The sequence below is a fragment of the Oncorhynchus kisutch genome, linkage group LG18 (genome assembly GCF_002021735.2).
Source record: "Oncorhynchus kisutch isolate 150728-3 linkage group LG18, Okis_V2, whole genome shotgun sequence".
In the NCBI taxonomy this organism is placed as follows: Eukaryota; Metazoa; Chordata; class Actinopteri; order Salmoniformes; family Salmonidae; genus Oncorhynchus; species Oncorhynchus kisutch.
In genome coordinates, this window is record NC_034191.2 from 60,711,831 (window position 1) to 60,775,220 (window position 63,390).

General features: G+C 43.7%; 2 protein-coding genes across 3 annotated transcripts; both read right to left on the reverse strand.

Moving 5' to 3' along the window:
- Nucleotides 1-18,096: 18,096 nt before the first annotated feature.
- On the reverse strand, nt 18,097-24,399 carry c1ql3a (complement component 1, q subcomponent-like 3a). The gene is made up of 2 exons (XM_020508756.2): nt 23,077-24,399; nt 18,097-20,222 (listed from the first exon to the last, which is right to left on the reverse strand). The coding sequence occupies exons 1-2, from the start codon at nt 23,662-23,664 to the stop codon at nt 20,043-20,045; spliced, it is 768 nt and encodes a 255-aa protein (XP_020364345.1). The 5' UTR covers nt 23,665-24,399; the 3' UTR covers nt 18,097-20,042.
- Nucleotides 24,400-26,914: 2,515 nt separating this feature from the next.
- rsu1 (Ras suppressor protein 1) lies at nt 26,915-60,506 on the reverse strand. 2 transcript variants are annotated; one of them, XM_031796410.1, is made up of 9 exons: nt 60,202-60,506; nt 58,606-58,717; nt 57,952-58,002; nt 52,159-52,279; nt 48,838-48,956; nt 47,547-47,629; nt 45,341-45,455; nt 43,542-43,674; nt 26,915-28,575 (listed from the first exon to the last, which is right to left on the reverse strand). In XM_031796410.1, exons 1-9 carry the CDS (start codon nt 60,217-60,219, stop codon nt 28,473-28,475), a joined length of 855 nt encoding a protein of 284 aa, XP_031652270.1. In that variant the 5' UTR covers nt 60,220-60,506; the 3' UTR covers nt 26,915-28,472. The 2 variants fall into 2 exon arrangements, with proteins under 2 accessions (XP_031652270.1, XP_031652271.1); XM_031796411.1 differs by lacking the exon at nt 60,202-60,506 and adding an exon at nt 58,905-59,211 and having other exon boundaries at nt 26,922-28,575.
- Between the last annotated feature and the right edge of the window lie 2,884 nt (nt 60,507-63,390).

Consider the following 63,390-nt stretch of genomic DNA (forward strand, 5'->3'; position numbering starts at 1 on the left):
TTCTATCTCAAGGCCATCAGACTGTTAAACAGCCACCACTAACATTGAGTGGCTGCTGCCAACACACTGACTCAACTCCAGCCACTTTAATAATGGGAATTGATGGGAATTGATGTAAAATATATCACTAGCCACTTTAAACAATGCTACTTAATATAATGTTTACATACCCTACATTATTTATCTCATATGTATACGTACATACTATATCATATGTATACTCATATGTATACGTACTCTATATCATCTACTGCATCTTTATGTAATACATGTATCACTAGCCACTTTAAACTATGCCACTTTGTTTACATACTCATCTCATATGTATATACTGTACTCGATACCATCTACTGCATCTTGCCTATGCCGCTCTGTACCATCACTCATTCATATATCTGTATGTACATATTCTTTATCCCTTTACACTTATGTGTATAAGGTAGTAGTTTTGGAATTGTTAGCTAGATTACTCGTTGGTTATTACTGCATTGTCGGAACTAGAAGCACAAGCATTTCGCTACACTCGCATTAACATCTGCTAACCATGTGTATGTGACAAATAAAATTTGATTTGATGATTTTATTTTATTTGATATAGAGCGGCTGTCCAATTCCCTAGCATCCATGGGCACAGAGAGAGGCAGAGTGGGAATACCATGCGCTGAAGCAATAGCGGTATCCATAGAACTCTCATTAGCCCCAGAGTCAATGAGCACGGAGAGACAGATTGGTCTCCCCACAGCACAAAAAAGGGTGTGGGGGAGATGAGAATTAGGGAACTCCCAGTCTGACTCACCATAGTACTGGTACTCACTAGAGACAAGGGTTTCCTAATAGGGCAGACTGTCCTGCCCCTCCACAGTATAGACAACATTTACTATTCATCCTCAGTGAGCGTTTCCCAACTTATAACCTAGCTCTTCCCAACTGCATAGTCTCAGGAGTATCCAACTCACCCGTCATAGATTCACAAGACGCTCAGTTGGCTCCGAATCCTCTCGGAAAAGCTGATAAATACACTGGGGAAAATAAGCGACACCTGGAGGGGGTGGAGACAATCACAGGAACAGGTGAAACAGATCAGGGCGTGACGAAGTCAGTTAAGAACAAATTCTTATTTATAGTGACGGCCTACCCCAGCCAAACCCGGACAATGCTGGGCCTGTTGTGCGCCGCCCTATGGGCCCTAAAACCTTCAAAGGACTCTTCCAAATGAATTCCTAAATCCATGCATACAACACAAGACACTGCGATAACCTTCACCCTCCCCACTGCCTCACCTCACTTAGTCAATTCTCTCTCAGATACAGAGGTTTCATACTCTGGAATTCCTATCTTCACATTGCCAAAACATCACCATCCCTCAAGGGGGTCAGCCTGATGAACCAAACTACCCAGTAATCCCCTCCATATACCCTAACTCTCACATTCACATGCACACACATAATCAAACATGGTTTTTCTTATACACTGAGTACATCATGTACATGTATAATTAGTATGCTCTGTGTAACTGATGGATCAAACTTTTTTTCTACTAATATGTGTATGTTGGTTTTGTGATGTGGTTTTCACATAAGCCCTTTTGTGTTTCCAACCTCACCTGCACATCATTTTTACCCAGTTTTTTTATCTGTACTGTTCTGTCTTTCACTTGTTTCCTTTGGAGAGGAAAATATCGAATAAAAGATACAGTAGGTGTCAGAGTTATGACCACCCGTAAAGATTCTTAGAAATCAAATCAGCATTAACATTTTACTTTTTAATGTTCATCTCAGCTTAAGGAACTGTTCTGTGGCCTTCCATGGCTTTGTGTTTCGCTGGGGTATGAAAATGAGGTAACACACACGTCAAATCCATTTGTCATCCATTGCCATGGGAAAAGACAAAAGAACTAATTATCAAGCAAAAAGAGACAATTGGTCGTTGACTTTCATAAATCAGGCAATAGGTAGAAAATAATAGCAAAAAAGATATACCATGTACCACTATTAGGACAATAATTAAGACGTTTATAACCACTGGAACGACTTGTTTCCTCTACCTGCCTGGATACACAAGATACACTTGTGTCCTCTACCTGCCTGGATACACAAGATACACTTGTGTCCTCTACCTGCCTGGATACACAAGATACACTTGTGTCCTCTACCTGCCTGGATACACAAGATACAATTGTGTCCTCTGCCTGCCTGGATACACAAGATACACTTGTGTCCTCTACCTGCCTGGATACACAAGATACACTTGTGTCCTCTACCTGCCTGGATACACAAGATACAATTGTGTCCTCTACCTGCCTGGATACACAAGATACAATTGTGTCCTCTACCTGCCTGCATACAATAGATACAATTGTGTCCTCTACCTGCCTGGATACACAAGATACACTTGTGTCCTCTACCTGCCTGGATACACAAGATACAATTGTGTCCTCTACCTGCCTGGATACACAAGATACAATTGTGTCCTCTACCTGCCTGGATACACAAGATACAATTGTGTCCTCTACCTGCCTGGATACACAAGATACACTTGTGTCCTCTACCTGCCTGGATACACAAGATACACTTGTGTCCTCTACCTGCCTGGATACACAAGATACACTTGTGTCCTCTACCTGCCTGGATACACAAGATACACTTGTGTCCTCTACCTGCCTGGATACACAAGATACACTTGTGTCCTCTACCTGCCTGGATACACAAGATACACTTGTGTCCTCTACCTGCCTGGATACACAAGATACACTTGTGTCCTCTACCTGCCTGGATACACAAGATACAATTGTGTCCTCTACCTGCCTGGATACACAAGATACAATTGTGTCCTCTACCTGCCTGGATACACAAGATACACTTGTGTCCTCTACCTGCCTGGATACACAAGATACACTTGTGTCCTCTACCTGCCTGGATACACAAGATACACTTGTGTCCTCTACCTGCCTGGATACACAAGATACACTTGTGTCCTCTACCTGCCTGGATACACAAGATACACTTGGGTCCTCTACCAGACGGTTTGGGAGGCAAAGAAAAGTCCAAGGAAAAGGATTGGAGAATTACAGAACTTGATTTTATCTTCGGGTCAGCAAGTCTCCAAATCTACAGTTAGACGCCACCCTTATGCCAGTAGACTATTTGCAAGGCTTATCAGAAAAAAAGCATTTATTGACAGTAACCAACAAATGTAAATGTCTGGGGCTTGTTAAACAGAATTGGCACTTGGATTGGAACTACAGTAAGTGCAATGGTGATATGAGATGAAAATAGAGGTCTTTGGCCACCCACGTCAGTGGTGGGTTTGGTGTCGAAAGAAAGATGCATCTGCAGAAAATAACCTCATACCTAATGTAAAATATTGTGGTGGATATTTTATTTTATGGGGCTGTTTTGCTTCCACCGATCCTAGGGGCATTGTTAAGGTCAACGGCATCATGAATTCTACCAAGTTCCAGGACATTTTAGTCAAAAACCTGGTTGCCTCTGCCCGGAGGCTGCAACTTGGCCACATGTGGATCTTCCAGCAAGACAATAACCCCAAGCACACATCAAAATATACAAAGAAATGGTTAATTGGCCACAAAATCAACATTTTTCAGTGGCTTTCTCTGTCTCCGGACTTGAACCCCATTGAAAACCTGTGATTTGAATTGAAGAGGCGGTCCATAAGCGCAGACCAAGGAAATCAAGGTTCTGGAAAGATTCTGTATGGAGGAATGATCTAAAATCCCTCGTAAAGTGTTCTCCAATCTCATAAAACATTATAGAAAAAGTCTGAGTGCCGTTATCCTCGCAAGGGGAGGGTACAAAAAGCATTGAAAACAGGGTTGCCAATAATTATGGCACTTGTCTTTTTAAAAAAAAGATGTTACTTCTCCAAGCAATTGTATTAGTATTAAATAATATAATTTTCTCATTTTTTGGAGCATACAACATAGCTCAGTATTTGTTATTATTTATTTGATGTAGTATTTTTTGCACATAATTGTGCCAATAATTTAAATTATTTTGCTAATAATTTCGGAGGTGACTGTAGGTTTGACCTGATCAGTTTACTCCACCCCAATTGTAGCCTTCAAGATTTGGAAGAAAGGGGAAACAACAGACCTTAGATCAGCCATTAGACTTACAGGTAACTTTATTCTAGACTCCATGGCTTATTATTCTGAATTACTTTACAATTATCCATTACTTTCAAACTTGATTGTCTTGAAAATGTATGCACTGTATTAATTGGAAACGTCAAGGAGATAGAGGTTACATTTACCAGAAGGAATTGGTTGTTTCAGAAAGCCAATTGCAGGGGATCAGCTGACTACTTCATCAAGGTGCCGACTGGGCCTCAATTAGCCCCTAAATGCTGTCAAGTATTACTGGCTCCTGTTGTGAAACATTTGTGGAAAGTGCCAAATAAATGGACAGCACTTCCTGCTCCTGCTCCTCCCGCATCTCAACCGACACCTCACTGCTCCCGGTCCGAGCAGGCATCGTCTGCGGCTGATTTATTGAGTAATTCAAGCTTTCACCAGTGTTGCCTTGTGCTAATTAAATGTTTCACACTCCGTCCAGAAATGTCACAATTGATCTGTCTTCCGTCCGCGAGCTGCAATTTTATTTCAAGACTTCAGCTGAGAAAGTGGTTGGGCTGTTATGAACATGGACAGGGTTTTTCCTCTGCCAGTGCCTTCAACCTTTGCATGTCCTGAAATGTGAGTCTCTCTCTATGTTCAGGTTGTGTAGTTAGTCAATGGTTGTAATTTGTGTGCGTTGTGTAGGAAGCAATGGAACATACAGCTAATCCATCTTCAATAATAACTAGCTTTGCAGGCTGGTTCTGATCGTGACATACAGGGGAACATTGATTTCACACAGCCACGAAGGAGCCATTTGTTGGTTCACAGCAATAGGCTGAATGGAGCAGTTGACATTGGCTCGAACTAAGCAATGATGAACTCTCTCTCTGGTCAATACAATGTCTATCAGTCTACATCACATGTTGTTGATGTTCCTTCAGTTTGAGGCCAATTCAAAGTGACCTTAGTGACCAAAAAATGTTTGATTTATAATGTTGATTTTTTTTTTAAGGATTATTGTTTTATTTCCTTACTATTATTGTGAACTTATTGGATAACTTACTATATTTACACAGTGGTGTAAAGTATTTAAGCAAGAATACTTTAAAGTACTACTTAAGAAGTTTTTTGGGGTATCTGTACTTTACTTTACCATTTATATTTTTGATGACGTTTACTTAAATAAAATCATGTACTTTTTACTCCCTGACACCCAAATGTACTTTTTGAATGCTAAGCAGGACAGAAAATTGTCCAATTCACACTTATCAAGAGAACATCCCTGGTCATCCTTACTGCCTCTGAACACTTTGTTTTTAAATGATGTCTGAATGTTGGAGAGTGACACTGGCTATCCGTAAATTAAAACAATTAAATAAAAGTGTGCTGTCTTGTTTGCTAAATGTAAGGAATTTTTTATTATTTGTACTTTTACTTTTGATACTTAAGTATGTTTTAACAACTGCATTTACTTTTGATACTTAAGTATATTTAAAACCAAATACTTTTGGTTAGTATTCTCAAGTAGTATTTTACGGGGTGACTTTCACTTTTACTTGAGTCATTGTAAATAAGAATTTGTTCTTAATTGACTTGCCTAGTTAAAGGTTAAATAAAAATCAATACGAATAAAATAGTCTAAGGTATGGGAATTGAGTACTTTTTCCACCACTGTATTTACAACACAATAACAACACCATTCACACAAAACCCCTATGGTAGACTTTATTGTTGAATTATCAACACATTACCACATTACCTACACATTCTAGGACAGAATGAGTAGGAACTTGGGCCAATGATGAGAATTATCCATTTTATTATTGGTCTTGTTCTTTTTCAGGGACAGATTGTTTATCTATCTCTTTCTCTCTTTTCCTCGCTAACAACAATCCCTATCCACTCTCAACTCATCTTTATCTATAAAAGGACTGACCATGTAGTGAACTATGTTGCACAATTTCCATTATTTCTACCCCACTTTATGGTTGTCATGGTGAGAGATAGTGGATATTGGGCCAACTGGAGTAAGGGGTTTGAGATGCTCTCCTTCAGTGCTGTTCCAGGATTGGACAAAGAATCTTATCCTTATAATGGCACTCCAAATTGAGGCCCAGTCCCTCTCTTTTTTTTTTTTTTTTTTTACCTTTATTTAACCAGGCAAGTCAGTTAAGAACACATTCTTATTTTCAATGACGGCCTGGGAACAGTGGGTTAACTGCCTGTTCAGGGGCAGAACGACAGATTTGTACCTTGTCAGCTCGGGGGTTTGAACTCACAACCTTCCGGTTACTAGTCCAACGCTCTAACCACTAGGCTACCCTGCCGCTCTAACTGAAGCTGTTTGGTGCTTAACATTCTATTTGTATAAACTACACAACAAACAGCATTCCTCCCTCCCCTTAGTTGACAACACATTACAAACCTTAGCATTCATCCCTCCCCTTAGTTGACAACATACTACAAACCTTAGCATTCCTCCCTCCCCTTAGCTGACAACATACTACAAACCTTAGCATTCCTCCCTCCCCTTAGCTGACAACATACTACAAACCTTAGCATTCCTCCCTCCCCTTAGTTGACAACATACTACAAACCTTAGCATTCCTCCCTCCCCTTAGCTGACAACATACTACAAACCTTAGCATTCCTCCCTCCCCTTAGCTGACAACATACTACAAACCTTAGCATTCCTCCCTCCCCTTAGCTGACAACATACTACAAACCTTAGCATTCCTCCCTCCCCTTAGCTGACAACATACTACAAACCTTAGCATTCCTCCCTCCCCTTAGCTGACAACACATTACAAACCTTAGCATTCCTCCCTCCCCTTAGTTGACAACATACTACAAACCTTAGCATTCCTCCCTCCCCTTAGTTGACAACATACTACAAACCTTAGCATTCCTCCCTCCCCTTAGTTGACAACATACTACAAACCTTAGCATTCCTCCCTCCCCTTAGCTGACAACATACTACAAACCTTAGCATTCCTCCCTCCCCTTAGTTGACAACATACTACAAACCTTAGCATTCCTCCCTCCCCTTAGTTGACAACATACTACAAACCTTAGCATTCCTCCCTCCCCTTAGCTGACAACATACTACAAACCTTAGCATTCCTCCCTCCCCTTAGTTGACAACATACTACAAACCTTAGCATTCCTCCCTCCCCTTAGTTGACAACATACTACAAACCTTAGCATTCCTCCCTCCCCTTAGTTGACAACATACTACAAACCTTAGCATTCCTCCCTCCCCTTAGCTGACAACACATTACAAACCTTAGCATTCCTCCCTCCCCTTAGTTGACAACACATTACAAACCTTAGCATTCCTCCCTCCCCTTAGTTGACAACACATTACAAACCTTAGCATTCCTCCCTCCCCTTAGTTGACAACACATTACAAACCTTAGCATTCCTCCCTCCCCTTAGTTGACAACACATTACAAACCTTAGCATTCCTCCCTCCCCTTAGCTGACAACAGACTACAAACCTTAGCATTCCTCCCTCCCCTTAGCTGACAACAGACTACAAACCTTAGCATTCCTCCCTCCCCTTAGTTGACAACATACTACAAACCTTAGCATTCCTCCCTCCCCTTAGTTGACAACATACTACAAACCTTAGCATTCCTCCCTCCCCTTAGCTGACAACATACTACAAACCTTAGCATTCCTCCCTCCCCTTAGCTGACAACATACTACAAACCTTAGCATTCCTCCCTCCCCTTAGTTGACAACATACTACAAACCTTAGCATTCCTCCCTCCCCTTAGCTGACAACATACTACAAACCTTAGCATTCCTCCCTCCCCTTAGTTGACAACATACTACAAACCTTAGCATTCCTCCCTCCCCTTAGCTGACAACATACTACAAACCTTAGCATTCCTCCCTCCCCTTAGCTGACAACATACTACAAACCTTAGCATTCCTCCCTCCCCTTAGTTGACAACATACTACAAACCTTAGCATTCCTCCCTCCCCTTAGCTGACAACATACTACAAACCTTAGCATTCCTCCCTCCCCTTAGCTGACAACATACTACAAACCTTAGCATTCCTCCCTCCCCTTAGTTGACAACATACTACAAACCTTAGCATTCCTCCCTCCCCTTAGCTGACAACATACTACAAACCTTAGCATTCCTCCCTCCCCTTAGTTGACAACATACTACAAACCTTAGCATTCCTCCCTCCCCTTAGCTGACAACATACTACAAACCTTAGCATTCCTCCCTCCCCTTAGTTGACAACATACTACAAACCTTAGCATTCCTCCCTCCCCTTAGCTGACAACATACTACAAACCTTAGCATTCCTCCCTCCCCTTAGCTGACAACATACTACAAACCTTAGCATTCCTCCCTCCCCTTAGTTGACAACATACTACAAACCTTAGCATTCCTCCCTCCCCTTAGCTGACAACACATTACAAACCTTAGCATTCCTCCCTCCCCTTAGCTGACAACATACTACAAACCTTAGCATTCCTCCCTCCCCTTAGCTGACAACATACTACAAACCTTAGCATTCCTCCCTCCCCTTAGCTGACAACATACTACAAACCTTAGCATTCCTCCCTCCCCTTAGCTGACAACATACTACAAACCTTAGCATTCCTCCCTCCCCTTAGTTGACAACATACTACAAACCTTAGCATTCCTCCCTCCCCTTAGCTGACAACACATTACAAACCTTAGCATTCCTCCCTCCCCTTAGCTGACAACATACTACAAACCTTAGCATTCCTCCCTCCCCTTAGCTGACAACATACTACAAACCTTAGCATTCCTCCCTCCCCTTAGCTGACAACATACTACAAACCTTAGCATTCCTCCCTCCCCTTAGTTGACAACATACTACAAACCTTAGCATTCCTCCCTCCCCTTAGTTGACAACATACTACAAACCTTAGCATTCCTCCCTCCCCTTAGCTGACAACATACTACAAACCTTAGCATTCCTCCCTCCCCTTAGTTGACAACATACTACAAACCTTAGCATTCCTCCCTCCCCTTAGTTGACAACACATTACAAACCTTAGCATTCCTCCCTCCCCTTAGTTGACAACACATTACAAACCTTAGCATTCCTCCCTCCCCTTAGCTGACAACATACTACAAACCTTAGCATTCCTCCCTCCCCTTAGCTGACAACAGACTACAAACCTTAGCATTCCTCCCTCCCCTTAGCTGACAACAGACTATTTTTTACATGGTCTTTTGGGCCGGATCTGTTAGATACTTTATTTCTTTCCCCTAATTCTTCTGTGCCAGTCCTCTCCACTGTCCGCTGGTGTCTTGTCTTGTTGGTGTCAGAACTGGTTTGTGTTGAGGAACTCAGACATTGCGCTGCCATCTCATTTGCTGTCTGGAAATCCATAGTCCTATATCCACAGGGATAGACATCCAAAGAGTGCGTGTGTGACAGGCCCATCCCAGAAGAATTGGTGGCAGGCAGCTTCGGCATGGACCCCAAAAAACATGCACGCACACACACACACACACACACACATGCACCTGGTTTACATTACATTGACATAGTGTGCATGATTGATGATTACAAATATGTAGATAAATAAGTTATCAACCTCAATCAAATCAAGTATTTCAATTTGATCTATTTAGCTGAGAAAAGCAACGGACAGCTGATTTGAAGAAGAAAAGAAACACTTAGAATTGGAACCAGTGTTCACAATTTCACACTTCTCAAAGAAACTGAGACGCGACCAATGTCAGCATTCACCCATGTAATGTGAAGAGTACTTCTGTACCAGCAGCAAACAGCAAGGAGACATCAGATGGGTAGTGTGGGTGTGCGCACGTTGGGTGCGTGTGAGAGAGAGTGAGGGAAAGAGAGAGTGAGAGAAAGAAAGTGAGAGAGAAAGAGAGATGGAGAGGGAGTGTGAGAGAGAGAGAGAGAGGGAGAAAGCGAGAGAGAGAAAGAGAGAGAGCAAGAGAAAGAGAGAGAGAGGGAGAGGGAGAGGGAGCGAGATAGAGAGGGAGAGGGAGAGGGAGCGAGATAGAGAGGGAGAGGGAGAGAGGGAGTGTGAGAGAGAGAGGGAGAGAGAGAGGGAGAAAGTGAGAGAGAGAGAGAGCAAGAGAGAGAGAGAGAGAGAGAGAGAGAGGGAGAGGGAGAGGGAGTGAGAGAGAGAGATACAGTAAGAGATAGGTGGTGATGGGGAGCATGACAAATGTGCTTTTTGCTATCACATCCCCCTGTCCTAATAGATCCACAGCAGCAGCAGAGTGTTTTACACCCTGACAACAAATGGAGATATCAAAGATATTAGAAGAGACAACAGGCCCTTTAAGCTACTTGGCACAATTTGCTTGGAGTTAATAGTCTGTTCTCAGGGAGATTTGATCAGTAAGGAGAGAAGTGAATCCCATCCCCGTCCAAATAGTTCCACAGTACCTGTCACTTCTCATCTCTTCACCGCTCTCAGCCTTTCTGCCTCTCTCTACCTAGCTAATTCAGGAAAGAGAAAAGGCTGTGTGTGTGTGTGTGTGTGTGTGTGTGTGTGTGTGTGTGTGTGTGTGTGTGTGTGTGTGTGTGTGTGTGTGGTGTGTGTGTGTGTGTGTGTGTGTGTGTGTGTGTGTGTGTGTGTGTGTGTGTGTGTGTGTGTGTGTGTGTGTGTGTGTGTGTGTGTGTGTGTGTGTGTGTGTGTGTGTGTGTGCGCTTGCGCGCGTGCATGCCTGGCATCGTTGACATCAAACCAGTTGTTTACAGGGGATTACCACTGTAGATTGGTATCAGCAATTTGTCGTGCTGCACACCTGACACAACTGCATCTGACAGTGCTGCAGACTCCATAGCGGATTGGGTACTGCAATACAGTACTACAAGACCAGTTGGTGTGTGGGTACACAAGGCATACTATACAGTCAAATCAGTTCATATTGTAAGAATACACTCTGTCCTTACTCACTCACAACTAGCACCTTCAACAGTTTGTCACAGCCAGGGCAACTGCAGCAGAGCCTAGCCCCAGGTCATCATGTTTAGTTTGAGTTGTTTAAATCAATCCTATCCATTCCATTTCCCAGCTCTAAGTGGAACATGGGGCCAATCCCGCAACGCACACTCTAACTCCCTCCCTCTCCTCTCCTTCTTTCCCCTCTCCCTTTCTCCCTCCACATTGACCAGAAAAGAGGAGAGTAGAGGGGGGAACCGGCCACTGAAGGTAATTGGACTTTTTTGCTGCGTGTTTTTGTTCCTGTCCCGATCAGTCAAAGTCAGGGAGGATTTGGGGCTGTCAGATGGCGTTCCCGTGGCGTTCCGGGGTTGGCCTTCATTATCTCACTGGGATATGAGTCCCAAATGGCAACCTATCCTCTATAAAGGGCTCTACTTTTGACCAGGGCTCTGGCCAAAAGTTGTGCACTATGTATGGAATAGGCTGCCATTTGAGACGATAAGATCTGGTTAGGGAGTAGGAGAGTGGGGAGCAGAGTGTGAGCCGATCCGTGCCCGAGGAGAAGAGCCTGTTTTCAAAACGCAGTGTTACCACACACACACACACTGCTCAGGCCTTCTGCAGATCCTCAGAGCCACCAGGAGAGCTTGGGATTTATGTCAGAACAACAAAAGGGTTTGAGACAAAAAGCGCTTAGATTGAACTGAAATTCCTCTCTGAAGACCATGGACTGGATTCAAACCGTATCACCGAAGTATCGCGGAAGAGCCGGGTTAAAATGTAAAGGTTTTTTCCAATTGAGCCGACATATCCAGCATTTATCATGAATGCAGTCTCTACAACCATGAGAACATTGCCTTTAATTGTCAATTGCGCTATAAAGCGGATCTTCAGTGCTATGGATTGAATAGAGCCCTATAGGTATTTATAGATTCAGACAATAGTATGGCCTGGTGCACAGTATATGCAGGTCAATATAGGTTGTTATCAATAAAACATCACAGTAAGGTGCAGAGCATTCAATTTGCCTGCTTGGGGGCAAGGAGGCCCCCAACAATTGACAACTTACAAATTGAACGCTCTTGTGATTGAGTGTGATCCTATGGAAGTTTGCTGTGGGAATATATGTAAATAGACTGTACAGGCCTACTACCTCTTTAAAAAAAGGTGAAAGTTAGGATGATCCCATAAAGAGTTGGATAAAACAGTGAAAACACAATTTTTTTTTTTACATAATAATGTCATAAGAGTAGTGCTTGCAAATTAAGGCCTGTAGTTAGCTTTTCATGGTTCGTTAGCATTTTAGCTGTTGTGCTTAGAGATGAAAGTTGATCTCCTTGAGTCACAGAGGCCTCTACCCAATATGAGACAGCAAGGCCAGTGACATTTCACTCCCTCCTAACTCCCACATTAATTTCCTTTCAGATGGGATGCTGTTAATATGTTTGTTCTTCAGCCCTCCTCTCTCTCATCGTTATAATTTGCCTCTTATTTAAACACCTCACATCCCCCCTCTGCTCTCTCTTCTCTGACCTTTCCTGATTAAAAACATTGGAAGGGTGTGTGTGTGTGTGTGTGTGTGTGTGTGTGTGTGTGTGTGTGTGTGTGTGTGTGTGTGTGTGTGTGTGTGTGTGTGTGTGTGTGTGTGTGTGTGTGTGTGTGTGTGTGTGTGTGTGTGTGTGTGTGTGTGTGTGTGTGTGTGTGTGTGTGTGTGTGTGTGTGTGATTGCATGTGAGTGTGCGTGTGTGTTCGTGTATGCATTCGTGCGTAAAGGGGTGGTGTGGGGTGAGCATTGACACTGTTACACCCACACACACGCATACACACACACAACTCGCAGGGCATTTTTTTTCACTCTGGAAAGACACATACAGATATAGCTTCTTCCTGAATGTGACACACAGCCATCGATTTACCTTCTGATTAATGCATTCCTCCTTTCTTGTTTTCTATCATCTCTTTCTCTCCTCCCCTTCTATTTCGTTCCTCCCTTTTCTTTCTCTTCTCTCTTTCTCTCAGGCTTTCTCACACATTCCCCAGACAGAACTATTCATTGAAATTTAAATAAACCTTTGAATGAGTTTGAGTCACGATACACCATAACATTTCACAGGCAGTTCTCATTGAATCAAATATTGATCAGAGGTTTCCATTGTGATGTCTTATTTTGAAAGGATAGTTCAAACAAGTAAAGTAGCTAAGATATCTGTCTCCAATGACCGCCGTGCAAAAAAGATGAGGTTTTATATATGTTACGACCATTTATGCTTTTGTTGTCAACTGTTCCTATTCCACACAGGCTACTTGGGTCACTTTCAAATGTTTACCAGTTATGTTACTGGATTGGCTGCAATGTACCTTGAAACCACAACTTGTTACCCAACAACGGTAATCATTTTGAGCGCAGCCATGGAGAGTAGATTATTCTGGGGAGACTATCCTGCCTGTTGGCCTTGTCTGTCTGTGACTGGCTGTCTGTGCTCCTTATATAATAGGCCTAAGCAGGACAACATGTCAACATTACAGATGCCCCTCAGATATAACAGCACTCAGAAATAACCATACAGATTGATTTCAGGCTTCTCCTCCAGACTCTAGACCTAGAATCTTTGAGCGCTGCTCCGATAGATAAATGACACCCAGCATATTCCCTTGGCATATTTATCAATTTATATTGGTTTCTGTCCCGGAGACCCATTCTGCAGTAATGGCACTTAAGGGTATCTTTTCAATGAGCTTTGTGTGTGTGTGTGTGTGTGTGCGTGTGTGTGTGTGTGTGTGTGTGTGTGTGTGTGTGTGTGTGTGTGTGTGTGTGTGTGTGTGTGTGTGTGTGTGTGTGTGTGTGTGTGTGTGTGTGTGTGTGTGTGTGTGTGTGTGTGAGTGTGAGTGTGTGTGAGTGTGTGTGAGTGTGTGTGTGTGTATGGACAGAAGGTGCAAACTTGCTTATTAACACTTCTTCTATTATCTATCTTCTGACCTGCAGGTTTCTCTGGTAATGTGGACATTGTTTCCTATTGTGATTTTTTGACTGGAGACTGTACAGATGTACGATCTTAATTGGATCACCCTGTTGCAGGAGAAATGTAAAACGAGTTTATTTTTATTTTACTTGAGGTTTAAAAAGTTTGAAGTATGTAATTTCCACCTTGAAATTTCAGACTTGATTTTCCCTTCCAAAAAATGTATAAACCCCAACAAAAATGTCCATTAATTATAATCCACGATTATGTTCCTGCTGTAGCAAACTGGCTCAAATTAAGATCCTACATCGGTATATTCAGCTGTTCTGTCCTCAGTCCTGACACAGGGCTGTCTGTACCAAGAAGACGTTAACCGGAAAAATCGTATCGATAATGTCTGTATGTGTCACGTTCTGACCTTTATTTCCTTGGTTTTGTATTTATTTAGTATGGTCAGGGCGTGAGTTGGGTGGGCAGTCTATGTTTGATTTTCTATGATTTTGGATTTCTATGTTTCGGCCTAGTATGGTTCTCAATCAGAGGCAGGTGTCATTAGTTGTCTCTGATTGAGAATCATACTTAGGTAGCCTGGGTTGCACTGTTTGTTTGTGGGTGATTGTCTATGTTAGTGGCTTGTGTCAGCACAGGTCTCATTTGTAGCTTCACGGTCGTCATTGGTTTATTGTTTTTGTTACTCTTTTGTATAGTGTTGCAGTGTTCAGTGTTCTCTTTATTAAAATTCACTATGAACACATACCACGCCGCATTTTGGTCCTCTGATCCTTCTCGCCTCTCTTCAGATGAAGAGGAGGAAGACCATGACAGTATGTCTTCCAACCAACTTTGTAGACCGTGTTATTTTTACACTTGGTAGATCTCGGGTTGGGCAATAGAGTACACGGGGCTCAGAAAAAGGAGAGGGAGGATGGGTACTTTATAGGACAGCACAATATACTGGAGACGAGGAGAGGAAGGACGGCATCGGAATAGAATATTATTGTGGTGTTGGTTCAGATCAGATATAGACTGTGAGTCTCACACGTGTACCTGTATGTGTATGATCTGTAGGCTGGGTTTCAGTCAAACTAAGATGTCCAGTGTCCCCTGTCTCCTGCTGGTAACTGATGTGTAATTAATGGGGTCTGGAATAGACAGCTCATAATGAAGGACATGAGCAGCCAGCACACACACACACACACACACACACACACACACACACACACACACACACACACACACACACACACACACACACACACACACACACAGAGACACACATACACACAGAGAGACACACACACACACGTACAGTGAGAAAAAGACACACACATACACACACACAGCCAGCCAGACAGCCAGCAGCCTTCTGAACAGGTGGCTCCGCTAGGCAGGACTCTGTGTGACAAATGACCGTCTGACGGCCACATAGGAGCAATCCCAACCTGGACATTATCATTATTAAAGCTGGCCATCAGGAGAAGAAAAGACACAGAAGGAAGAAAGGAAGGAACACAAAGTTTAGACCCGTCACAGACAGATGTCCTTGGTTGGTTCCTTGTGAATGAAGGGAAAAGAAAGTCTGATTTGATTGGATTGAGGAAGTAAGTATCTTTTATGTAACAGACGTATGTCTGATGACACATTAGGAGGTTAGAGGACTGGCATATGCAGAGTGACTAGCGCTGACGTAGCATCTTTTTCATTTATCCATTTATTGACGGAGTTGTTGGTTTGAAGAAGCAATTGTGATTTGTGATGAGTAATGAGGAGAAATCTGACTGTGTTAGCTGCAGTTCTGAGATAATTGTGTGATATAACTCCTCTTTCATGTGGCATATAGAGGCTGTCAACATCAGAGTCATTATAATGATTAATAAAGTCCCCGTACTGAAGACGCTGAGGATGTTATTGATTACCTGAGAGTAAAAGGTCACTGCATTTGGTGTGTGTGTGTGTGTGTGTGTGTGTGTGTGTGTGTGTGTGTGTGTGTGTGTGTGTGTGTGTGTGTGTGTGTGTGTGTGTGTGTGTGTGTGTGTGTGTGTGTGTGTGTGTGTGTGTGTGTGTGTGTGTGTGTGTGTGTGTGTGTGTGTGTGTAAGAAGAGACACTTTGATCGCCAGTGTACGGACATGTTGCATGAAGGCTGTAGATATCACAGATCGTCCTCAGAGGTATGTCTATGTGTGGTATTGTTACCATCCTAGTACGTGTTCCTGCAGGGTCATTTGGGAATCACTCTGACCTCACAAAGTGTCATGACCTCTGACCTATGACCCATAGCTCACTGATTGGCCCAATCTCACCTCCAGGACGACGTTTGACGTTTTAATAATCTAAACATTAAATTCACTTCAAATTTACAAATATAATTCGCTGTCATTACTACGTCATCCAATGATGTTTACTTGCCTATAGGACAAATCTCGTCCCCAGCCAACATAAGGTGGTAGCAATTGAGCCTGGGGGGTGTGGTTAAATTAGTACTGCATGATCAGATAATGGAACAGCCAGGATTCTGTGAATATTTCATTCACCTTTTTCTGACAGTACAAAATAAATCTTTCAGGTTTCAAAAACCTTCTGAAGGGAAATCTCCCCAAAACAGCAGCATTGTGCATAGACAGATGTTTTTAATCACCACCATACTAACAAGCCATGACAATGCAGTCATTTATCAATATAACATTAGGTAATATTCAATATTGACTACATAACCCTGTCTGTGTATAACCCTTGACCCCTGCTGTGTTGTATAGAGTGGGAATGTTGTTTCGTAAACAGAGTTTGCTGGAAATTAAAGGAATAAATCAAGATGTCAAGTTGTGTTCTGTCCTGTCCTGTCCATAACCAGACACACCCCTCCCCTGTACAGATGAAGTATCTTAATTTGATCACCCTGTTGCAGGAGATATTTCCTGAAATGCAGGAAATGTCAAACTTGTAGTTTATTTGAGGTTTAAAAAAAGGCTTCTGAAGTTTCTTATTTCCACTTTTACATTTCAGACTTGATTTTCTCTTACAAAAAAATGTATTAACCCCTACAATACGAAAATGTCCAATAGTTATAATCCACATAATAATTCATTTCCTGTTGATGCAGGATTGTTTTCCTGCCGCAGCGAACTGGCTCAAATTAAGATCTGACATCTGTACCACCGGCCAGACCGACGGCCCCATCTGGAGCGCTAACAGAGGTGTGAGGCTGTCGCATTGTCCTCCCTGACACCGCTGCATTGTCCTCCCTGACACCATTCTCCTTCACCTATTCCCTCACGCTCTCCATTCTTCTCTTCCTCTCTCCTCTCTCTCTGTCTGAGTCTGTCCAATGTTGTTTTCCACTCAGATGACTTCTAAAGTGCCCATATGGCCCTTTGGAACTCTGCGGTGAGCCAGAGTGACTCACAACAAAGCAAATATAAGGGCTCAATTCAATCCGTAGTGCTGAAGAGCTGCGCCACAGCGCAAAATACATTTAAAGGCAACGGTTCCCACGTTAGCAGAGACAGTAAATGCTGCATATGTCGGAGATTACCTTTAAATTCAGCGACACGGCTTGAATCAAGCTCTATGTGTCTCTATAAGAGGTGTAGAGAGAGTCAGTGACAAATACTAACCTATGCCCATGACCAAATAATCCTCACTCCTAATGGACAGAACTTGGTGTACCAGAATTTTCCATTCACTCCCAAGAGGCACAGATGGGGAACAATTCAACCACTGAGGAAAGTGTGGGTTGGTTCGTTTCTTTAAGAACTGGCTACATCCGTTGTCATACTGTGAGACCTCCTGGAGGAGAAACACTGTGGCTGAACTGTGGAAGCTCACGTTCTGAGTTCTACAAGACTTGCACAATTACTGTGCAGGAATTACATGTGAGGATGCCTTTACTTAAAATCGACTGAACTCTTCAGTGACTTTACTCTCCTGTGTAACCGACCACCCTTCACAGACAGAAAGTTTGGTGAGTTGAAACATTGACATTCTATCTGATTAAAGTTTGAGGACACTCCTTTATCCCCTCCAACCAACCCAGTGAGGACTGAGCACCATCCAGACAGTTGTTTTAATGGTTGTATCGTAATACATATTACTAATCAGAAAAATAAATAAAGACAGGAATCTGATCATCTGATTCGATTTGTCCATTTAATGGCAACATGATTTGAGTAAACAGTACACAGGTGAAGTGTGTCCAGGGAATACAATAGAAGAACGTGTCCTGATCTAATAGCCTGTGTCTGAAATGGCACCCTATTCTCTATATAGTGCACTACTTTTGACAAGGGCCCATAGGGTTCGGATCAAAAGCTGTGCACTATATAGGGAATAGTGTGCCATCTCAGACACAGACATAGTCACACACATATCAGTAAGTATAGGACTGGTACTGCATGTCCCATTAAGTTAGACTATGGTTCTAATACGAAGCGGTAGGTTATCCAACCCGTGCTCTTTCTTTCAACAGTTTTGTACATTTATAGGGGTGAAAAATAAGAACAATTTCATAATCACTACAATATTTACACAGTAATTCAGTGGTGCTATCCACATTCTCGTTAAACTTTCTTTAGGATACATACATATACATTTACATAGTAGTCATACTCGTAGTTCTGCATAGTGCTTTCCTCCAGTAGCATTCCAATACTGTAACTTCACACGGTTGTGCTGAACTAATGGGGCTAAGCATTGTTACGCGTCAGGTAGCGCCACTCCCACACAGCACTCGATGATTCATCTAGTGTAAAACAAGGTGGTTCTAAGTGGACCTAACCACTAAACAGTCTAGGCTTGACCTTCAGAAAAAGTATACATACTGTACACTTAGAAAAAAGGGTTCCAAAAGGGTTTGTCAGCTGTCCCCCGTAGGAGAACCCGTTTGGTTCCAACTAGAACCATTTGCTGTTCCAACTAGAACCCGTTCTGCATGGATCCCAAAAGGGTTCTACCTTGAACCAAAAAAGGGTTCTTCAAAGGGTTCTCCTATTGGGACCTTTTTTTCAAAAAATGTATAGAAACCATGTGTACCTTTTTGTAAACAAAAAGGCTGTGTCTGCTATAACCATAAGAAAGCAGCTCTGCCATAAAGGAACTATCCCTTTAAATGTGATGTTGAAGGTATTTTTTTACAAGGCCTTAAAGTCTACTTAATTAAATAAGGGAAAGGAATGACTATTTATAGAGCTAGTAGAGACTTCACCATATACACAGTCCATTCCCAACCATGAACTGAAACCAGATTTAAGATGACGTCATCGTCCCCCCCTCTCACTACAACCCTACAACAACACAACCAACCTTTCTACAACATGTAAGCATCCGAGTTGCTTGGCAACCCTCAGAAAGTATTGTATTGCCTTAGGTTTTAACACGTCACGCACAGCAAGGACAATTATGGTTTGTTTATGTGGGTTATTGCAAACAATCATCTGGTTCTGTGTTCATAAAAACTCTCGTCATCACACGACTAGGCTTCGTTTATATAGCTACACAAACAAAGATGTACACTAGTTTACTGCTTTGGTGGTAGAATAATGAAGGCCAGCACTTCTGTTTGACTTACAATTTATGTTTTGACATTTTCCTTCCGTAACTCTTCTTCTTCAATTCGTCTTTCATTTTCTTTACACACAGGCAGTTCCCTCAGGCAGCTTTGGATCCAGTAGCAGGATTGGACAAAACTCAATTACTCTGTCGTTGTGAAACACCCACCCTCTACAGCCTTCCATCCAATCGGGGGGGGGGGGGGGGGGGGGGGGGGGTATGGGGAGGGCGTGCGATGTTAGATGACTGAGGGTTGAAAGTTGAGGCTAGATCATATAGATGGAGAGGGTGTTCTGTAAGTAGGTGACTGAGGGTTGAGGTTGTAGGGAGGAATGAGAGTTGAGGCTAGGTCCTATAGCCTCAACTCTCAAATATAGTATTAGTCACTATGGTAGCTTTAGTAACTAGGGCCTATAGTTACTATAGTTACTATAGGACAGATCATGGAGAGGGTGTTCCGTATGATTGAGAGGCTGTAGGTTGACTGAGAGGTGAGGCTGTAGGTTGACTGAGGTTTGAGGCTAGGTCTGTTAGCTAATCTGCGTAGATGATGAATCCAGAGAAGGTGCTGTACTTGTTGTTGTTGCCCCCGTGGGCCTTGCCCCCGTCCAGTTTGATGTAGACCTCGTCTCCAGGCTCCAGATGCAGCACGGCACTGTTACTGGCATAATCATAGTTCTGGTCAGCGTCCTGGGCTATGGCACTGGCTCGAACCTAGAGGGTTGGAGACATGTTTACATAGTTAGTTCATGTATTTAATTAGTTAACACTGGCTCCAACCCACAAGGGAATGGAGTAATGGGTACAGTTAGCACTGTCTCGAACCTAGAGGGGAATGTATGGAGACACAGTTTGTTATCATGAACACATGGCATTGGCTCAAACCTACAGGGTAATGGAGACAGGTGTATATAGTTAACTGCCATAAACTCACTGTGGCACTGGCTCAAGCCCAGAGGAGAATAGCCATGTTGATATGCAATATGCCTTTCTTAATTTCCCTTGAGTGGATAATTAAAGTCGTATTGAATGGAATAGAATCAGCACCTTAACCCAAGGTTTCTCATTGGAGTCCCATAACAGGTTCTCCACCCCGAAGGTTGCCAGACTAGCAATGTTTCAGTTATCACTTAACTTCAAATATTGTGTGGAATTGACACTAACAAGTTTGCTTAATTTTTTTACAAGAACATTATCTTTAGTTTCATAAATGTTTAATGCAAATTACATTAAAGATTCCTTTTATGTCAGTATGCAACTTAATTGAATTGCCTTCTGGGGAGTTTTTATACAACATGTGTACATAATCTAATGTTTATGACTCCAAATTGCAGTACTGTAGTGGACTGCTCACTCTTCTAAAAACAACATATTAGAGTCATAGGGTAGGACTTGGTCTTGCTTCCGATGTAGATTATAAAGAAGAGGCGATCACTGTTTCAGCCCCATGGACAGCTCCAATACACAATAGGCCTACCCGGACACCAGAGGCTTGTCAGGAAGATTTCAAAATCAGGGAGAGCCTTGAATTCTGCATTCTGACCACAACCATTGCTAAAACAACTATTTGAGCGAGATAACAAAATACCACAATGAATTAAAACCACCAATAAAAACATTATATCAACATCACATAGAGAAAGGGGATGGTAGACTTCCATATGAAGGATAGGCCTAAGCCCAATTAGCTACACCTATCCAGACCTGTCATCAACCAGAAATTGTTTGGCAATATCGCCCTAATTAGCCTAATCATCAGTCTTCATTGATTGATGAACATGAATATCATTACGATCTAGAAAGTGAAACATAGCAGGGAATTGTGGGCTGTTGTTTATTCAAATTAGTCTCCTCAGACACCTTTTGTAAGGTGTAACATGAGACTGTAAATGAGGGAATTTGCTATAAATCCACTGTTTGCATAACACTATTTTGATGTTCTGTGTGTGAAGATTCAAATGGAGAACAACCTTTAAATGCCACTAAAGGCATGCACAGCAAGCCCTGTTAATTCACTATAATAAAATGATGAATAGCATCTGAATGATTTAAGACGACTTTATTTTAAAACCATACTGTAAACGCTCGTGCCTAAAGGCATATTTTAGTGTAATCCAAATGATTTTAATTATCTGAGTGAGTGAATAAATAAAGAATTAATTGTATTATTTGTAATTGTTTATTTCTGCTTTAGCTCACGCTTGACCTCTACTAGTCCTCAGCTCAGCATGCTGTTTTCAAACACTGGATGTGACAATAAAAACAAAACACAGAGCCTCTTGGCAGAGTCTTAATTTTTTTTCTTTTTTCTTTTTTTTACACACCAAAAGTACAATTTTTGCTTCATATGAACCTGTCTGTCTGTGCTGCGAACTGATTGGCCCGTACTGTAGCTGTGTTGTGCAGAATGAGCTCCGGGCTTCAGCCTAAGTGGCTGCCTGGTCGCCCGGTACACCGAGCGCAGTAGCCGTTGACAGGGAGATGCGCATGGCGAAGCGGGTTCTGTGAGTCGAGGAGACTCACAGTGGCTTGGTGACACGGGATGTCCCGAGGGAATAGGGATTAGATGTGCTCTCTGACAGCAGCTAGTATTATGAGCAGATTCTGTCAATTCTGATCGTTGAAGCACTGTTGAAAAAGGAGATAAAATATGATTTGTAGCCATATACAGTGTGAGTAACAATATATTGCTAAATCTACATATTCTAATTATATGATGATTAAGGATTTTATTATAATAATAACAATAACAATAATGCTTTTTGTATAAAAAAAATATGATAGGCCTATTTTTTTTTTTTTTTAAACTTGTAATGAAAATAATAAAAGATTGTTAGGATGATCTTCTATCAGATTTAGCATAATGTAATCAAGTCAAAAAGACAGGAAAGGGAATAATACATGTTATTATTTGGCCTTTAAAAAAACTTTTCGAATTGGTGTGAAAAGTAAAATAGAGATTTGTTTCGTTTCGTTAAACTCAATCATTCAGTCTTAGGAAAAAATGTAATGTCAAACTAATGTCAACTCATTAACCCAATTAGTGTTGAAAATGTATTATGATAACAATGGACAATCTTTGCCGCAATTTTTTTCCCGTTTGCATCAATTACACCCAACACCGGGCATCTTCAATCAAGCATCCACACGCCTCCTGTCAGCGCGCACACGGGCATGACTGAGGAAGTTCAACGCAATGTTTGAGTGGGTAAAAGTGTCACTTTCGTTTTATTGTCGCCTGGCTTTAGCCAAAAGGCTACTATATATGCTGGAGTGATTATTTAAATAGAAACATTCATACATGCGTAAAACTGACTTCAGCTACACTCATGAAATAAGCTAATAGCATTCTATTTATCATGTTGAGCATTGTCTGTTTTAATGGTTTATGCATTTGGTCACTTTTCGGTTCCTACTTATTTTCCCATGAAACAAAAAAGAGATCACTCGAACGCCAGTTCAGTGACAAGTGACAAAGGTTGAAACATTATATTTGCCAATAAACACACAAAGGCTACAACAATATGTGCCTCAGTGTGTGCGTAATTCTTTGTGCACCGGTCCATACCTGATTGTTTTTGCAGAGATCTGCCCACATGCTGGTTCCGTCCCCTCCCCGCATCAGGACGTGATAAGTGAAGAAGTATATCCCAGGTATGGAGCAGGTAAACTTCCCGGTTGTGGGGTCGTAATGGTTCCCCAGATTAGTGACCACGTCGTCGAATTTCAGCACCTCGTAGCCCTCGTGCTGTTTTTTAAGGCCTGCGTAAAACGCGATTTTGGGAACGGTGCTGTACGTAGCCGCGCTGATAGCCCCCGCCGCGGCATTGGGTCCCGGTGGACCCGGTAGTCCAGGCCGTCCCGGTTCCCCCTTCTCCCCGGGTGGCCCCATCGGACCGGGCGGGCCCTGATCACCTGGGATGCCTCTGGGTCCGGCCTTCCCCGGGCGGCCCGGTTCCCCTTTCGGACCTGTTATAAAAGTTGGTAAAGACTGCATGAGGCTGTTGTCCGCTCGCACCGTGTCTGCCGTAGCGGTCGGTGACTTGGTTCCATATGGATCACATACCATCCTGCAGGTTCCCAGCATCTCATAGTGCGCTGAAGTTCCAGCGGAGTTAACCAGAACTGGGATCAGAATCACCAGCACTAACACCATGACGACTCCAAGCACTCCAGCCGCTATTAGCCGCTTCCTGCCGACCAGTCTCGTCAGCGCAGGGCGATCCTCTTGTCTGCTTTTGGGTGAAATCTTGGTGGTTGATGAGGTACGCTTTTAAAAAGAAAAAAATATACAGCCAATATTGGTTTGTTGGTAAGTTAATGGTAATGAACTTTTTTTTGGGCCAAGCCCCCTGCGCGTCTGTTTTTTTTCTTCTTTCCGCTCTTTACTTTTTGTGCTGATGTTTGCTTATTTAAGTCTCACCGAATCGGAAAGTTCAGCCCTTTTCCTGGCTGCTCGCGCTTTAAGTCGTCAGTGCTTAAAAAAACACTGTCTTCAGCATCTGTGAGGTGGCGGCTGTACTTTAAAGCCCTGCTGTAAGCAGCCACGTGTGGACGCGTAGCACACAAAAAACACTTCGGTGGGAGAACGCACTCCTTCCTCTCCTTTATTCTCCAACGATCCACAGCTTATATCCAAAGCCAACTGGTCTAAAAGTCTACCACTGTATACACAGTCCAGAGTTTGTTAAAGAATAGCAGCATATCAGGTGTAAGCACGACTCTATAAACCGTTGGTAATGTCATTAAGCCCTGTGTGGAGAGCGGAGTGCCTCTGATCAGAGCGCGTAGCTTACAGAGTTGTATGCGCAGTACTCTGCACTGCACAGAGAGAGAAGAAAAAACAGAGAGGGAGGGCAAGATAGTGCACCGTCTTAAAAAAGATGGAAATATAGTGCAGAGTAACACCACCCATTCCTTTATCTTGATATCTCGCTCGGTCCAAAACTCAGACTTGGCATCACTAGGAGGAGGAGGAGAGGCTTGGAGGGATGCAATCAGGCCTTGGACAAAGATGGCATTAATCACTGCTATAGAGGATATAAATGTTTCAAGCTTAGACACATTGGATTATTTTACTTTCGCGTTTACTCAGGGCTATGTGGCAACATCTCTATGTGTTTCTTTAGACTACAATCAATACAGCACTTATGATTGACACGTAAACATGATTATTACATGGTTACATTCCTGTAACTCAAACTAGGACATCAGGAGCCACGAGGAGGCAATCGCTGGTCGCGGACTCTTATGTTCTTTAAATCAAACCATGGTTCCGGGTTATTATACCGCCCAAAAAAATCCAATATTATTGAGACCACTTAGTTGATACATTAAACAAGTCCCTGACAAGGAGCTTCGAAGGTAACAGGGCAATCATTATAATGACACTTCTGTCAATATCATAACAGCAGAAGATAAATTATAGCACATTGCTGTGGTAAGCACAAACTATATCCTAATGTAGCTTATTGCTGCTTGGCCCTGGTATCCAAGGTAAATATGAGGTACACATTTGAACAGTTTAGGTGATATTCTTTACGCTCCTTTCACATGTTCAACAGGTTGTTACCACAAACACGATTGCTGTGTTGCACTTGGATGTGCGCAAAGCCCTTTACACTGCGCACTCTTCTGTGTGCAGACGGCAGGTCATAAGGATAGCGATTTGCTAGATGCATAAAAGCAGCACGTCCTGTCTGAAGAGCTTTGACGTAACGCTGGGACCAAAAAAGGTGGCTGTGACAATATTTCACTGTTTAAGGCCACCCAAGACCGATTTTGCACACGCACACACACGTTCTCTGGTACTCATATTCTATAGATTGGCATGGTCTGGGTGGCATAGGTGCCTGTAGGCACCAAATCGGCCATATGCCATCCACAACTCTTCACCCATTAAGGTGGCATAGAGCAGGTTCCCTAGCCAATCAGGTCTACCCTAACACACACTGGACCCTATAAATCACCCAGTGAAAATCAATGGCCTTGGTTAGCTGGGGACCTATTGTGTCCTTGAGGCCGTGAGATGAATTGAGAAGAAGGAACGAAGGAATAACATCTGTTTAAAGGAAGGAGTAGCAGAAAGGAAATAAAAACCAGCTTAAAAAACAAAACATTGAGGTAATGACTTTTACCAAAATCAAAGAGGGGGCCAGAATCAAATCTATTCCAATGCAGCATTGTGAAGTTTTAGCTTAAAACAACAATAGTTGGAAAAGGTCATAGATTCATTGTTGTCGTTGACTGATCCACCGTTCGTATAATGATGCATTTCCCTTGACGAGCTCCATTTCTCAGGCCAGTCCTCCCATTCTAATGGAGGCTGACAACACAATTGAACCGCTGTAGAGAATGGGTCAGGTTGCCATTATTCTAGATCCACAAATAGATGGATTGGTTCTAAACTCTCAGACAGTAATGAATTGCCAATACCTTTTGCAAAGTTTAAAAACCACACCCTGTTTTGGAATTGTAATTGTTCAGATTTTTTGAGGGATCAGATTAAACCCTCTGGCCAGACTGAAGGAGTAGGAGGAAGGAAGAGCATAACAACCAGAAAGTATTGTATAGTGAAGAGAAGGATGGAGGAGGAAGAGCATAGAGGGCATTGTCGTACGTTGGAAAGCGTGACGAATCCATCTGCACTGTTGGTTGAGGGACAAGCGTTGTGTAGAAGTGATGCCACCAGTTAGAAGACAATGGGGCAGAGAGAGAAGATAGGCTATGGATGAACACAGGGGACAGAGTGATGAGATGTTTGGATAAGGAGAAGAGGATGATTTACTGGTGTTAATGAGGAACGGAGAGAAGGTAGCGTAGACAGTGTTTGGAGGCAGGTATGAGAGACATCGAGAGTAGCACTGAGGAGGAATGGGTAAGGGGTATGCTGGCACGATGGGGCGAGGTGAGGGGTGTGTGTGTGTGAGAGCAGAGGGGGTGTGTGGATGCGTGTCAGGTCTCCAGCTCCATCTTCTGAGTTGTTGCGTCGGCTCTAAGAGATGGACAGATGTGCCCGCTGTGCTTGTGAGCGTGGTGTGTGAACGAGCAGGACAGGCAGCCCCACAGCGGCCAACTGACACACACGCCCATCCACACCCGCACGCACGCACACACACACACACACACCATCCTAAGAGTCATCAGCTGGTTACCAGGAGACACCGCTGAAAGGTCAGTTCTAAGGAGATCTCATCGCCTCCCTCCACCCGCCGTCATGACAACAGGGGAGGTGTGTGTGTGTGTGTGTGTGTGTAGGACAGGTGTGTGAGGCGTGACATGGTCGTCTTAGGGTGTGTGAACTCCATGACTGACCTGCTGCGTGTCCACAAGTTCAGTGTTTAACTCTCCTAGAAACCACACCCATCGGGGTTATCAAAGTTATACAGCAGATTTGGACCAAAATCTAAACTCAAACCAAATGGATTGCTTTATTTAAAATATTGAAAACAGAACACATGTAACGTACAGTATATTGTGGCATCTGGCGCATGGCTTGATAAAAGCATAACAAAAGGAGTACATTCTTTTCATTGACATTATTAAGCTGAAATGTTAAGGACAGCTGTCAGGAAGCGTGCGTTTCCGAGGCACGTTTAAAAATAACACTTTCAGTAAAGACTCAGGCTATCAATGGCTATTCTATGGCTTGTCCCAGAAAGTTGCAGACGTATTTCAAAGTCACTTGACAAAATGGAACAATCAAAATACTCCAGTATCTCCAGGTCATTGAAAAGACTTGGACAACGGTTTTACAAAGTGGATTATGACCGAGCACCGTACCAGACTATAGTGGATTGCAACGTTAGGACGCCATATTGTTTCAGTGTTATGTCCCATATGACTGATATCTTGAGGTACATGGCCACCCCATTGTTTAAAGCTACTTGTTATCCTTTATAAAAATGAGCTCTGGGGGCATTTTGGCCACTGCTGGCTCCCATAGCTCGTAGACAGCGAACATGTACAATTGACCACAAGAGACAGTGAGGATACATATCCCTGTGTTAGAAAACAAGACTAAGAAGAGCAAATGCAGGAAAAGGTAACAGTCAGTGACTTTATACCCCTCTACTCCCCTCGAGGGCAGGATACTACAGATGCAGTTAAGACCCTTTAAAGCCGTCTAAAATCCCTCCATCCACTCGGGCTGCAGCGGCTGCCTTTACACAACCTGTCTCACTACAGTGGAGACAAGGAGTCACCAGGGAGTGCTGGAGGGGTCGGATATGAACATCTCCAAATGGCCTACTCCTCTCTCCTCACCCTCCCTCATCCCCTTTCTCCAAAATGGCCTGCTCTCCTCCCTAAACCCCCCCCCCCCCCCCCCCCCCCCCCCCCCACACTCTCCTCCCTCACCCGGCGTCCCTCCCCTCACCCCCTCGTCTCGCTCGCTCTCTGGTAAGCTGGATCAAATCAAATGCGGGGTGAAGCTAATGCCGTCTCTCTGGTGGTTACTCTACAAGGCGTTTTGTGTCGGCAGATAGCTACACAAATTAGCATTGTTTCACAATAGTCTCCCCCACCAGGACAAGCTAATTCAGTTACTGTGGGACCACAGGGGCCAGAGCCCGTCAACCTGTGTAACGACTTCACCACTACACATATGGCTTGGGAAATGATTTATCTTCCAAATTAAGTTAAGAAACAAATTGCTGATGGTTTAAAATCACACTGTCTGAGAAAAGTTAATAAAATACACTTTATGAATTGATTTGAAGAGGATGGGTTGACTGAATCAGTCCTTTGGTCTGCTTAAAAGGGTGCTGTAATAAAATGGGCCTCTGTGGCAGTTAAAGATGCATGGTGGACTGCCATTAACACTAGCGTGACATCCTGAACATAGAGCAGTATAAAATGTAGTTCTGTGTTCCTCTGATAAATACATAAAAAGGGGGCAAACAAGCAGTCAGCTCCTCCTCCTCCTCCTCCTCCTCCTCTTCATCCTTCTCATCCTCCTCTCCCTCATTTGTTTTTGGCGGCCAGGGGCTTGCGGCTGATCTTTTTGGTCTTGTCGTTGTTCTTCTTCGGAGGCTCGGGGTTGGCCTGCATGTGGCGGCCGTACAGACTGTGGTAGGAGAAGAAACAACAGGGATTTTTTTGTTACTTACTCTACGTATGCATTCATGCACAGCCACACTGAATCTCAGCTCAACATCTCTTGTCCTGACTATTCTCCTCATGTATCATCAAACATGTACAGTATTTAATTCAACCTCTTATTAGTCTAACAATTAATTAAACGTTATTACAGCATTTATACCCATTTTTAATAAACAGGGCTAAATAAATAGGACATAATCAAAAGAGATGAAAGAGAGAGAGAGAAATGGGGAAACACTATCTATGTGAGGCTAAACAGCCCCAGTTGGGGATTATCCTGCAGAAGAACAGGGAATACACAGAGACAATTATCTTAGAACTGGGCCGCTCTGGCTAGGGAGAAAAAGAGAGGGAAGGGAAGAGGGAGGAACAGTCCTTTCCAGTCCACTGCTCTTTCACTCTCTGTAAGGGAGAGCCACCCATGGGGCTGAGCAAAGTGACAGAGGGCGAGAGAGAGAGAGAGAGAGAGAGAGAAGAGAGGGAAAGAGTGCAGAAGATAGAGAAAGAGGGATACATAGAGAGGGGTAGTGGGGGCATGAGAAGAACAAGGAACGGAGGCCATCGATGAAAAGATAGAGGTTGTAAACAACTGTCTGGAGAGAGGTAAAGAGGAGAGGAGGAAAAAGGAGGAACGGTAAAGAGCAGGTTGATGGACAGGAGACAGCTGAGTGCACGTTACTGCCTGGTCTGCAACCCACTTGTTGAGGGTAAATGAAGAGTGCCATTTCAGAAATAGTTATAATTGCAGATTAGGAAAATGTCAAGAGTCTGATTAGCTTTATGGAAGAAGTTCAATTCTAATACAGAAATTTGAGATATAGCCATGCAGAGCTTCTCACACACACACACACACACAAAGGTGTTGACTGACTCTCACGCTGCATAAATCAAACACATTTTTCATTAATAATGTAGATAGTTAATATTTCACTTTTGACAGAGCGATATTTTTACTGTCTATCAGCATAAACAAAATTCTGTTGCGGCTTCTTGCTCTAACTAACCCCTACTGTGAGGGTTAACACAGTAACCATCTGGATGACGGACACCCCCCCCCCCCCCCCCCACACACACACACCATCAAATAGAACACCAAGATGTTGGTTTAAGTGTGGCCAAACTCAACTATGGATAGTGCACTTTTAAAAAAAAATGTTTTTTTTAAATGATGGTTTGTCAACATGTCATTCCATTGAATTTCCTTCCTACTACTTATCCATAAAGTATCTACAAATCAAAAATGGAGTCTAGATTCTGTCATCCCGTCTGTCACTGTGTGATGGAAGAACCTGGAATCTTCTAGCTCTACAGACACATCCCTCTGTGTTTGGCCCAGTGTCAGACCCCCCTCCTGGGGCTTGGAAGCGGTTGTCCCCCCCCCCCTTCCTCCAGAGCTGCTGCCCAGCCAGGCGTGGTGCTTTGGCCCAGGAGAAGGGGGTTGGCTGGGGGCTAGGAGCCACTCCGCTGGCCCCTGGGGGCCCCCAGTGTCTGGAAGAACCAGGGTCCTAAGAGATATAGTTCTCTTTCTACTTCGACATCCAAACCATTTCGCTACCATGACCAAGAGCAGGGCCAGAAACCATTGGAATCACATGGCCTCTGCTGTTTTACTGGTATATTACTCAACTAATAGAGAAATCAGGTAAGAATGAGAGAGAGAGAGAAACACACACACACGAGGAAAAGAGGCATGTGTTTGAGTATATAAGAGAGCAGGGATCTAGCGGAACGGAGAAGGGGGGGGGGGGTGACTGATGGAGGGAGCTGCTTAAAAGAGCGGGTTTACTCATTTTGTCAATAACATGCAGTGGGGCGCAGCACTCAGTAGTGTCATAACAAGCCACTGTGTTTCTGCATAATTGTAGCTCTCGCCCCACTGATGGATGATTTAGAGGAAGGGGATGCAGAGAGGAAGAGAAAACAATCCATTGTGTCATGAAGAAAAAATCAATCTGAGGAGAATAATACCCCCAAATGAATGATGGAGTGTTTTGGATCAAGGGAGTCACTAAAGAGGAGGGATAGGAACTGTATGAACAATTGCTAGGGTGTAGGCCAGGGCAATATGATAAAGATGTGTTTGGAAATGTAGTACACTAATTATAGTGAACAAAAATATAAAGTGTTGGTCCCATGTTTCATGAGCTGAAATAAAAAGATCCCAGTAACTTTCCACACGCATAAAAAGCTTATTTCTCTCCAACTTTGTGCACAAATGTGCTTACATCCCTCTTAGTGAGAATTTCTCCTTTGCCACGATAATCCAGCCACCTGCCAGATGTGGCATATAAAGAAGCTGGGGGAAAAAAGCAGCAGGTTCATTACATAGGTGCACCTTGTGCTGGGTACAAAAGGCCACTCTAAAATGTACAATTGTCACAACACAATGACACAAATGTCTCAAATTTTGGAGGGAGCATGCAATTGGCATGTTGACTGCTGTTGCCAGATAATTTAATGTTAATTTCTCTACCATAAGCCACCTTCATCATTTTAGAGAAATTGGCAGTACGTCCAAACGGCCTTAAAACCGCAGACGATTTGTAACCACACCAGGCCAGAACCTCCACATCCGGTTTCTTCACCTGCAGGATCGTCTAAGACCAGCCACACGGACAGATGATAAAACTGGAGTACTTGTCTGTAATAAAGCCCTTTTGTGGGGAAAAACAAATTATGATTGGCTGGGCCTGGCTCCCCTGTGGTTGGGCCTACGCCCTCCCAGGCCCACCCATGGCAGCGCCCCTGCCCAATCACGTGAAACCATAGATTAGGGCCTAATGAATGTATTTAAAATTGACACATTTCCTTATATGAACTGTAACACAGTAAAATCTTTGACATTTTTGCATTTATATTTTTGTTCAGTATATTTTGAAACCCAAAGATGACCCCAAGTTAAAACACATACAGTAACACTAGTAACATTTCATTTGAAAGCATACTAATGCCTACATTGGGTTGTTATAAACATGACTTAAAGCTTGATATAATATATCATGAACGTTGACAACATCATATCGTCTCATTGGCGTTCTCGGCATTACATCTAGTATGAAGCACGATAGGTTGAAACCTCGCAGGGTTTGCAAGACTACATCAGGTCTTACAAATGTCATTGGAAACGTTGCAAGGTTTCACAAAAAAAATGTCATTTTCAGTCTCGAATGTCCTCGTATAGGCTCTCTGTTACCAGGATGACTGTTATGGTCTGGAGGTCATACAGTGTAACATAGTTGATGTAGCCTGGCTGTGTGTGTTGTTGTTGGGAGTCATCTGAAGGAGTGGTAGAGTTGGTTTATTCCCCATCGAGACATGCAGATAGAGGCTGATCAGACCGGGGCTTGTCAGAAGGATCAGTGTTGACAGAAACACGTATACAGACACACAACACTGTTTTAGGAGTTAATTGGTCTTGTTTTACATTGGTCTGATGAGGTGGAGAGAGGTGAGAGGTGGAGGGGAGGAAAGGGGAGAGGAAGCTGCGGTGGGATCAACAAAGCATTCCTCCTCCCCCCGGCCATCCCGCCCTCTCGCTCTCCCCCACCCTCCTTTCAACCCCCCTTTTCCCTCCATCCATCAATCCCCAGCCCCCTCTCTCCCGCTCTCTTTCTGACAGTCTCAGAGGAATGACATGGCAGAGGAACATGAGTGGAATACTGAGGAACCACGAGGAAGATGTGGGGGAGGGGGTAGACACGGGGGAGAAAAGAGGGAGACACAGCAAAATATATGCTCTATCATGCCACCTGAACAGCATGCTATTGTTTCTCTGCTCTGGGCTAGAGAGCCGCTTTCCCGAGGGCATCCCGCGGGCCCCGACAGAGAGCATTGCGGCAAAGTCTACATTTTTCATGCTGCGCAGCGGGAGTGGGCGGTCAGACAGACAACTTTGGGATGAAAATATTTCTTCGCGCCACAGATGATTTCGAACGGTTGTCTTTCTGTTTGTTATGTGTTAACTATTGTATTAAAGCACCTCTGTCGTACTATTCACACACTCTCATAGGATAATTCTGCCTCAAGTTCAGTAACCTACCTCTCCTCTATTGTTGGAGCGTGTGAGGTCAAATGCAGCTATGCGTGGTCTCACTTAAATAGCCTGTCTTTCCATGGAAATGAACTTCTAAATATAATAGGCTGGGTTAGGCTCCGACATTGACTGGAAATCAATGTTGATAACACATGTATTTATGTCTACCTGCTCCTATCAAAGTTATGCAAGAATATTTCGAAAAGGTATTTTGTTTTGTCGGCTATTCGTTATCTAGTGTGTTAAAATCCCCTCTGTCGCAATATTCACCAAATCAAATAACCAAATTCTTGCTGATTTACGTTCAGCAGCCTACCATTATTAGATTTGGTTGGGCGTGCGAGATCAAGTACGCCTATGTTTGGTCTCAATTAAATAGCCTGTAGACTAGGTTATATGGGCGTTGAAGCACGGTGCAGTTGCCCTTAACTTCCTAAATATGATAGGCTGATTTAGACTCCGACTGGAAATAAATACTGATAAGACATGTATTTTACTCTGCTTGCAAATCATCCTGCTCTGAATAATCATCCAGTTATGCAAAATGTAGCTCAAGTCAATTAAGTATCCACTCTCCTTTATAACTAGGTCTACCCAATTGGATGACATAGCCCAATAAATACCGATATAATGGGCCACGTGAGAGGACTCCCAAGTGGTGCAGTGGTCTAAGACACTGCATCACAGAGCTAGCTGTGCCACTAGAGATCCTGGTTTGAGTCCAGGCTCTGTCGCATCCGGCCGCGACCGGGAGACCCATGGGGCAGCACACAATTGGCTCAGCGTCGTCTGGGTTAGGGGAGGGTTTGGCCGGCCGGGATGATCTTGTCGCATTGCGCTCTAGCGACTCCTGTGGCGGGCAGGGCACAATGCACGCTGACATGGTCGCCAGGTGCACAGCGTTTCCTCGGACACATTGGTGCGGCTGCCTTCCGGGTTAAGCGGGCGTTGTGACCTTCGCCTTTCCCGAGTCCGTACGAGAGTTGCAGCAATGGGACCAGACTAACTGGGGAGAATTTTCTTACAAAAAATCTCTAGTTCTTGAACCTATTTCTTGGGCTATTTTTGATCTTGATGGCAAAATGGCTGGGACCGTGGCTGCAAAACGAACAGCGGCACATAGCGAATTTTTTTTAAAATTTAGGTGTAAGAGCAAAATCTACTGAGCTAAAATCTGGAATTGCTTTAAGATGGTCAAAAAATTTATAATTTAGCCATTTGATTTTGAAATTTAGGACACCTGCATGTATAATTAATTTTTTGCCGAAACATTGAATTATACCTAAACTGCTAAAGCCCATAGAAACGCATTGAATAACATGTCCATAAATTGCAAAAAAAAGACAGTAAAAAAATCTCTCAAAGGAACAAGGTTTTGAAGTGTCTGTCCTATATCTATGAGATATGAGAAAACTTCGATTCAATGTTTAGACCCAGGTTTTGGTCACGTTATTTATTTTTGGCACATTTAACGCCTTTTGCTATTTTGAGTCGGTATGGAGTTACCTTCAGATGACTGCTGTAAAGCTTGTGGATGTCGTAGAGCCAAACAACCGACACTGTAGTGTTTGTGGGAGTCATATTAGTTTGGTGCTCACACGGTTTTGGTTTTACAGACTATTTAATTACGATTTTCTTGTTTGGAACCTCGTGTGTAGAAAAAGGCCATTTATGGCATGTGCACAAACTTTATAATGGCGGAGAGACGGGATTGAGCTGCAGCCACTACAATAAACTAAGTCTCTAGGATAAATACATGGCGAGCTATTCAACATTCAAAATAAAGTGACCATGTGACGCACGGGTGCGTCACTCGACATTGGTTAGCCATGTTGGCAAAAATGTATGCCCAAGTCAAGAAAGCTTACCAGCAGTTTTATTCTCCTATTTTCTACTGTAGATCTGTCATTTAAAATTAGTCGATTCTGTTGTTGCTAGCAATATTCATAAAAATATTGGGGGCAAAAAGTAGACGTTCCATCCCATGGGAAAGTCTACAACGAGACTTCCCCTCTTCCTCCTTCTCTCCTGCTCCTCCATGTGCTCTGTCCTCCCACCCACCCCCCTCACTCAGTCAGAGTCTGTTGTTCACTGGAGAGGCCAGAGCCCAAGGGGAAGATGGGATATCCACAGAACTGCCCCCCCCCCCCTGCCACAAACACACATACATACATACATACAGCGCAAATCATTGAGGGCCGACTAGAGTCTTGTTACCACTGTACATGGGCAGCAGCAGCAGTTCTGTCTCTGCATAAACACAAAGATTTCCCATAGCATTGCAGTGAGTGGAGAGGGGACTGGACAGGACCCCTGTGAAGACTTAGGGCCATTAAAAGGGGGAGAGCAGCACAGAGAACTTAATGGGTCCTGGTGTGGTCTTAGAGACTCTTTATACAGCTTTTTCTATTTTACACGGCTTAAATAATCAAAGCACTTGCCAGTGTGTGTCCATAGGTTCTCTCTCTCTTGATAATTGTGCAGCACCTTGGGTCATTGATCTGATATCAGGTGTTCTGTATTAGAGCTGGGGGATATGGACAAAAAAAATAAACAATTGCAATAAATTGCCTAAATTGATGTGATAACAATAAATACACGATAAGTTTATTGCAATGTACACCAAAGTATTTATATTTTTTATTATCCTTTAAACTACTACTACCAGTTTGATAGTTATTGCCATCAATTGTCCCATTAACAAATCACACATATTAGCAAACTTAATCCATTATACATTTTGCTAGTTTAGGCTGCTTATTGTAAGGAACAATATCTGCAAAATGCCTATGATAAGTATGGTCAGTGTCGAAGATTTTCAGTTTATCGTCCCAGCTCTATCCTTTAACATCCTGTTCCACTTTAGATTTTTTTGTTGAATAATTTTTTAGGGGTCCTTTTTTACCCCTTTTTCTCCCCAATTTCATGATATCCAATTGGTAGTTAGTCTTGTCCCATCGCTGAAACCCCGTATGGATGCGGGAGAGGCGAAGGTCGAGAGCCATGCGTCCTATGAAACACGACCCTGCCAAGCCGCACTGCTTCTTGACACACTGATCACTTAACCCGGAAAACAACTGCGCCAATGTGTCGGAAGAAACACCGTACAACTGGCGACCATGTCAGCGTGCATTGTACCCGGCACACCACAAGGAGTCGCTAGAGTGCGATGGAACAAGGACATCCCGGCCTGCCAAACCCTCCCCTAACACGGACGATGCTGGGCCAATTGTGCGCCGCCTCATGGGTTTCCCGGTTGCGGCCGGCTGGCAACACGGCCTCCGGATCAAACCCGGGTCTTTTGTGATGCCTAAAGCACAGCAATGCAGTGCCTTAGACCACTGCGCCACTCGGGAGGCCATTCCATTTTCAGTTTTACAGTTATTTTATAGCATTACTATAGGTTTTACAGATGGAAATATGTGAGTGAAATCAAGATCTACCATTTCTATCAATTGCTATAGTTATAAGAAGTTAATTCAAACTCATATGGCGCCTAGAAATACATACAAACTCTTACTTTTGTCATTTAGCAGAAACTCTCATCCAGAGTGACTTACAGTCCAGTACATTCAACTAAGGTTAATAGGAGGGAAACAACCACATATCACAGTCAATGCAAATTTCCAAGTATACCTTTCTCTGTACTATGCATCGGAATCTGCATACCTCAGAGAAGACAGTATCTATAGGTCAGGTCAAATGGGGTGAGAGATCACTGGAGTCCCATCACTTCTCATTAGCCGGGCCTCGAGGACAGCTCTATAACACGGGCCCCTGAGTGGCCAGGGGCCTCCTACAGGTTATCAATCAAACGCCTCATTAAAAGGACAAACATACAGGGGCCTCGTCTCTCTAGCTTTGCTCTCTCTCTTCCCCACTCTCTCCCTCTCCTTTTTTCTCTCAGTTCCCGTAATGAATGGAGACAAGGGGCCAATCGAGGGCCCCAAACAGCACGATTGAGGCCCCTGTGAGGAAGAAAAATCAGAGAAATCAATGATGTAACAATAACACAAATTAGCCTCTGTACAACATGCATTATTAACGAAGTAGCCATCCACTTCTATGGCACAAATACAGTCCAACAACCTCATATACACAGTAGTAGGCCTGCACTAATTGTCTAGAATGATACACGACTCTTGAGGATCTACATTAGGGTCATTGGAATTATCATTTCTCTCAGGGGTATACGCATTACAATACATTGGTGCTATGAGTTGTGTAAAAGCAGAGGTAGAATATCCCAAATTGTTCTTACCCTCGTTGGTGCCACACATAGGCATAGCAGTGGGCTGGTCAGTCAGCAACAATAGACTGTTCGATCATCCTTAAGGTTACAGCTAACGATGTGGGCAGGCAGGGAGGAGAGTAAGAGTGGAAGGAAGATCTGTCATAGGCTGGGAGCACAGCTCGTTTGTCATGCGTCTTAATTATTGTCATTTAGTCTCATCGAGCCTCCCCATGGATTTCCTGTGGCCTTGTCACTATGGATTTAGGCTGAGGCAGGGAGCTGGACAGTTTATTCTATCCCTGTGGTTTGTGGTTATATACCATAACAGGGTCTGATGTACTGTGGTTATACACTATACAGGGTCTGTATAGTGTAGGACAGTATGGAAAACGATCTGCAATCTGCCACTACAAGACAATAACACGCCAGGTCTTCACTGTCCTCCTCCGCACGTTGTCATCTTTCTTCACAGAAGAGAAGTGTTTTTCTTTCTAATGGGAAAACTCTAGATCTGTGAGTATACAGTCGATTTTGGACATTCAGGTTTCAACTATCACTGACTGCTTCAGTCCGTACTGAGATTGACAAAGTTTACTTACAGCGCAACAGCCATTTCACCAGCCTCATACACCGACAGCTGCACTACTAGCTCCAGACACATACTAGTCACAGAGGGAGTAAAGACCCAAATGGCAGCCGTACCCAGTAGCCAGTGGGCCCCTGTCCACCCATGTCAGAGAGGCGGGCATATTCATTAATGCATGAATATAATTAGTTCGGAGGATGAAAGTCTGAAAACTCTTCTGAGCACATTCAGCAGAATTAACGAACTAGGGCTAGCTAGCCATGCAGAATCGCCTGATAAAATATGCTAAGGTAAAGTGTGTGTGTGTGTTGGGGGAGGGGATGTTAGTTAGCTACACCAGAGAGAAGCTTAGTGCAAAGGATTTTCCTCCCCTCTCCTACTGTGCCGTTATGACACTAATGTGTTAGTTGAATTCAGAGTCATCAACACATGATAACATCATCTATCACCTTGCCTCTCTCATTGTACTTTCTGAGGTCGGACTCAAAATAAAACTCAAAAGTCCTACAAAGATAACAACTCCACAGAGGTCTATGGTTTAAAAACACATCATTTTAAATATCACGTGACTGACACGGCCATTGCCCTATGGTCAAAGGTAGTGCATTACATAGGGTACCATTTAGATGGCAGACTCAGCGGGTGGGTTTGTAAAGTGCTGAGCACCTGTGTCTAGACCAGACAAACCCTGATTGGTTCCTAATGATCCGAATGCCCACACAGCATTGAGGAGAACACTTCCTAATAGGTTTAAAGTAATTTTTAACTGATACACCTAGAGCCTATTTAGCTTCAGTCTCTGGCTGAAGCCAGCAGTAGTAGTTTCACAGCAGGTGTGTGTGTGTGTGTGTGTGTACCTGTCATGCATATTTCATACGGAGCTTGTTAACTTGACAGAAATAATTGGCAGCCGGACTGGTGGACTGACAGATAGACAGACAGACAGCGGCGAAGGGAAAGCCATGGCATAATCATAAAGCATTAACACATGTTAAACTCAAATTCTGCTCCCTCACACACAACAGATTTCTCTCGCTCCGTTTCTCGCTCTTCTCTTAATGATTGCTGATAAGAGAGGGTGGCTAGCGTTCGTCACTGCACAGCTGTCCAGAGCTGACTGAGAAATGAAAACACAATTAAGACAACACACACACACACACACACACACACACACACACACACACACTTAATTTGAAGAACTAAGAAGGACGAAGGGAAGAGAGGAGAGCGGGCACTACTTAACAGTCCATACCCTCCTCCTTAAAACACACGCTCCTAAACGGATGAGTATAATGGTGCTGCACTATGGTTTGGGGCTTCAGAAAACCACAGAAGACTGAAGACACAGCAATTTCTGGATACTATTGACAACACCGAGAGAAAGCAGTGATCGTGATAGAAGAGACCTTAGTGGGGTGAAGGTAGGGTTGAACTATACTCATGCAGAATGTCTAATGCTCTATAGTGTAGTACCAACTGCAATGGATTCTTTGTTCAAGAGGACATACCAAGAAGTACAACATTTTCTGCCATGCGTTGCATTGAAAAGCACACTGGTACTCTTATCCCTGAGCAAGCAATGAAAGTAAACTCCATGACATGTTAGGGAGTAAACTGATGTAGAGAGAAGGGAAGAGGGAGAAAGAGAGCTAGATGGAGGCAGAGTAAGAGAAGGGAAATGGGAATGAGAGAAGGAGGAATAGAGAATGAGTCTTGAGTAGTGGTGGCTGAAGGACACTGAGGAAAGTGAGAAGGAGGCTGCTGTGCGTATGAATCCTTCGGAGACCAGACACAACCCGGAGGTCTGTTAACGCCTGTCTAATGTGAGATAACCGTTACCCCCCCCCCCCCCCACACACACACAAGACCTGGGTTCAAAGACATGCATATTTAATTATTAGTTACTTAAAAACTTATTTTCTGTGTATTTTCAAATAATGTGCCCAAATCAGGTAATTCAATTTGAAGTATTTGAAAGTATTTTCAAATTACTTCCTATAAATACTTTTTTCCAAATACCACACAGACATTGGTTCAAAACATTTGGGAGCATTTAAATATTTTCTATTTGAAAATACACTGTGTATTTAAATATTTTCAAATACATGCCAACACATTTCAAGTGTATTTCCAAATATATTCCAATATTCAACTACTACCTTCAAAATGTCTTTGAAAGTAATTTCAAAACCCTAAATAGAATTTGAACCCAGGTCTGACTGACACACACACACGGAAGGGGACCAGTAAAGTGAAAGTACACTAATAACACCATCCCCCACAAAGTCTGCACCTCGTTAACACACTAACAGAGAATGAGGATCACATTGTCTGAATAGCCTATTTAAAATCCACCTCACAGTGATTTCACATAGAGTGCTACAGCACACCATGTCCACGACAAGCATAACCCATGTAACAACTGAGTAGACTCAGAGACAAAACCTATTCACTCCTAGCTAATGAGTCATTTAAAAAACCTTTTAACACAAAAAAGCTAGAATGGCATCTCAATAAATTGTGGAAGACTTGCGACTACGGGAACTTCTGCAAGCAAATGCTTATTTTCTCTCTTGGAGAAATGCATTTTCCACTTTACAGAAGAGGACGTAAGCTGACTGACAAGGAAGGAAGAAACATTGCCGCATCTTTGCCAGCTCATAATAGATTTAGGCCTAGAGGCCTTGAATTCTGTACCAAGGAGAACACTAAAAACTTAGGCACAGTTGAGGTACTTTATACAAATACAAAACACTATATAATACAAAATATTAGCAGGAACAATCATCGATCGTGACACTTGCAATAGGTCCCCTGCAATACCAAATAAAAATGCCAGTATCAAAATCTGACCGTGACGTTTCCAACAGCACATTCACCACCACTTTTGTCTTGATGAATCAGCGAATCGATGAGGAAATATAAAGATGACTTATGAGACAGATAAAGCGAGAGGTCTAGTATAATCTCAGCGGCAGGGACGCCGGTTTGACTTGGCCTGTCTGAGTAGTGATTTATGGTACGCGGCATTTTCATTGACCAGCAACGTTTAACATCATCACTGATGCAGACAGCATTGATTGTGCATCAAACCTGCCGTTGGTAATATATGCCAGTCTTCAACACCATACGTCTGATGCAGACAACATTGGTGTGTATCAAACCTGTCGTTGGTCAGTGGCCAGCGCTACATTAGCATACGCCTATCAAAACACAGAGGGAAACGTTCAAGAAAACCTACACTTTGTAAACGGAACGCTAAAATAAGTGTACTATTTTGGATTGACAGAAACTGCTGTTGGTTTGATTGCAACAAAAGGTGTAACTATGAGCGTCACAGTGCCTAGATGCATATTGTATGCTTGCAGAATCTACTACAGTTCAACAGTAGAGTGGGATGCCATAGCTTTGGATAAACCCAGACAGACATTGCACCAGGTCACAGAGACACATATTCACACACACACCACACACGAAGATAAGTTCCAGTGTGTGGGTCGAGTCTCTCTGAAGATGTAGGATCAGCTGGATATGAAAGTTTTCAACAGAGGGATTTGTTCTGCGTCCGCCTCCCAATGACGGCCTACTAAACCATCCCTAACCCAGGTGACACTGGCCCAATTTTTCGCCGCCTCAACCTAGACTGTATCACTGGTCTTCTAGTTTACTATTTAAAAAAAAAAATCGTCATTTATCTAGGCAAGTCAGTTAAGAACAAATTCTTATTTTCCAATGACGGCATACCCCGGCCAAACCCTCCCCTAACCCAGGCGACGCTGGCCCAGTTTTGCACCGCCCTATGGGACTCCACGATCACGACCGGTTGTGATACAGCCCGGGATCGAACCAGGGTCCGTAGTGACGCCTCTAGCACTGAGATGCAGTGCCTTACGCTTTGAACTCACCGCCAGAGTCCTTGTGTAACATAGCACGCAGCGTCATCCGAATATGTACGCAACAATAGTTCATCATTCACCTTCTGCTGCCATTTCTGTCAAGCTGTCTACACAGTTTGACACATGCATTCGTTAAACCCAACGTATGCACCACACAGAATGCACTGCAACTGCCTCTGCAAACGCAGCGCTGCAGGGCAAACGCAGCGCTGCAGGGCAAACGCTGCAGGGCAAACGCTGCAGGGCAAACGCAACGCTGCAGGGCAAACGCCACGCTGCAGGGCAAACGCCACGCTGCAGGGCAAACGCCACGCTGCAGGGCAAACGCAACGCTGCAGGGCAAACGCAACGCTGCAGGGCAAACGCAACGCTGAAAGGCAAACGCAACGCTGAAAGGCAAACGCAACGCTGAAAGGCAAACGCAGTGTTTCATTGGAAATTAATGCAATTCTGGTGTACCGAAATGTAATGGCGCTGTTGGTGTGATCGAAGCGTTAGACCGCTGCGCCACTCGGGAGCCCAGAAGTTAGGTACAGTACATAGAGCAATGGACAAGGCTAGTTCAACTGTGCCATCTAAGAACATACCTGGTACAGTACAAACCAAAACTACGGGTTTCAAATGCATAGATAATGTTTAAGTGCGTAAATAGCTTTGGAATGGGCCGATACTGTACTACAATACCAGTCCCCAGTCACAGACAGACAAAATGAATGCCTCAAGCCCGTCATAGTAATTGATCTGATTCTGGGTTAATAGAACCAACTAGACAGACAGACATTAACTAGAATGACCTGACTGGGTTGTTCCAGAAACAAAGACTCCAAAATAAAACTGCCCTCTATAAGAGGACTAAAATTAGCCTCACCATCCACACACAGGAAATCTTTAAAAGTCTCTGCTCTTTTAAACAGAAAAACATATTACAAGAGAGAGCGAGACACAGAGAGAGAAATAGAGAGTGTGTGTGTGAGCGCGAGGTTTTAGAGTAAAGATGGGCTCAGCAGTGAACAGACAGTAGAGGTAACTCAAAGCAGACATCGACAGCTCCAGGGCTTGTCAGACAGGGCTGTGCTGTTGTTGGGAGTGTTATTTCATGCTGTTAGCTCTGGTCTCTGGGTAGCTCCCACCAAACTAACTCCCTATTGCTGCCCTATACTTATCTATAACTGGGTTAACTTGCTAACTAGCAAAGAATATCAACAAATGTGCACACTGATCTGAAAAGCAGATTCACTTGTGGGCGATTGAAAGACCTCTCGTGGACTACACACGCCAATAGAATCTGGCTCTGCTTACAACAAAATCACACACTCAATCTTGCAAAGTTAGATTTGTTTTGGTTTGTTGCATTGAAAAGGGGCTGATATAATGTTGATTCGATCACAGAAAAAAAAACATTGATCTGTATTGTGAAAACTAATGGGGCGAACTCAGTGAAGCTCAATCTCCTCTTGCGTCTCTGCGTGGGCTGGCGTTTCTTCTGTTTGCCAGTCCTGGAGGAGGTGCGTGGTTTAGAGAGAACATTGCCTCCCACCAATGGCCAAGTCTTACAGGTCTGTATCACCTTCCTCCTCCAGCTCTCCATCCTTGTGTCTGGGGCTGGCACTGAGGGAGTCTGGGACGTAGACAGCTGGTGCCGGGGTCAGAGCCTAGAGACATCCGCCATTATGCAGGAAGTGACATCATACGCTTCTTTATTTATCCCCCTTTTACACCTGACATTGGGATGGAAATCCATAGAGCCCTGAGCAGGAGGACAACGCAACAGAAACCGAAAGCTACTGTACACCATCCGTAGAGGAACGGACAAACTCCCTCAGGTCTATAAGAGTGAGTGGGTCTCGGCTGGAGGATTGCGTTGAAGTGACAGTCCTGTAGCTCAATGGACAGAACGAGAAAAGAGGGAAGGAGAGGACAGAGGATCCACGCATCCCTCGCTCTGTCCCTTATGAGAAGTAAAGGTTTGAGGGCCCAGGAGAGAGCAGGGCGGGGCGAGGGTCCAACAACACCATGATACAGCCACAAGACCAGCAGGAAACGGAGACAGTCACACAAATTAAAGTCCTTAACACACACACACACCCGTCCCATTCTCTCCTCTTAGAGCCCTCTCCCTCAGTAGGTCGGAGTCAGTGAGTCCACTACTGCTGTAGGTGTGTTTGTAGATTAGACTACTTACTACTTGTAGGTCTCGGAGCGGACGTATTCAAACACATGGGAGACTCCCAGCTGGAACTGGTCTGCAATGGGGGTCACCCACGGGTTATTCTCAGCCTTGAACACCTGCTTAGGCCCAGTCAGATCCAGGTTACCTGAAGAGAGAGAGAGGGGATGAACAGAGAGAGATTAGGAGATTGAGTGATATAGAAAAGAGTGTCAGAGAGGAAAGGAGGGAGGGAGAAGAGGTCAACGGGTGGAGAGATGAAGGTGTGGGGAGAAGAGGAGCGAGGAAAGAGGGAGAGAAAGGGCGAAAGAGTGAACAACGTTCTGACAACATTGTGGCGCGGGCGACGGGTCACGGTGCTAATGTGGTCGATGGTAGCACCTCAGAGACCAATTAACACACATCTGACTAGCCCAGCACCGAGAGAGCTGTCTGGGCCTAAAACCTAAAACCCCTAGGTCCCCCAACGCCAACGTTACGCCTGGTCAGAGCAAGCCAACACCAGCAGCCCCATGCTAACTAGTCAGTTAGGGTTGTTCAGCTGTTCATCTATAAATTGTACAGAATCTACAGTTTCACTGCTCTTGTTAATCAACTCCTTGCTTTCAGCTTTGTCTGGAATTTCTTTTAGTGAGAACGAACTAGGGTTGAATTCAGAGACTGAATGATTTGATGGTTTTACAGTATGGTTAAGCTGTAATAATCTGTCTGAAATACACTTTTTATTTATTTATATTACATACACTTGAAACCTCATCGTCCTTATTTATCCTCTTTTCCTTCCCACCGCTCCATCATCCCTCTCCCCTAGTTACAGGATTAGGTCGGTGTTAGTCCCTCTTCTCTCCAGTGTGGCCTCGACAGCTACAATGCCGATCTTCTATCCCCAAACCTGCACTTCCCCTGTGCACTTGGCTGCTCCTTGTTAGAGGGGCCACTCCCTCTTCATCTCCTTCTCCCCTCATCCCCCTCTTTTCCTCTGCTCCATCTCTGGAGCACCCCGTCCCCTCAGTCGCTCCCTCCGCCTGTCTGTCCCTCCATCTCTGGAGCACCCCGTCCCTCAGTCGCTCCCTCCGCCTGTCTGTCCCTCCATCTCTGGAGCACCGCGTCCCCTCAGTCGCTCCCTCCGCCTGTCCGTCCCTCCATCTCTGGAGCACCCCGTCCCTCAGTCGCTCCCTCCGTCTGTCCGTCCCTCCATCTCTAACATTCTCTCCCGCCACATCATTTCCCTCCCGCTTTCCCTCCCCCATCCTCTCTTTTGGCTGGTGGTGTAGCTGTGGCCCTAACAAGGCCAGAGCAGTGAGACACTGGGATTAGGGAGCCGTGACAGGGAGATTCTAATCAGCTCTACACACATAGTGAGAGAAACAGGAGACCATCTCTCCCTCCCTCTCCTCTTCCTCCTGAACTCTCTCTCTTCTGCTTTAGGTCTTGGCTGAAGACATCCCCTTTTTTGGTTTTTACCAACTGATGAAAATATTTCCTTTGTATTGTACTGGAAGGTGTTTCAGTTTCGTAAACTGAGCTGCAGAACCTCCAGTGGCGAGGGCCCACACATTGTACTCTACAGGCTGTCAGAGAGAGGGTCGACCCCTGGTGACCTCTGTGGGGGTTCATGGGTTTGTGGATCTGTGAAGCATGCCATCTGGGGCATGCACATGCGCGCACACACACACACAGTGGGACGGTGAGGGCAGTGGGGCGATGCTGGGAAAGGCCAGCCAACCAGAGGAGCAGTCAACGACACCTGCGCCCACATACAGTGACTGTGTGTGTGTCTGTGTGCAATAGTGTGTTCGTGTGGTCAGTCTTACCCAGTTCAGGGGGCAGCACAGTGAGCCTGTTGCCCTGAATGTGGAGCTCTTTGAGCTGGGCCAGGTCTCCTATCTCTTTAGGCAGAGAGATGAGGTCATTATCCCTCAGACTCAGCTATGGAGAGGAGGATAGGGGGTAAGAAGGGGGGGGGGGGGGGGGGGTAATGAGAGAGACGTAGAGGGAGAGATGAAGGACGAGAGAGAAAGACAAAGGGAGTAAGAGGGGGGATAGAGAGAGGAAAATAGGGATTTATACATTCGGAATAAAATAAAAATCACATTTTATTGGTCACATGCACGTGCTTAGCAGATGTTATGGTGGGTGAAGCGAAATGTTCCTAGCTCCGACAGCGCAGCAATATCTAACAAGTAATATCTAACAAATTACACAACATATACCCAATACACACAAATATAAGTAAAGGAATGGAATTAAGAATATATAAATATATGGACGAGCAATGTCAGAGCAGCATAGACGAAGATACAGTAGAATAGTGTAGAATACAGTATATACACATATGAGAAGAGTAATGCAAGATATGAAAACATCATTGAAGTGACTAGTGTTCAATTTATTAAAGTGGCCAGTGATTTCAAGTCTATGTATATAGGCAGCAGCCCCTAATGTGATGGTTATTTAACAGTCTGATGGCCTTGAGATTGAAAATCAGCCTCTGTCTCTTGGTCCCAGCTTTGATGCACCTGTACTGACCTCGTCTTCTGGATGAGGTCAATGTATATAAAACATTAAATGTGTACTGTTTGCACAGCAGACGTTCATCCACATCCAGTTGAAGTCAGAAGTTTACATACACCTTACCAAATACATTTCAACTCAGTTTTTCACAATTCCTGACATTTAATCATAGTAAATATTCTTGTCTTAAGCCATTTTGCCACAACTTTGGAAGTATGCTTGGGGTCATTGTCCATTTGGAAGACCCCTTTGCAACCAAGCTTTAACTTCCTGACTGACATCTTGAGATGTTGCTTCAATATATCCAAATTTCCCTACCTCATGATGCCATCTATTTTGTGAAGTGCACCAGTCCCTCCTGCAACAAAGCACCCCCACAACATGGTGCTGCCTTCCACGCGCTTCATGGTTGGAATGGTGTTCTTCAGCTTGCAAGCCTCCCCCTTTTTCCTCCAAACACAACAATGGTCATTACGGCCAAACAGTTCTATTTTTGTTTCATCAGACCAGAGAACATTTCTCCAAAAAGTACGATCTTTGTCCCCATGTGGAGTTGCAAACTGTAGTCTGGCTTTTTTATGCTGGATTTGGAGCAGTGGCTTCTTCCTTGCTGAGCGGCCTTTCAGGTTGTGTTGATATAGGACTCGTTTCACTGTGGATGTAGATACTTTCATACCTGTTTCCTCCAGCATCTTCACAAGGTCCTTTGCTGTTGCTCTGGGATTGATTTGCACTTTTCGCACCAAACTACGTTCATCTCTAGGAGATAAAACGCGTCTCCTTCCTGAGCGGTATGAGGGCTGCGTGGTCCCATGGTGTTTATACTTGCGTGCTATTGTTTGCACAGATGAACGTGGTACCTTCAGGCGTTTGGAAATTGCTCCCAAGGATGAACCAGACTTGTGGAGGTCTACAATATTTTTTCTGAGGTCTTGGCTGACTTCTTTTGATTTTCCCATGATGTCAAGCAAAGAGGCACTGAGTTTGAAGAGAGGCCTTGAAATACATCCACAGGTACACCTCTGACTCAAATGATGTCAATTAGCCTAAAGCCATGACATAATTTTGTGTATGTAAACTTACGACCCACTAGAATTGTGATACAGTGAATTATAAGTGAAATAATCTGTCTGTAAACAATTGTTGGAAAAATTACTTGCAAAGTAGATGTCCTAACCGACTTGTCAAAACTATAGGTTGTTCACAAGAAATGTGTGGAGTGGTTGAAAAAAAACGAGATACACTTAGGTTGGAGTCAATATATGTAAACCTCCGACTTCAACTGTATACTAAACAATGATTTCCCGTCTACAATCAGAATAAAACATCTTGAGACATCACAATAGGAGAGACACATGCCATTTGAAGTCCTTATTGTGGGGAACTGTCACTCCTGTATTAAGGCAGTTCTAGGTGACGGACAATACAAGGAACCAACCAAGCAATACGAAGGAGAGAAAGGAGACCACTGATATTCAGAGGGAGATATTTAGATAAATGACTCACAATCTGCAGCTTGCCCAGCTTGCCGATGTCTGGAGGAAGCATCTCAAAGTCGTTGTCACTGAGATAGAGTGCACGCAGGGTAGCTGCAATTTACACAGGAGTTGGTTAGTGTGTGTGTGTGCACTGGACTTTCAGTCCTAACCAGGCCGAAGCGTGATCAATAAGACCAGTCACGGCTGATTAATAACCGTTTGCAAGCTCTGGGCAGCTGACACACACATGGGTCAAACATAGATTTACTGCTGCTTGTCTAGTCGGGGGGGGGGGGGGGTCTATATAAACAAACACACATACTGACACACTGGAAGACAGCAGCTCACACTGCCTCTCATTCTCTCTCACATATACACAGAGACACATATACACACACACACAGAAAAACCCACACAGAGACACCCACACAGAGACACACACGCAAACAGAGAGACACACGCAAACAGAGAGACAGACTAGACCAAAAGGGTAATCTTCAGATTCACTGACACTATTCTTCCATCAGGGATTTGGGGAGACATCCAGACAGACAGGCATACTTCCTGGTATGTCACTCTAAGGGAAACAGATCCTTTGGAGCAAAGTAAAATACCAAAAATAGCCACATTACAGGCTTCTAATAGCAATAATGAAAGTGCATATCCTCCTTCTTGTATCTCTGATTAAAGACAATCATATGCACCTCATTCATTAATCAGTGGCTGTTTAATTTGGGCAGGGAATTAGTAGCGATCTGTGTGTGTGTGTGTGTGTGTGTGTGTGTGTGTGTGTCTGGGCATCGTAGCCTCCTCCAGCTTTGATAGATGGAGTGGGGAGGAGAGGAGGAAGTGTGCGAGGCGGGGGGGGGGATAAGATTAAAATGGCGCCGATTGCTGTGTGAATAGTGCTTTCATTATGTCATCATCAGTATTAAAATAACAGGCCATTAGTAGAGCTAGCACAGCAGGCTCAGAGAGAGAAACAGACAGAGATGGGGAGACCAACTCTCTCTCTCCCACTTTAGGTCTTGGTTGAAGACATCCCCTTTTCAGTTGTTTTTACATTTTTATCAGAGAGGGTGCGTCAATTACCAGAACAGGGTGGTGGATGGAATGGAGGAGTTGATTGGAAAGATGAGCCCCATGATGATGATGTGCTTGACTCAGTAATAAGAATGGTGGTCTGCCCAGCGTGTGGTGACAGGAGAAATATTTCAGTCGCACTTGAGTACACGTGTGTGTTTCTTCACAGGTTTCTGTGGACGTGTGTGCATGCGATGCAGTGTGTGTGTGTGTGAGAGAGAGAGAGAGTGACTCACTGAGGTAGAAGAAGTTGCCGGGCAGTGAGCTCTCGTTCAGGTTGTTGTAGGTCAGGTCCAGCACCTCCAGAGCAGGCAGGGACCCGAAGCCTCGGGGCAGAGCACTCATCCTGTTCATACTGCACGCATAATGACAGATAGAAAACAACGAGCTAAATCAACTCACAGCTTTACAACGGCATTTCCTGAGGTAGTCCTCGACTGAAGAAAAATCAGTGTCACCCTCAGCACAAGAGGACATTTCCACTTGGTCTAATGGTGAAGACATCGGTTTCCTGAGCCTGTGAAATATCTTCTACAGTAAATCCAATGTACGGTGAACGCAGAGTCATTCTTTTTTCATACTAGCTGGCGTTCACCTTGGGATAAATAACTAATTCTTCAATTTTATTGTGTAATCTCACATTCTGCATGCAAGGTCACATATAGTCCTTCTGTTAGGCATATTCTTATAGATAGTGGCAGAACTGTTTAAGGATTCTATAGAATGAGCTCAGGAAGAAGGAGAGGATCAAGGTGTCACTGGGCCTAGCCGGAGATCAGGTCCTGATTGAGCCCAACCATTTAAGCCTCAGTCTATACATCTCCAGGTATTACATTATCAATATCCACACACACAACAAGAGGCTAGGCCGTCTCAAAGACACAGGGAACACAGTGGAGCGCCTTGCTTTCAGGGCGGATTTGAAAAGCAAAAACAAATTGATTCTGCGACGCCAGGATATGTTTGCAAGGCAATTACAGGTTGGGAGGCAGAGATTGTTTTGACAAATGAGATCAGGTTGGTAGGTACACACAAATTCGCCTGCACACACACACACAAACACATCAGACACACACAGTACAGAGTACACACACCGCGCTGAAAGGGACAGTGGGTCTTGAATACGTCTGCGAGGCTTATGTTTCCTAGATTATGGTTGGTAGACGGTGCAGCTGACAGCCAATCCATAAGAGACGCAGAATGTCAGAGCGGTGGAGGAGATTGTAAAAACTTTGGTAATCCCGCGTGACATTGAGACCAATCCCTTATCGCCAGCCCCCATCTTTCAGTGGCGAGGGGGGCCCACAAAAGTATTTGGGGTTAAAACTGTAACGGGCAAACTGTTAATTCCACACATTTGGGCTGTGACTGAACTGGAGTAGAACATAGGAAGAGAAAAGAGAAAACTCAAGTAGGACTTGTAGATTTTTTACCTGGTCAAAAGCACAAGTCACTTGTCCCAAAATACATTTAAATTTTTTTTTAAAGAAGCCCTATAACACTATTCTGACATCATTTTAAGATGCAAGGAACCACTCTACAAAATAAAATGCATTAACATTTTTTTTTTTTACCAGAGAATCAGACAGGAATATAGGCTACACAGCCTATTGGCATCTTTGCATATTCAAGCCTCTGAATACAACAGTCCCTTTAAGGCTCTCATGGAGGATGGTTGGCCACCCTGGGTAGCTTTTCAAATATTTAAACATTACAATTACTTTTCTATATGTCTACGGTTCAAAACAGTGTCTGGAAAGTTCTGGAACGACAGATCCAAAATTCATACAACCACTGCACATAAAAATAAAAAAAAGAAGCTGATGCAACAGATCAGACCGTTTAGCTTAAAAATGTTGATAGAGTTTTATTTCTTCATATTATAAAGCTCAACAATGCACACATGGCTGTAGGCTATTTGCGAACGTTCCAAAATGCAATTAGCAGAAAAACACTTCTCAAACGCGCACCCACGCACAAGCGGTTTCACGTGACAGATGAAAATATCCATTCGAAATGAAGAAAAGGAAAATGTAAAAAGATGCATCAACTAGCATGATGGATTACTGACTAGGACAATGCCTTTGGCTGCTGGACAATAAAATAACGTTGATTTGAAAACCTACAGAACAACAATTCCCTCAACATTTCTATGCTCATAATTTGGCTACTTTGAAACAAGACATGCTTCGTAAAATGACATAAAACATGCAGGTTTTAAAAAAATTAAGTTTCCGGTGGAATAGTTTTGAAATGCTGACCGCCTCCGCTCAGGTTCAAGGTGGGTGAGGTGCGGGGCGCAACAGGCACGGACCTTCACTCGACCATTACATACATCTGAACGAACGGTGCCTCCAGTACGTAGACAGAATCAAGTCTTTAGAAGTTCATGTCAATTACCCTCCATTGTATTTGGCCAAACATGACTGGCGTTTAGCCGATATCTGTGGAATTAAAATTCTCATTAAAGTTTGGCTACATTTTCCGTCGCATCATGTCGGCATCGTTTTGGACATGAGGCTGTAGCCAATGTGCTTATCACCTACACTTTGTAGCCTTTTTATATATGTACATGATAAATGTATTTGAATGTTATTCCAAAGTTGGCCTGTGATCTGAGTAATTGTTTGATATTGTAATTTGTGTGAAAAAACAAGTCTTTACTTGTCCATTTTGACAACTTAAATCTATATTGTTCTTGTTAAACACATTTTTGTAATTGTCCCAGACAAAAGGAAAAGCGTTAATGCCGAGTACTGGACGAGAGGATGAGAGTAGGAAACAGGTTGTGTTCCGTCTTTAAGTGCTCACAGAGGACAGCAATACACGATATGAAGTTGTCTCTGAGCCTCTCGATGTTGTCTTGGCAAATAGCTAATTATACACCGTGCCTCACGCACACCAGTCTTAGGTTTAGCCTTGTCCCTTTGTGCTGTGCATAATTTGACCTGAGAACTGAAATTGTTTGGGATTCGTCGTCTTTGGCAGACTGGTATAGGTAGGGAACATAGCTTGCTGTCTTCTATAGTCCTTCAATCTAATCAAATCAAACCTATTGCAAGCCGGTAAATTCTGCCAGTCTTTATTATGGCATTACATAGATCGACTGATCACCATATGAAGAGATGGCATATGCTCGTATTCTTACACTGATTAGCCAGATGTGTGATCTACATTTTTCGAGGATAAATGTGTGCATACTGGTTGATAATGGTTTATTCCACTATGTGAATGTGAAGTGATGGGTAAAGCGTTAAGGGTAAATTACAGGGGTGAAGTGATTTGTGTCACAAACGGAGATGAGAAAATAACAGGATCCCTGCCCTGACAACAGCAATTCAGTTGAGCGCAGAGATACAGCCATGTCCTGAGGGGAAGAGAGAGACCCGCAAATAAACAAGTGTTCAAATTAACAGTTTCCCTCTTTCTCTCACCTGTCTGACAATGTAGGCTTTGTGAGCTTGGAATGAGGATGAAGGAGTGGCATAGCTGAAGAGCCACAGTCGCACACACACAAGACAGAAAATACACATTTTAAAATACATTCGGTGGCCTACCCAAGGTTGAGGTGTTTGAGCTTCTGCAGGCTGCTGATCTGAGTGGGCAGCTCTTCTATCTGGTTGTTGAACACATTGAGAACTTCCAGGTTCTTCAAGTCAGCCACGTTGGCAGGAATGGCTGAGAGAGAGAGAGACAAAACATGGAATAAAAATACAGACCACCAGTATTTCTTCCTCCCAGCCCTATTGAACATTGCATACTCTTTCATCACTTTAAAACACAACCATGGAGTCAAACTACGACCAGTTGAAGAACCACTATAGTCAGGCTGATGGTACAGCGTCTTAACGAGCCAATTATCATCCTGTATGTCTTTGATGGCTCATTTAGCTGCTCTATGGCCAGGGCAATCAGGGCAGAGGTTTGACATTTTAATGATGGGGCCATTTCTTTTGTTCCCTACACCTCCCCCTATTTTCCCCTCTCACCCTTATCCTCCCGCTCCTCATCCTTTCCTCCCCTCCACGAGTCAATTTTTGAGAGGTGGACAGAGATCGATAGGGAGATAATGAGATGATGCCTCTATCCGATTAGAGGCCTGATCAATGGGGGGGGGGGGGTACACAAACAGAACAGGTGGACCTGACAGGAATGTCCCTGGGGAGATCAGGGTGACTGAACGTGTCCCTGCCATACCGTTTCCATATCACAGGGACAACATGTCACAAAGGCTAGTCTTTGAGGGGATTGCTTTTCAGTGATGAGACATAATTGTTACAGTTACATAACACAATATTATTTAGGACGATATTTTATCAATACTTGGATTTTTTTTTTTGTTGCTAGGTACCATTAGCTAGCACTAGTCGGCTGTACCTGCGCCAAAACTCCTGTATTGTTCATCTTATAGCTTGTTTTTAAATAGTGAGCCAATAGGTTTGTTTTCAGCACTTATTTCCATGACTGATCAAAACTAATTTTCTCATGCTCGCTCTTCACTCTCTGCAGCAGTCATATAGTGAGCAATATGATTGGAAGATCAAATCACAATATCGATTCCCGTAAATATAGACTTGTGACAATCATATCAGTAGCAATACTTATCGTATCGGCACCTAAGTATCGTGACAATATTGTATTGTTAGGTCCCTGGCAATTCCCAGCCCTAGTGCTTGTGTGTGTAATCTCTGTAGTCTGTAACTAAAGCTTAGTAGCATGTGGAATTAAAAGTATACCAGGGAGAGAGACTTTGTCAACCAAGTCACAATCGGTCCAGTCTGAATCCAAGTCCATGTCACAACTGGTCCAATCTGAATCCAAGTCCATGTCAACCGGTCCAGTCTGAATCCATGTCACAACCGGTCCAGTCTGAATCCATGTCCATGTCACAACCGGTCCAGTCTGAATCCATGTCCATGTCACAACCGGTCCAGTCTGAATCCATGTCCATGTCACAACCGGTCCAGTCTGAATCCATGTCCATGTCACAACCGGTCCAGTCTGAATCCATGTCATCACTGATTGATTTAGAGTGGAGTCCAGAGCTGTGAAAAAATCGTGACTCGATTCCGATCCCTGGACTTTTAGAGTCCATTTCTCTCCATCTATCCCAGTGGTTTACCCCGCACCACAAAATCAATTCCATTCAGGCTCAGTCTCAATAGATCTGTGAATGTCCACTGAATCAATGCAGAGTGAACATAGGGTCACAGAGTACTGGACCTGGCCACGCAGATCTAGGCCTACGCCTCAATCAATACAACACTCCAGTGATCTCTTTACACACTATTCATTTACTACACCTGCCCTGTATTCATGCGAGTAAAGTTAAACTCTTAGACATGCTGAAGACGATACGATTTCATACTACAGATAACACTTTTTTGCTTAATTGTGTTTAATTGCTAGTCTCAATGGAGATAAATGAGGGAGAGAGAGCAAGCGAGAGAGAGAATAGTGTGTGTGCGTATGATATTAAGTGTGTGGTATTAAGTGGGTGCCCTCTTGAGTGTGTGTGAGAGGAGGCGGCTGGTTTCAGGTTGGTGCAGCCTGCATGGGGACCCTGTGACACTCGGGAGTTGTTAATGATCAGATAGATAGATTGATGGTAATAGGGAAGAGACGTGTTCGGGAAACGGTCCCAACCTTTGGCTAAGCAGCAACAGCCATCTCATTTCCCCTCTTTCTCCTGCTCCCTCCCTAAGCCTCTCTCTCCCTTCCTACGCCGCTCACTCTCCCTCCCATAGGCTAAGTAAGCACCCTGCTCACCCAGATCACCCTTCTCGTCACCTTCCTCTTCCTTCTCTCTAATGAAAGACTTTCCAAATGTCACTGTAATATCTGACTACCTTGAAAAGTTCAAAAAGACGGCACGCTATCTTTTATATCTGGGAGCGCTTTAAAGCAGGCAGGACAAGATCAGAGCCACGGAGGGGAGAGAGGGGAAAACCCCAGTAGAGGTACGGCAAGACGAAGAGTAAAGCCATAAACCACAGCTCCATATTCGCAATACAGTGATTTGCTGTGTAAAAACTAAATAAATACAGCTAAGAACATTATTGCTAACAGACGGATCAGATGGTCGCACCTGAAACACCTGCAGGTAAATGGGTATGGATGATAATGGTAATTAGCTATTCCAAAAACAAGTCTCTGATCTTCCGCTATAAATAGCATGGAGAGAGAAATGTATAATGGATGTAATCTCAATGTGTGACATCTTAAAATGGGGATTAGGGTGAGGAACAGAACAGGAAACTCAAGATACCAGCAGTATGAGATAAACAATGTGCCAACATGATGCAGGTAGTTAGGTGTGAACTTGGAGCTGGTGTCTGTAGTAGTGACTGAAGATGCCAAGAGAGATCTTGCGATTTTTTTGTTGTTCATTTGTATCAAGTGTATCCCTAGTGGGCTTGTCCCAAAATTAACTAGACTCTTATACAGATGATACACAAGTTAACAGAGAGATATGATTCTCTGCCTCATTCTTTGTGATTACATTGCTATGTTACCTGGTTTTATGTCATATTAATGCAATAACAGCGTAATAATGTAATAAACATATTAGCAACTTAAATTATGTTCTTCTTTAAATTACTCATAACACACATGAACCCTAGGCTTTGAGATCTAAAATAAAAATCCTCAAGTAAATGCATACTTTGTCAAACACCCCCAGCTAAAACACAGAGAAGTGAACTGACTTTCGTTGTTCAAGCTGACTACAAAGGCCTTGGTCTCCAATGCTCATCTCGGAAAGTGAGCCTTTTAAGGTAAGTACTACAGCACAAGTGTGCACTCTAGTGGTAATAAGCACAATTTCACACCCTTGCGTTGCCATTCATAGCTGTGTATGTATGTCATTTTGTAAAAATAACTTTCAATAATATACACTGTGGCAAGGTTATTAGGTACGCCCATCTAGTACCAGATCGAAACCCTCCAGAACAGCCCAAATTCTTCAGGGCATGGAAACGCTGTTCAATTGGTATCAAGGGACCTAACGTGTGCCAGGAAAACATTCCCCACACCATTACACCACCAGCTTGTACCGTTGACACCAGGCAGGATGGGGCCATGGACTAATGCTGCTTACGCCAAATCCTGACTCTGCCATCAGCATGACGCAACCATGATTCGTCGGACCAGGCAATGTTTTTCCACTCCTCAATTGTCCAGTGTTGGTGATCACGTGCCCACTGGAGCCACTTCTTGTTGTTAGCTGGTAGGAGTGGAACCCAGTGTGGTCGTCTGCTGTAATAGCTCATCCGTGACAAGGACTGACGAGATGTGCGTTCTGAGATGCCGTTCTGCGCCGTTATCTGCCCGTTTGTGGGCCCGCCTGTTAGCTGGTACGATTCTTGCCATTCTCCTTCCACCTCTCATCAACAAGCTGTTTTCGCCCACAGGACTGCCACTGACTGAATGTTTTATTGTTTGTCGCACCATTCTCTGTAAACCCTAGACACTGTCGTGCATGAAAAGTCGTCCGTTTCTGAGATACTGGAACCGGCGCACCTGGCACTGGCGAACATACCATGCTCAAAGTCACTAAATTTGCACATTCTAACATTCAATTGAACAGTAACTGAATGCCTTGATGCCTGTCCATTTGCTTTATATAGGAAGCCACGGACACATGACTCACTGCCTGTAGCAGCAAACCATGTGTGAACTGGGTGGTGTACCTAATAAACTGTCCACTGGACCTACATGTATAGTGTGTACAATACATTAGGAACTAATATCTAATATTAAGTTGAACTGCATTTTCCCCTCAGAACAGCCTCAATTTGTCACGGCATTGACTCTACAAGGTGCTGAAAGTGTGCCACAGGGATGCTGGCCCATGTTGACTCCAATGCTTCCTACAATCGCGTCAATGGATGTCCTTTGGTGGTGGACCATTCTTGATACACACAGAAAACTGTTAAGAGGGAAAAACCTCAGCAGCATTGCAGTTCTTGACACACTAACCGGTGCGCCTGGCACCTACTACCATACCCCGTTCAAAGGCACTTAAATATTTTGTCTTGCCCATTCACCCTCTGAATGACACACATACACAAATCATGTCTCAATTGTCTCAAGGTTTAAAAATCTTTCTTTAACCGGTCTCCACCCCTTCATCTACAGTGATTGAGGTGGATTTAAGAAGTGACATCAATAAGGGATCAAATATTTCACCTGGCCAGTCTATGCCATGGAAAGAGCAGGTGTTCCTAATGTTTTGTACACTCAGAGTATGTCCAAATCGGACAGAAACTAGGGTTGAGACAAATGTTCCCTCTATGCGGCCCACCTGCGTAGCCACACACCTCCTCCAGGACTGGCAAACAGAAGAAACGTCAGGCCGCACAGAGATGCAAGAGAAGATTGAGCTTTACTGAGTTCGCTCCATTAGTTTGCACAATACAGATCAACGTGTTTTTTCTGTGATCGAATCAACATTATATCAGCCCCTTTTCAATGCAACAAACCAAAACAAATCTAACTTTGCAAGATTGAGTGTGTGATTTTGTTGTAAGCAGAGCCAGAGTGCAACGGAGAAGGACTCTATTGGCGTGTGTAGTCCACGAGAGGTCTTTCAATCACCCACAAGTGAATGCTCTTTTCAGATCAGAGCCGCGCATCACTGAGCACAAAATGTGTAAGCTACATTTCAAGAGCTCTTTGAAAAGCCAGTCAGGTAAAAAGCTTATGTCTTAATTAAAGGGCCAGTGTTGTATTTTGAGACAGATTTGAATATGCAAATAAACCAAGAGGCAGACGGGTAGTCTACATTGTCTAATTCTCTGTATGGTAGTAATAATACATTTTACTTTGTAAAGTGGTTTCTTGCATCATACAACACAATGCATTTTACAGTCACCTAATTGGCCCATGGTGTTACAGACCAAGTAAGCAATCATTGTCAAGCCCTTCATAATGTAATAAAGTCTCATGCAATGTAGTCCTGCATTGAACACCACATATAGCCTACTGTAGGCTATATCATAGAAATCAAAAGCTATTCCCATGTGAAACTGTTCTGGGAGTCGCTCCATTTGTTTTGTTGGTTGGCCTACGTTGTCCTCAAATAGCCACAATAACCTATTGGCTACTGTCAAACTGTAAGAGTACAGCTTCAGTGTTCACTGTAAACGAGCTGTAAGTTGCACAAAATTCTCTCAAAGTTCATGTTTCCGCTCACAAGACCCAAAATTTGCTCAGTGACCCAAACAATGGGAGGGAACATTGGTTGAGACATCTGTCTGTCAAAGTGGAGAATACTGAAGGGACATGATTGGGTCTAAGTCTGCTTGCTTCACAGCGGAATAAACAACAGATAAACAGTCAGAACTTACTTGTGAGCTTGTTGTGACTCAGAACCAGCTGGGTAATGTTGGACAGTGTGACTGCAAAGTAAAAACACAAAGGATATGTCATACATGAACCAGCATTATCTGAGGAATTACTTACTACAACTGTACTTACAGGAATAACAGACCTGATTAGATAAAGTAAAAAAGACACTGTCATGTAGTGACCGAAAATGAACTCCCTGTTCAATTATATAAGAGTCGATCTGACCAATCCTATAATATAAATATACTGTTTTGCCTTCAGATGCATAAGGCATGCAGCAGTTTGTAGGCTACACCATTTATAATTATTATTAATTTGACCAAATCCAAACATCAACCAAGTAACAGATCACACAAAAGTGTGATCACAAAGGCACTGCTTTGCTTCCTATCTATATGCTACATCATCAGCCTGATGTTGATATAGGCCTAATACTGTATAATCCCCAGAGTCAACCAACAGGAATTCAGGGCTAGACAAACGTTTCCCAACTCCGGTCCTCGCTTATCGCCAGAGTTTCCCAACTCTGGTCCTCGAGTACCCCCAGACAAGTCCACCTGATTCTACTTGTCAACTAATCAGCAAGCCATATTCAAGTGTTTTTTTATAGAGAAGATAATGGCATTAAACAGCAACGGTAGGCCCCTACTCACATAACCCTGGAATGTCCAGCATATTTGATACACCCCTGTCGCACATATCGACCTCGGGTATATTCTTCTCCCGGCTCTCCTCTACGATTTTCTTCAAAGACTTGGACATTTTCTACAACGTAACCAGGGGAAAGTCAAGGAGTTAGTTGAGTTGCTAATTTTTCCTGGTTGAATGAGCAGGATATCCAACTTTCTATGAACATGAACAAGAAAGTTAGATTGACGGCAGATAATATGAAATAGGCTAGCGTAAGTAAAATAAGTTAGAAAACCGTCCATTGTATGTCGGAAATGGTTACCTTTCGATTGGTATTAATTCCGTGAACAATTATTGTGTTAAAAGGAGAGATATTTCCAATTTACTTCCTAGACTAAGCGTCTGAACACACCCAACCGGAAGTTGATGTGCGATGATCTGTAAAATGTTCTGCATGCCATAAAAGGGCACTTCCTACAACCCAAACGTCTCCCAAAAATTCTACGAGCATAGTTCCCTTTTCCATCCAATCGTTTTCCACAATCCCAGAGAAAAAAAGAGAACGTTAACAACGATATCCAATTGGATCCACGGTTATATCCTAACTGAATGCTCTGTTGTCCTTATTCAGCCAATCGGATAGAAGGATGGTGCAACATAAATATGCTCCGCAGTGAAACAATGTAGCGAACGACGCAAAATTCTTATACGGTATCTTCTACAGTGTAGACTGTATCCGACGCATCATTGACTGTATCGGATAGCCTACATTGTAAAAATTACATGAACGCTCGCATAGACATTTGAATAAGCAATAATCAACATGTTAATGATTTGAACAGGGATAGGGTTAAACTAAATTGTGATAATCTGTGATAATGAACAGTTTATAATCAGTGTGTGTGTATATATATATATATATATATATATATATATATATATATATATGCGTTAATTGGACTGTTAACTCCTCAACCAAATAAATAAAATACGACTTCCTTTATTTGATTTTTTATTTCTGAATTATTATATTGCTATTATTATAAAAACTACAGGTTATTATAAAACAATATATGGAACAAATCTGTTTAATCTATTTGTGTATTTCCCAATTTATAAACACTTATTCTATGTTCATTGCTGTGCAGTAGGGTTGCCGCTAGTTGCCACAGACACCAAGTCAAAATTCGCTGTCATAAAAATGTATGAAAACAACAATTAGCTATGGTCTTAATTTAAGGTCAGGGTTCGGCATGAGGTTAGCAGTGTGGTTAAGGTTAGGGTTAAAGTTAGGGTTAGGTTTAAAATCAGATTTTAACTTTGACTTTCTGGCTGTGGTCACTAGTGACAACCCATATGTAGGCTATCTATTGGATCGAGGGTTAAACAACAGTCAATTTAATCATTCATTGATAAATCATTTTTGAAAACAACCAAAACTGGGCATAACGGTGAACAAAGAATGCTTATTTCCTTCAAATAACTTTTCTCTTTCTTCACATGATGATAAACATAATTTAAGAATACATCACACAATAGTAGTAGAATTCCTGGGCAGGTGCCAGTCAGTAAAGTCCGTCTCCTAGCCCACTATAGTAGTAATACCTTCCTAACATTACCTTGCGTGGGAGACACATTCTCTGGCCTGGCTCCTAGTGTCCTGGCTCAGACACGGCACCATAACACAATACACTGCAACCTGAGCTTCCTCCCCGTCCTCCTCCTGCTCTTCCTCCAGCGTAGAACACCCTGACAGGCGTGAACAGGAGGAGGTAAATCTAGAGGGCTCCCCTGGCTGAGTGCTACTTTCTTCTTGCTTGGCTGTGTTGGGTTGACGAGCCTCCATACAACACTCCCTGAGTCGTGTTTCTCTCTCTCACTCCTTTCCCACCCTTTCACTCTTTCCCTCTCATTTTCTGTGCCCTTGTTCTTCAGGGTAGGCTGGGGCTGGTGATTTCTATAGCAAAACAGAGGCCTCTATATATAGACTGATTATATTTGGCGGACGGTGAGTGGCAATAGATGCTTGCAGCACAGATGAACTTTGCCTTCACTGTGTGCCGGGGAGAAACCTGGGATTCAGGGCCACTCTCTGTTTGCACTGTAAAATATTTAACTTGACTAAATTCACATCCAAAAAAGGAGAGAGAAAAAAACATGAGATGAAAGAAGGTTGTGCTTGTGTGTGCGCATAAGCAAGACAACGATATTAGCTATTGGGAGGCACAAGGGACAGGGGACAGGGCTGTGAGTGCTGGGTGTCTATGGGTCCTGCTAGGGAGAATGAAGTCATGCATGTAGTACCAGTCAAAAGTTTGGACATACCTACGCAATCAAGGATTTTTCTTTATTTTTACTATTTTCTACATTGTAGAATAATAGTGAAGACATCACATCTACGAAATAACACATATGGAATCATTTAGTAACCAAAAAGTGTTAAACAAATACAGAGTAGCCACCCTTTGCCTTGATGACAGCTTTGCACACTCTTGGCATTCTCTCAACCAGTTTCATGAGGTAGTCACCTGGAATGCATTTCAGTGAACATGTGTATTTTGTTAAAAGCTCATTTGTGAGGCCTCCCGGGTGGCGCAGTGGTTAAGGGCGCTGTACTGCAGCGCCAACTGTACCACCAGAGACTCTGGGTTCGTGCCCAGGCTTTGTCGTAACCGGTCGCGACCGGGAGGTCCGTGGGGCGATGCAAAATTGGCCTAGCGTCGTCCGGGTTAGGGAGGGCTTGGCCGGTAGGGATATCCTTGTCTCATCGTGCACCAATCAGAGACAACGCTAAACAGCTGCCTCTGATTGGGAACCATACCAGCCAACATAGAAATAAAACAACCTAGATTACCTACCCTAGTCACACCCCGACCTAACCAAAATAGAGAATAAAAAGGCCCTCTATGGTCAGGGCGTGACAGTACCCCCCCCCCCCCCCCAAAGGTGCGGACTATGGCCGCAAAACCTGACTCTATAGGGGAGGGTCCAGGTGGGCATCTATTGTTGGTGGCGGCTCTGGTGCAGGACGAAGAATCCACTCATCCCGCGGATCCAGCATCGGTGGCGGCTCTGGTGCAGGACTTTGCCCCCGCCCAGACCACGGGGTCCGGCCATGGAGCCGGGTAGAACGCCGTGCCCGGACTGGGCCTTGGCGCAGAGGAAGGCTCCAGCCTCGGAGCTGGACTGGACACCGTGCCTGGACTGGGCACCGGTGCAGAGGAAGGCTCCAGCCTTGGAGCGGGACTGGACGCCGTGCCTGGACCGGGTACCGGCGCAGGGGAAGGCTCCAGCCTTGGAGCGGGACTGGACGTTGTGCCTGGACTGGGCACCGGTGCAGGGGAAGGCTCCGGTCTTGGAGCTGGACTGGACACCATGCCTGGACTGGGCACCGGCGCAGAGGGAGGCTCCTGCCATGGAGCAGGACTAGACGTCGTGCCTGGACTGGACATCGGCGCAGAGGAAGGCTCCTGCCCTGGGGACAGGGGCTGGGATTAAAAATAAAAATAAATTTAAAAATAACATAGAAATATAGGACAAAACACACATCACGACAAGGGAGACAACACAACACTACGTAAAGATAGACCTAAGACAACAACAAAGCAAGGCAGCAACACATAATGGTAGCAACACAACATGACAACAACATGGTAGCAACATTACTGGGTACAGACAACAGCACAAAGGGCAAGAAGGTAGAGACAACAATACATCATGGACACTCTCTGTCAGTGAGAGTGTCCATGATTGAGTCTTTGAATGAAGAGATTTGGATTTGATATGGAGCGGGAGGATGAGGGTCAAGGATCTGAATGGTCTGTAGTGGAAAGACATAGAAAGAGAGATCATGAAAGCAGTGGAGCGTCTATTAAAGAAAGCATGGACAGGGCCAAGGTAAGAAGCAAGGGTAATAATGGGTCAGATGATGAGACCACAGGGCCTCATTTACACCCTATCCGATTAACCAATGCCCTAGAGAAAGAGATAGCCTGGTAGAATGCTAATATTTTGTGGCACTCAGACTCAGCAAGGGAAGCCTGGCTGCAAATGGAAAAGCTTAATGGGTAGAAGGTTAAAAGCTGTGTCATTGGTGCTTATGCTAGGTTGAGGGGAGTCATCACACCAATAGCCAATATGTCCATAGATTACATTAATGAAAATATGAAAGGAGCGTCGTGGAATTATTGTAATCAAAAGGAGAGGAGAGACTTTTAGATTTCTTCAAAACAATCCAACTTAATTATTTAATTACTGCAGTAATGGAGATTGTCAACGAACCCCCCCTAGGTGATTCGTTGACAGTCCAATGACAAAAGATACCATGGCCTTTTATAGCAAAGATACACAACCTTTAGTCTACATGACAAACAACAGATGTTGTTGACTTTTACTCAAGTAGTATTTTACTGGATGACTTTCACTTTTACTTGAGAAACTTTCTTTTAATTACTTTTACTCAAGTATGACAATTGGGTACTTTTTCCACCACTGAATATAACAATACTTTTGTGGTGGATATGATGTCCACACTCTGTAGTTTCAGTTTGATATTGACACATTTTGTTGTGCAACAAGATTTTGTTGGAATCGTGTTGCTTCCTCTTACTCTACCCTTTGTATCTTTATTACTTAACTACCTTAATTACCCTTGGTCAGAATTCCAGCTTTATATTCAGATACAATAACTGTGGAACCATATGTGCAAGGCATGGACCTATGAACCTGCAACCTCATAGCTGTCAAAAATAAATACATAATTTTTTCCCTCCTCACTATTTTCAGACCTATTTTTATTTTCTTTAGAC

Excerpts from the sequence above, each read along its gene's own strand:
- c1ql3a (XM_020508756.2), bottom strand. The coding sequence starts at position 23,664 with ATGGTGTTAGTGCTGGTGATTCTGATCCCAGTTCTGGTTAACTCCGCT. Across the intron at positions 20,223-23,076 it reads ATCTCTGCAAAAACAATCAG|GTTCGAGCCAGTGCCATAGC; the intron begins GTATGGACCGGT and ends CCAACCCTCTAG.
- rsu1 (XM_031796410.1), bottom strand. Across the intron at positions 52,280-57,951 it reads GAGTCACAACAAGCTCACAA|CCATTCCTGCCAACGTGGCT; the intron begins GTAAGTTCTGAC and ends TCTCTCTCTCAG. Across the intron at positions 48,957-52,158 it reads CTCAAACACCTCAACCTTGG|TATGAACAGGATGAGTGCTC; the intron begins GTAGGCCACCGA and ends TTATGCGTGCAG.